The sequence below is a fragment of the Heterocephalus glaber genome, unplaced genomic scaffold, assembly GCF_053883595.1.
Source record: "Heterocephalus glaber isolate CG9 unplaced genomic scaffold, H.glaber_assembly_v1.0 deba00000470, whole genome shotgun sequence".
Classification (NCBI taxonomy): domain Eukaryota; kingdom Metazoa; phylum Chordata; class Mammalia; order Rodentia; family Bathyergidae; genus Heterocephalus; species Heterocephalus glaber.
The window spans coordinates 6575499-6626758 of NW_028258145.1; the positions used below are offsets into that span (position 1 = coordinate 6575499).

Below are 51260 nucleotides of genomic sequence, written 5' to 3' on the forward strand. Positions count from 1 at the left end.
GTTTCCAAAGAAGGCCACATTCAATGAGGCTGGGTGTGAGACTTCAACACACCTGTCTTGAGAGGACCCAGTTCAACTTTAGTTACTTAATGTCTGCAGCCTCAGTTTCCTTACTACCAAAATAGGGCTGTTAATGCACCCTTGAATTCCAGAGCATTGTTGGGGTGATTGAGTAAGCTAATACGTGAACTTCATGCTTGGAAGAGCTGTGTAACTAGAGCTGCTCATACCGAAGTTGGAGGAACATTGCCTGTGGGAGGCTCAGGTACTGGCCAGAGGTTTTGGAGATGGATTCAGGCCAGGGAACCTAGGCTGGAATGTGAATTTTCACATCCATGTTTTTGAAGAATTGTTGTAAACACAAATGCACACATGGGGAAGCCGATGGGTTCAGCTGTCCATGTTTAACATGGGTGAAATCCCACACTCCAGCTTCCTCACCTACCAATGGCCTGCTTGTCCTGGGGTAGCCTGAGCCACTTTTGACCCCACAGTCTGTGCACCCACAGATCTATAGGCAGAACAGAACACAGCCCTGCTAGACAGAGAGCTGGTGTTCTGCTGGGTTCCTCTGCTATTGGGCCCGAGATGGCCAAAGCCTGGGGCAGCTGGAGGGGGCCTGGCAGGCTCCTTCTGCCCTTCTGAGCCTGGAGGAGCCAGCCCAGGGGCCGGAAGCACCTGGAAATCTAAGATCTGAGGCTGGGCTGCCTCCTCTACCTGGCCAGGAGGTGGGGCTGCCTTGTGTGGTCCTCATGTGACTTTGGTCACTAGGACAGGGGCCAGTGAGAGTGTCCTGCCGTTGGCCTTCCTGATGGGGTGGGGGCTGGGCTGCTTTTGGAGGCATTAAGGTAGGGGCCATTGCATCCCCAGTCAAGCTGGCAAGGTAGGCACGAAGACATGATTCAGGTGAGAGACCACTCACTGCCTGTAATGGGCTGACATTTGTGTGACCCACTTCATGAGTTGAAATGCTAACCAGTGTGATGGTGGTAGGAGGAAAGGTCTAGAGAGGGGATTGGGTAAGGAGGGCAGGGCCATGGCAAAAGGGCAAGTGAATGGGATTAGTGCCCTATTAAAGGGACCCTATCCAATATTATAGGTAGAGAGTAAGAATAAGTTCTAGTGTTCTACTGCACTGTGGGGTCTACAGAGTTAACAATCATGCAGTGTTTGTCTCAAAATAGGAGAGAGGATTTTGAATACACTCATCATATGGAAATAATTAAAGTTTAATGTGATAGGTATGCAGATTACTCACATTTGATCATTGAACAATGCATACACGGGTCACAATTCCACTGTATCCTGTAAAAGTGTACAGCTATTACATGTCTGTCAAAACCAATAGGAATTGCTTTTGGGGACCTTGGAGAGCTCTCTGTCCCTCTTACTGCCATCTGAAGACACATCAAGAAGACAGCTGGCCACCTGTAACTGGCATGAGACCTCCCCAGAACCTGGCCGGGCTCTGGTTTTAGGCACCTTGCCTTCAGAACTGAGAAGTAAATTCCAGGTTCCTGCTTATAACCATAGTTCATTATATGCAGCCTGAACTGACCGAAACCCTGATCTGTTTGATTCTCAGTCCTTGCTTCTAGAGGCAGATTAACTGCGTTATGCAGAACATATGCATTTGTAAAAGCTTTTGAAAGACTGTTGAGCACGTTTCAGAGGTGGGTCCAGGCCAGCAGGGTGTTCTGAACAGAGGTGCCTGGAACAAACAGGATTAATGTCAGCATCACCACTTTACAGGCTGTGACTGTTGCCCTGAGTATGTGGATGTGCGCTTTATGCTCTTCATTTGTTTGCTTAGCAACCCTTTCTCATGTAGAAGGGATGGGAATAAACATTCCTTGCTCCTGTTCCATCAATGTCAGCAGGATTGGGGCCACAGCTCGCACTAGTTTGGTGTAGTCAGAGCACAGCTCAGAGACCCTGGTTGTCATGGTGCACACCCCAGGGTGAGAGCAGATCATGCCAGTCCCCCAGACCGAATCCTGCAAGGATCCACCTCCAGATGGCTCTGGTTTATGGTCCAGGGCAGAGGAGCTGCTCAATACACGTCTTGGGCTGTCACCAACATGGGTCACCATTTCTTCCACTGGAAGTTCATCCTGAGGGCCTAGATCAGTGTTCAGAGACAGAAGGCAGAAAGAAGAGAGAAGAGGACACTGAAGCAGGTCTCAGTCGTCGGCAAGCTTGGGACTGGGATCCCCTGGGTGCCCTGATGAGTGTCGAAGGATCACACCCACTGGGGCACAGCTTCATCCTCGGCCCGTGCTCGTCCAGTCTCAGGGGATTAACTGTCCCCGGTGAGTCAGCCCGGGGAGTTTCTCTCACACTCACTTGCCTGAGCAGAGACCCACACAATGCAGAAGGTGTGGGCTATGCTCCCTACCCAGAACCCTGGGCAGCTTTCCAAGCGCAACGGGCCCAGGCCCATCCTCCATGCTCTCCCGGTACACAGGTGACATGCAGCCAGGGCCTTGAGATGCTTCTGGTGAGGCCTGTGTGCAGCCAGGGCTGAGCACCAGTGGGTATTGCACCTCCAAACTCTGGACATCAGGTCACCTGGGTGCTTGCTCTGCACAGGGTGCCGGCCCCACCTGCATTTCTGCAGCCACAGCCTAGGTGGCGCCTGACCATCTGCATTTTTCAGAGCCAGGGCCCTGCCTCTGTTGCCTTAGTCCCCGACACCTGGGGGTTTTCTGCTTCCTGCCCCTACAGGCCTGGCTCTTCATTTTCTCTACTTAGGGCACCTGATTTTCTCTCTACATTGGCCTTTTAAATTTGGCACAGAGTCTCACTAGGTTGCTAAAGTTGCCCAGGATGGACTGAAACTTGAGATCTTCCAGTCTCAGCCTCTTAGAATTCTGGAATCACAAGCATGCTCCACCACACCTCACTTAAAGTCTCTCTCTTTAATACAACATTCAGTCTTCCCTATACTCACTTGTGATCTCTGGGCCATTCCTGACAGGTGTAGAAAAAGTCTCTCCCAGGCTGGGTTAAGATCCTGGCCACCACCTCCCTTTCCACTTGAGGTGTCTCTTTGTCACCGCCATGGGCTGGGGTGGCTGCACCAACATGCACTGTGGGCCAGTGCAATAGTTTTGGCAGTGTTGGGTGTAATGGCTTGCTGTGGTCACCACACTGAACCTCACTTCCAGTGGAAGCTGCAGTACCAGCCTGTGAGCAGGGACGTGGATCCCCCATGTGGCTTTGTTCCAGCTACCAATGCCTGCTGCACCCAGGGACTAAGCCTGCCCTGGGTGAGGAGTGGCACTGGTTGTCCTCAAGGCGAGACCCAAGTCAAGGCCCTGTTCGACAGAAGCCTGAGGACCTGGCTTCTATCCCATGGGCAAGAGTGAGCAAATCGGCAGGGAGTCACCTGTGCCAAATCCTCACCACGAGAACACTGATAACAAACAGAGCTGGAGATGGTGATGGAGTGGATCTTCTGTAGCTGTGCCTCCCAGCGTTATCCCAGAAGATCTGGCCTGAACACAGCTTTGCCAGGGCCACCGAAACCCACACAGAAAGTACTCCTGCAAAGACACCTGCCTGGTGGCCTCCTGTGGGATCTTTCATGGAGGCTGGTCTTTTATAGATCCCATAGCCAACGGTCACTGTGTCACAATAACTGACTCGACCCCCTCTGTCCTCCCTTACAAACTTCCTGAACACACACACTGTTTGCCTGCCTCCCGTGTCCCCATTGTGATGCCCGTTTCCGAATCAACTCATTCTCTCTGGGTTTGGTCTTCAGGTCTTGACAGGTGCAGCCAGCGTGGGGATGCTGAGTCCCATGAGTGGAAGGCGGATTTGGGGGACTGGACAGGAGGATGCATTGGGTCTTAGGTGCTGGATTGGGCCTGGGTACCATGGGGAGCAGCAGTGGACATTGAAACAGAACCAGGACCCTACCATCTGTGCTCTGGATCTGTAGAAGGGTGGGCAAGGGGACAGTGGACCATGACTGTGAGTGTCCCAGCCAGTGTCGCTGAAATTCTCAACTTGTCCCAGCATTTGTCTTGGAAACTCCAGATAGGAAGGAAAAAGGGAAAGACAAGACCAGAGCAAAAGCCCTTCTGGGATGAAGACTGGATTTTCTCTAATAGAGCAGCAAAATGAAGTCTCTCCTGTGGGTGGCAAAAGGTCTGTGCATACTCTGCTGCTGTTTTCCGAACAGCCTTAACCTTGGTTGGGAAAGGAATGGTGCTCTTCCAGTCCATGGTGACACACAGCATTGTTGTTTGTGTTGTTGTTGTTAGGAGATGAGATCTCACCTTCCAGTAGCTGGGACCACAGCTGTGTGTCGCCGGGCTCACCAGAGCCACTGTGGATACTTTTGGTGAGGATTCTATACACACGCAGCGAGGGCTGGGAGGAATCTCTGAACTTGTGGGAGGATGAGTAATGGAGTCCACAGCAGGCTATGTTGTGGACACCATGCTCCCTACTGTGGCCCAAGGGGCTCTGGAGAGGGGACTCCAGGATTCTGAGGTGGGAGAGGACCCGGGGTTATCTGGTGGAACCCAAGTCACTAGGGTCCCTTGGGAGGCGGCAGGGGGGGAAGTGATTCAGGTCATAGTCACAGCAGGAGGAAACTTCCAGAAGCAGGGAAAGGCCCAAGGGGCTACATGCCCCCAGAGCCTCGAGGAAGGGTTAGCATCACCCAGGGCTTGACATTATCCGCCGGAAACCCAGGTCAGCCTCTGCCTCCATGACAGGTGGGCACTGTATTTGTGGCCATTGGTTAGGGTTATCGGCTACAGCAGCAGGATTAAGACACGAAGTTTTCTTTCCTTTTATTTTGGCTTTTGAGACAGGGTCTGGCTATGTAGTTCAGGCTGGGCTTGAACTCACTATGTAGCCCAGGCTGGCCTTAAACTCATGACAATCTTCCAGCCTCAGCCTCTCAAGTACCTGGAGTACAGATATGCACCACCGTGCCTGGCTTAAGACATGGTTATTTCTGTTACTGCCCAGTTGATGAAGAATTCTCAGTTGTATGAGGTCTTACTGCTAAATTTATTCTAAAAGCTTGATGATCGTATATTCTTGCATCAAAATTATGGAACTCTGTTCTGATAAGAATGAGTGAATTTGTAAGGAAAATACGCCAGAGTATTGGGGGCTGCGGCTGTCCCTTAGGACAAAACCAGGACACAGTGGCCAAGGTGAGCTGAGCCTCCTCTCCACACTTCCTTCTTGCCTTCCTTGTGGTCCTTATTTCAAGGAAGGAAGAGGGCGGGGACTCAGGAGATGCTGCTGACCGTGAACCACCATGGACTGAGAGGCCTCCTGGGCTCTCAGAAATGAAGAATCATTGTTCTAATCCTTGCAGTAAACATCCTGGGTGGCTTCCACCTCAAACCTCAGAGGATTTCAAGATACGACAGAACATTCTGTGCCTGTCCACTTCCTGTAGCAGGGGAGAAGTTGAGCTGCTTGAGCTTTAGCGGCAGGGGGTGCAGGGCATGGAGAAGCAGCCTGGTCCCCTGGGCCCTGCATGTGGGGACGGGGGGTGTGTGGGGTGGGCTGGGGATTCACTCTCGACTTCAGTGTTTAAGTTCCTGAAAAGACAGAGACAGCCATCCTGGGACTCTGCCATTGAGTGTTTCCAGAGAAGAGTGGCTTTATGCAAATTCCTCTTTCCAGATCACAAGATCTCTACAGTCACTCTTGAATGGCATGGCTAGGGTGGATGGTGTGGAGTAGGCTCAGGCTGCCTGGGTCCTCGGTGACTTCAGAGCAGTTGGGTCCTCGGGAGCGATGTGCCTGTCTAGCCACAGAGTGGACCGAAGCTGTCTGTTGTCCGCATGGCCTTTGTTCTGAGACTAGGGTGCTTTTCAGGGAGACCTCCCTGGTGGGGTGAATTTGTAACCTTGAAACTTACTTGACTCCATCCAAAATCTATAGCTCACTCTTTAATCCTACCTGTCAGAATGATGGAACAAAAACATCCACCCTCAGCTGGTCCTTGGAAAAAGAATAAATGTGGATACAATGTAACTTTTATCCCTTACCCCACAGCTTCCAGAATACAGTACCCATCATGAACTTATGTACACCATGAAGCTGATATGGCCAGTTCACCTGTGACCTCCTCTAAATGTCTGGTCCCTAGTTGGCTCTTTTAACACTGGTGGATAGAGCCTTCCTTCCTTCCTTCCTTCCTTCCTTCCTTCCTTCCTTCCCTCTTTTCTTTTTTTTTGGAGGCAGAGTCCTACTCTGTAGTTCAGGCTGGCCTTCAGCTCAGGGTGATCCATCCCCCTGCCTCAGCCTCCAAGTGCTGAGATTACAGGCAAGAAGCACCATGCCCTGAAGATTGTCTTTAGTTTTGTATCTGACTCTAACATGTTTTCCTCAGATATTCTTTACTCCATCTGAGTTTTGACTTCTGAGTGTTACCTTCTGGACCCTAAAATGAGGGCAAGAGGGCTCATTTTGTTGGGGTGTAAGCTTTATAAGATTTCTCTAAAAAAGTTCCTGTCCCTGACTTTTGCTCACAGGAATATGAAGATTTGAACAATCCAGCAGTGTCATCAGGTTCAGAGCATGAATTTGAAGGAGAAGTCTGAGCAGTGTTCTTGTTTTCCACCCATAGCAGAAGGCATGCACAGGATCCCTTGTGACAGTCACCCCCAGGCAAGGGGATGCTGGTCACTCAGAGGGCTCAAGAGAGGGTGCTCTCTGCACCCTCTGCCACACGGGTTCCTGTTTACAGTGAGGAGCTGGGACTCGACTCTTTGCAGCCATGTTTGCATGGCCGGTGTGGACTGGAGCTGGGAGGCGGGGTGCTGAGGCTGGGCCGAAGTTGTGCACAGCACAGCTATGGGGACCTGGGTGGCCTTGAGCCAGCAACGATGTGGCAGTGGCTGAGAGAGTGGCTCTGGAAGCCCACAGAGGTGATGAGGGTGGGACAGAGGAGCAAGTAGCAGCACCTTTGCCCTGTGAGAGGGTTGAGGGTGACCAAAAAATATGGTGAATGTTAAATAAAAAAGCTTGTAAAGTACAAGACATATTGCCACTCATTTCCTCACAATCTTCCCCATCACTTTGGACACACTTGTCCCGTCCTTCTTGCCCCTTTATGAAGCAGTTCTGGAATTCCTCTTTCATGAGGGTCTTTACCAGGTGTGATAAAAAACATGCTGAATGCTGCTGCTGAGTGCCATCCAATCAATGGAAAGGCAGGCTTGTAAAAATATGACGGTGTGTCCTTACCCACCTTATTCACCGGATCTAGCACTGTGTGGCTTCTGGCTCTTCCCCAAAGTCAAAATAAGCATGAAAGGGAAATGTTTTGAATTGATTCAGGACATAGAGGCAGCCACAACAGTGCAACTGAAGACACTCAGGAAAGGGGGCTTCCAGAACTGTCTGAGAAGGTGGCAAGGATGGCAAGGATGGCAAGGTAAGTGCGTTCAAAGGAAGAGGGGGTGATTTGAGGGCAATTCATGGTGGTGTGGTGGATTAACTAATGGTCAACTTGGAACACCCAGCTGAACTGAATCAGTGTAGTCTGGGCGTGGAAGACCCATGTGAGGATTGTTGCCAATAGCCCTAAAAAGAGAACTGGAGAGAAAGATCCTGGGCTGTTAATTTTCTAGGAGAAGCATGCCGAGGCTGGTTTTCCTAATGCGAACTTGGCTGTTCTCCTGAGGAGGAGCTTGGAGCCTCCCTGACACTGGGAATGGCTGCTGTTCTCATCAAGGGAGCTCTGATCTTCACCATGAGCATCACTTCCTGGCTCCAGTGCAGATCCCTCAGCCTGGTGGCACAAATCCTTCATCCCACCAGTGTAGGTTTTCTGGCTTCCACCACTGGCCTCTAGGCCTTCCAAATGTAGATCCTCAATACGGACAGGCATGAGGCATTGCCTTGGGCTCTAGGCCTTTAGCTGGACTTGTGTGAGACACTGCTGGGATCCAGGCCCTATGCTGAATTCTTCAGATCTCTAGTGCTATGACCTATACAAGAACTATTTCAAGGCCACTCATTAGGAAAAAGATGTATTTCTTAATCAGTCTCCATCACAACAAAAACTTCACATCTGAAGAATGCACCTCATTTTAGTGGTTAATCTCTTGAATTCCTCTGCATTTGACTTTTTGGGTAAATATCGTAAAATAATCCTACAAATTACGTGTGCTGTATTAAATGTATTCCCTTGCCAAAACCCTGCCCACAACAGGTGGTGTATCTTTCACTGTAATAATTTTAAAAAGTTAGACACCCACTATATTTTTTATCCTCATACACACATGACTTATGCCAAACTTCTACTGTCAGAATCAAAACTACTCAGACTCCACAAAGTGGAAGAAAGAATTAGAAAAATCAATCCCTCCCATCACCTAACAATAAAAAATCATATAGACTGAAGAGACAACAGCACTTTCTTAACTTTCTCCCATCCCAGACGGCTGGCTCCATGGGAGTACAGTGGGGAGCAGGTGTCCCTCTGGCAGAAACCCTCTTTCTCTCTTCAGCAGGGCCGAGGCTGGGTTGTAAATCCAATTTGCTTTGGACCCTCCTCTGGCTGGAAGTACGCAAGTTTTAATGAGTTTCAGCGAGTCACAAAAAATAGGGAAACTTACGCAGTTTCCCTGGCCACTTCCCTATTGGTGCTTGGGTGCTCCCCCTCAAGGGGGAAAAGGTGTGTCCTCGCCAGCCCACAGGCACAGCGGGTGGCAACCTGGTGTGGAAATCCCAGCCTGAAGGAGGGTATAAATCCCTGCTCCACCGCAGGCGAAAGTCTGGCCTGGCAGCTGTCCCAGCAAGAAGGGATAAAGTACAAGAATGCTGAGCTCCAGGTAAGAGGTTAGGACAGAGGGAGAGAGGGAGAGGGAGGAAGAGAGGGAGAGAGAAAGGGAGAGAGAGAAACAGCAGGAGAAAGAGAGAGAGAGAAGAGAAGAGAGAAAGAAGGAAAGAGATGGAAAAAGGGAGGGGGGAGGAAGAGGAATAGAGGCAGTGAGAGACTTGGGAGAGATTTGCCCAACACCTCGATTTCCCCTGACCCCAGCTGCTTCTCTGGACGACCTTTTCATTCATGACCATTATCTGTGTCAAGGTGACCTTAAGCTCTGCTTGACCTCTCTGGGCCTCAGTTTCTCAGTTTCTCTGTCGAAGAGGGCCTGGGTCAGAGGGGTCCCAAGAGCCTTCTACAGGGACCCGGCCCAGGGAAGGTACAGGGGGCCTTGCACGTGATGCCTCCCCTGTCCCAGGAGGGTCTTTCTGGTGTGGACAGTCCCGTGGCATTCGTCTTGTGTGGGAGGTCCGAGTGGATGGATCAGGTCATACATGTGGCCTGCAGGCCAAGCGGCCTGGTTTCAAAGTCCAGCTGGGCCTCCTCTTGGCTGGGTTGTGCAATTCCCCCCTTGGTGCTACAGACCTCTGTGCTCTTCCTGTTTGGGGCCTCACTCCTGAATCACATTCCCTTTTGGGGGCGCAGCCTGTTCTTCCAGCTGCAGCTCCCTGGGATCTCTCTGCCCTGCCCCCACTCTGTCTCCTAACTTGCTGAGATCTTGGTCAAACACTTCATCTCTGTTTCCTCTTGGGTAAACTGAGGCAGTGGTATGCCCACCCTCCTGGACCCTCAGTGCTCTGATTGCCTGGAATAGCTGTGCCCATCCCTCCCTCAGCCCTGTCTCTGCTCCTCCAGGGGGGCCTCATCCCTCAACTCCCTTGGTTCTGGGAGACGGAAGGGCACCTGGGAAGCGTGCAGGAATTGTAAGGAGGGGCCCTGCACGTGCTGTCATTTGGCCCAAGGTCCCTTCCAGCTCTGCACCAGCCTCCCACAACCCCATGTGCAGCCAGTTCTAAAGCCCAACTGTGGACCCCAAGCAGGAACCTGGATACTCGGAGCCTCAGGGTCACAGCTGGCCTGGAGAGACCATGAGATGGAGGGAGACGAAGGTGCCCCTGACAGTGCTGTCCCCTGCACTCGGTGGGGACATCGCAAAGGTGCCTTTGCCAGTGATTTGTGACCTCAGCCTGTCCAGAACCAGCCCGAGTCCATCAGAACCCAGCCTGCACCCACATGGTTTCTGGGTGGCAGCTGTGGGTGGGCAGCTGACCTATCTGCATTTCTAATATGCCTGGGCCTCACTTTGAGAACCGCTTCCTTAGCAGACTGTCCTGGTGTAGCCACAAGCTTGCAGGGGTTATTTTGGGACCTCCGTGGGACTCATCAACATGAAGTTGATTCTTACTCCCTTGGCTGAGGTGGGCCTGAGAATCTGCATCTCTTGCTAGTGTGGTTCATGGCATGGGGCCAGGGACAACCTTCAGAGCAAGAAGGCTTTTGACCCAGGAAGAGTCCTCTCACTTGGGAACAAGAAAGAAGTTAATAGGCCTGCAATCTCAGCACTAAGGAGGCTGAGGCAGAAAGATTGCCATGAGTTCAAGGCCAGCCTGAACTACACAGTGAGTCTTAAAAACCAAACAAAACAAAAGAAAGGTTAATGCAAAGCTTTGGGTGGCTCTCATGTTTTCTGGAGCTGGTGTCCCTCATGTTGTGTTTAGTGTGTGCAGTAGGCAGAATTCCAGCATGACTCCTGCTGACTCACAGGTTGTAAAGTCCTAGCCCTTCTGGCAGCAGGGATTGCACGGCTGTGGTCTACACCGCCTTCTGCAGACAGGGTGGAGAAGTGGGTAGATACGGCACAGGACCCCAGCCAGTGGCCTTGATGCTGACAGAGAGGAAGAGTGCCGGGTGATCGCCTGAGCAGGGCTCCTCACACAGCATCCAGAGGTCATTGCCAAGGGCGCACAGCACGACTGCTCTTGGTCTCAAAGGCACAAACTTCCCTGTTGTGGGGAGAGTCACGGAAGCCAGGTGGTCTCTAGGCCCATGAGTGGCACCTGTGGACAGCCAGCAAGAACGTGGGCACCTCGGACCCCCAAACACTTCATCCACGAGAGCTTGGACCAGGACCCTGGGCACCAGAAGGAGCCTAGTGCACCTGCCACCCCGATTTCCATCCCAGGGACTCTTCACAGAGACACCGTCAAGGCCCAGCCCAGACGTATGGCCACAGCCAGCGGGCCAAGGTGCTGAGCGTGTGGTCCTCAGTTTCAGCCATGGAGAATGCACTCTTGTCCTAATTTTTCTTCTGGATCACCGTGGATACCCATCCACGTCACACCGTGGGGCTGACCTGGAGCAGCTTCAGCACTTACCACAGTCTCAGGGCTTTGCTTTTTCTTTGCTTCTCTTTTTGGTGTTTTTGGGATGGGGTCTTGCTATGTCACCCAAGTCAGCATTGAACTCACAGCAACTGTTCTGCCTCAGCCTCCTGAGTGCTGGTATTACAGGTGTGCCACTCCTGGCTAGTCCCCATGCTTTCCTTGGTCACTCTGTATTGTCATGCATCACCTGTGTCAGACTGTGATGGCCCCCCACAGCCACTCCAGGACTCAGGCCGCTCTCAAAACAGTACCTCAGAGGCAGTCTGCAGGGTCACATGGTGTGGACATGGGTGCAGATTGTTCTCTGGAGGAGAAGCAGCAGCAGGAAGGGAGCAGTGTCAGTCCCCAGTGGGTCAGGACACAGGGCCCAGCTGAACCGGGTCATCGATACACAGCATTTTCCATGGCCATGGCCCGGCAGGGCACGGGTGGGAGAGGGGGTAGCAGGCAGGGGGTAGTGGGCAGCTGGGTCTGGCACTTCCTGTCTTGTGCCAGGCCTGGCTTCCAGAGTGCAGGGAAGTGAAACTGTGGGCCCCAAAGGCGAAAAGGACCAGTGGGTGGTGGATGTGAGCATCCTCGCAGGAAGGATGGACATATGGATGCCCCTCCAGGTGTTCTCCGCAGGAGTCAGCTGTGGGCAGCTGGGAGCCAAGAGGAGACCGAGGGCTCCAGTGCCAGTGTGGGAAGTGACTTCTCCACATGCTGGTGCAGAGCCCAGGGTTTCCTGGGGGGGCTTCCTGGGTCTTTGGGAACCCCGGCAAATGTGGATGTCTCCAGGCCACAGGTGGGGCTTTCTAGTGGCAAAAGTTTTCCCACACGGGGTAGATAAGCATTCTTCATCTTCTTAGTACTTTTTTTCCCTTTGGTTGACTTCTGTCTTTCCTCATGGCTACTCCAGATGCAGGACTTTGGCAGCTGTTGCTGCTGCTGCTCTCAGGGATCCGGGGGACTGGCCAATCTTGTGGGTGTCAACAAGGCCTTCATCCTGGCAGCCTCACCTCTGCCCAGGCCTTAGTTTACCTCTTGCTGGTCACTGGATGCACAGGGGAAGGTGTGGACCTCTTCTCATTGAAGCAGAACTGAGAGTGGTAGAAAGGGACCCTGAGCAGCCCTGAACCAACACGCACCTCATTATCTCCATTCTCCCCAGTGCTCCATCGTGGTGAGGGCACCCAGCCTTCCCAAGAGCCCCAGAGTGGATGGGGTGCAGGTCTCTCTGCTGCCAGCTTTCCCGGCCTTTACCTCTGTCTCTGCGCTCAGGTGTCAAGCCCAGAGTAGGCATCAGAACTGTCTGCTGCTTGCTCTCGCAGCCGCCTGCTCTTCACCCCAGGCCCCAGAGGGTTTTTGCTTCTACTTCTCCTTCCTACCAACAAAGGATTTCTGCCACAACTTACCCACTTCCTTCCCCTCTTTGTGAAAAAAGCTTTGCTCTTTCCTGGGGCCATTGTGGCAGAATAATGCAGAATAGCAAAAAGGGAAAAATGCTGGAAGGTAGTGAAAATAGTGTCTTCAGAAAAAATGTGAGGTTTGATAAAAATATGACTTAAAATTAAAAAAAGTTTTATCACAATAAAAGATACATTACCATGAACTCCTCTCAGAATACTTCGCCTTGCTTCCAACATACCCATTCCATCTTTCTTGCCACTTTCTGTAGCAGTTCTGGAGTCCTCTTTTGTGAGTGTCTTTAGTTGCATAGTTGTGGCTGCCTCAGTGTCCTGAATCAATTCAAAACATTTACCTTTCATGGTCACTTTGACTTTGGAGAAGAGCCAGAAGTCACACAATGCCAGATCCAGTGGATAAAGTGGATGAGGACACAGTGTCATCTTTTAATTTGACAGAAATTGCCATAAACATTTTAAGTCAATTTAGGATATGAAGGCAGCCACATTATCACAACTGAAGACACTCATGAAAGAGGACTCTAGAACTGCTTCTGAAAATGACAAGAACCATGGGATGTGTTTGAAGCAAGGGGGAGGATTTTGAGAGGATCTAATGCCCATATGTCTTTTACTGATGTAAAATTTTAAACTTTTTAATTTAAACATTCACTATAGTTTTTGATCACACTTCGTATTATTCATTGCCCTGTCTGACAGGCAAAGGATTTCGAACAAATGTGAACCATTCTTTGTGATCAGGGCAAGCATCAGGGGCCTCACTGCCCTTTGCTGTGATATCCTGATGCTCTCGTGGGCACTGTGACATGAAGGAAACACTGGGTCAGCTCCCCTGTGCCCCATGTGGCTGAGCTCTTTGTCTTTTCATCTGTCTCCAGGGTCTTCCTGGCTCAACTATGACTGGGCAATCGGCTGCTGCCCTTTGCAGTGTGAGCTTCCTCCCCACTGCCCCTCTCTCTGTCTAATTTGCTGCCTTTAATCTGTTTTGGATTGAGCATCCTCTACACCTATTGCTACATGAAAAATTATGCTAAATTAGTGGCTACCATTTATTATAACCATTTTATTATAATCCATGTATGCTGTAGACCATGGATCCGAAGAGAGAGGGGTGATTCTTTGCCTAAGTTCCAGCAGTGGCTCTCACCAGGGAGCAGATCCCTCTCGGAGGCTAAGACGGCTTCAGTCATGCCGCTCTGCCTTCCGGAGCTCCAGGAAGGCAGCCGTAGCCCAGCCCCTGGCTCCCTGGCCTGGGGGTCTCAGCATAGCCCAACTGTTTCCACAGAGGCGGGTTTTCCACAGAGTGAGGTCCCTGGGAAGCTGGGTGGTAGCCCCATTTTTCTGACACAGTTTCAGGGTCTGGCCATGTTCCATGGGTGACATGCAGTGCCAGCCCACATTCCCGGGAGGTGAGCTGGAGTCCAGGTCCTGGTGGCAGCCTAAGACATCACTGAGGGCTGTGTGGGGCAGGAGATGTGGTTGTGGACATCTGTGGGAACCACAGTCTCCTGCTCTGGAAACCTAGCCCTGCTCAGACCTGCGGAGAGGACAGCCTAGACGTGAGTGTCACATGTGCACTGGGAGTGGGACACTGAGGGCTCTCTCTCTGCTATTCCAATCTTTCTGTTCTTGCTGCTACTGTCCCTGTTATATTTTCAGATGGGCAAGTTTTCCCAAGGACTAATTATTTGAATATTTGAGTTGTTTCCTACACTCAGGTCCTAAGAGACTGAAAGCAACATTTGGTTTAGAGTGTGCACCTGCTAGCAGTGTGTCCCCAGCCCCAGCACCTACAAGTGTCCTATCCTTAATCCAGGTCACCCAGTGGCACCTTTCAGAGCCCAGGGGATCTCCAGAGGCTGAACATGTGCTGCTCTGTGCTGGGGATGAGACTGTCAGCAGGCAAGTGGACTTGTTCAGCATTTGTCTGATTAAGCCCCTGACTTGATGCTTTAGGAATTGAAGCTGCACCCAGGACCCAGGCCTGAGTTGCAGTTCAGCCTGGTTTTGCACCCTGGGTTTTACACCTAGGAAAGAGCTCCCTCCAGCCTAACCTATGCATTTCAGAGATGAGGAAGGTATGGCCCAGATTGTGCAAGTGACTGGTTCCCCAAGATCGCATAGCTGTAAATGACAGAGTAAAGACAGGAGTTGGGTTCCAGTCTCCAGTCCCCAGAGATCCCAGTCTGCTTGAAGGGCTTGCATATGTGTGCATGCATCTCTGTGTTCTCATGACTGTGGGTTCCATGCTCAACATGCTTCTATCATTTGGACTTCTGCATTTGAACTTAGTGACTGGATTAGGCATTGTTGCACACATTTCTAGTATTGTGACTCCGCTCCATTACTGACTGAGGTATCAGTATGTTCCCAGGCTGTGGAAATGATCAGAATGTGTTAAATGCATGTATGATGCATCTGCCAAAGTGGATCCCATTATTTTATGGAGTGGACTCTGAACAGGAGAATACAGACAGCGGAGCCTAACTTTTCAGTTAGGTCTGCCTGCTGTGTGTCCCTGTCCAAGTCCTTTATGCACTGATTACCCAGTTCTGCTTCCATCAAATGCTGCCATAAGCTAGGAGTTGTCACTTGCGTCTCCTCTGCTAGCACTGAGCTGAGCTCTTTGCACACCATGCCATCCCATCCTGCAATGCCCACCGTATCCTGTCCATTTCTCCTTGAGGGCACTGAGCCTCACACAGGCAATGCCACTTGGCATGGCCACCTCACTGGAGGGAAACCAGGTTCCGACTGTGCCCTTCTGCATAGGCTCTAGATGCTCAGGAAGGTGCAGACAACCTGCTCCTAGTGGTGCAATCGGACCATGGGAGAAAGTTTAAGAGGAGGCAAATTTGGGCTCCAAATTGATGCAGAAGTTTCAGGTCGTGGGAACTCCCCAAGATGAAAGTGCCCCTCTGTAAGGGACAGGCATAGCCATCTCCAGGGTATGCTGGGCAGACTGGGTACTGGGCCACTGAACTGAATGTCTCTGGAGGCTTCCACACCCCTGTAGGCTTTGATGCTTCTACAAGACTCCTATTCATGCTCCACTTTATCCTCTCATAAGCTCTGTGGCCTTAGGCAAGTTACTCGATGTCTCTGAGTCTATTCCTACACCCCATGTTTTTAATGGGGATGAGTTGCTCTAGCAGATGCATATGTTTTATCCACAGGAATAAACCCATCTTCTGTACCATCTGGCTGGGAGAAGTTGAGCTGTGGCATTGTCCAGGGCCTCATGGGCAGTGTTCCCCATCCATCACTCTGGTGGTTGGTGGCCACTCTTCTGTGCTAGGTGTGATCTTGTGGGTGTCAGCCCAGGGCCAGCCAGAGGCAGGAGGAAAGGGATGGGAGCTTTGGTTGGTGGACCTGCCTGGGCTGCAGAGTGACCCAGGCTTCCTGAGGGTGGGAAGTATGAACAGAGGACTTGGGTGGGGATGCAGGAGCCAGGTTGGCTCACTGGGGTGGCTCTTCCTCTGCGGCTCTTGGGACTGAAGTTGGTGCAGTTCAGAGGGTATGACAGCGAGAGGGCACTTTTGGTGAGAAGAGATGTTTGTTGGCAGAAAGGAAAACATTTTGAAGCCCTCAGCTGGTGTCACATCTCAGCCTCTGCCTTTCTGGGAGGTGGCCCAGTGTGACTCACAGATTCCAGCTAGGAGGGATCTTCCAGGCCACGAACTTCCGTGTGCCATCCTGTGTCCCCTGTCCACTGTCATTCTTACTCGGCCACACAGCCCAGAATCAGCCCCACCAAGTCCCCTGAATTCTGGGGACAAAAGCCAGCCATGTCCTTGGTACAGAACAAGAATCATCTGCGGACAAGTCATCAGTGGTTCTGCTTTGAGCATCTGCATTTTCCAATAAAAGCAGTCACACACCTGGCCAGATATTTTTCTGTATCTAAACCTGGGAAATCTTTCTCTCCCTTGTGATTTTATAATTCTGTGATTTCTCATACTTAGCTTGAAAAGTGCTTTTAACATTGTTTTGATGTTTGCTAGAAAAGTCCCAAGATTAATTTTGATGTAAATATGTATTTTCCCATGGGTTTCTGATGGCTTTATATGATGTGCGGGAACCGTGTGTGGGTTTTCAGGAATCTGCTGTCTATGCTGGAAGTGACTAAGTGATGGGTAGAAGGCCTGATCACTGATGAGCCACATTCATATCCAACACCTGCTTCTGTTTTGTTCCCCAAATGACTGTCCTGCCTGGGTCAAAGCTGGTACAGAAGGTCAAAGCTTCTGGGGACAGGTGAGGCTAGTCATAAAGAGGAGCTTATTTCTTGGGTGAATTCAATTCTGATATATTCAAACATACTAGAGAACAAAATTTTTAATTCTTTAAATTGGTTGAAATTTCAGTTCTGGAGCTATCATTTAATGACTTGGTCTTAATGTCTGTTAAAAATTTTCCTAGATGAAATATCTAGGTGTGAAATTTGATGATTTCTACAATTTTCAGGTGTGTAGGCGACAGATGGTTACCTGGAGGTGGTGGGGGCATAACGAACAAATCAGGGTACCTAGCACATTAATCACTTGGTATATTTATTACTTATTTGAAGTGAAGCATTCAAGAACCTCTCTCCTAGTTATTTTGGAATATACAGTACATTATTGCTAATTATAGTCATCCTATTGTGCAATTCAAACATTCATGCCTATTTCTCTTTTCCACTTGTAACTTTGTTCCTGCTGATTGACCTTTTCCTATCTTTTCTGTCCCTTTCCTTCTCAGTCTCTGGTGGCCACTGTCCCATTCTATCATTCTAGGTGGTCAGCACATTTTAGAACCCATGTATAAGTGAGGTCATGTGGTATTTGTCTTTCTGAGTCTGGCTTATTTTGCTTATCATAATGTCTTCTGGTTCCATCCATCTTGTTGGAAATGATAGGGTTTCATCCTTTTTTTAATTGGCTGAACAGTATTCCATTGTGTATATATATCTTGCATATTCTTTATTCATCTATAATTAGATATTTTGGTTGATTCCAAATCTTGGCTAATGTGAATAATGGTGTAATAAACATGAGTGTGCATATATCTCTAGTGTACTGATTTCATTTCCTTTGGTTATTCATTCAGAAGTGGGGTTTTTTCTTTTTATTTATTGATTTATTTTTTGAGATAGGGTCTCACTATTGATTCAGGCTGGCCTTGAACTCTCTATAGAGGCCAGGCTGGCCTTGAACTCACAGCAATCCTCTTGCCTCAGCCTCCCAAGTGCTAGGATTACTCATCACTACACCCAGCCAAAAGTGGGATTTTTAAGTCTCTTTTTATGGATACATTCCAGGAACATTCTTTAGTTCCATTACATTTCATTGGCCAAAATTGTGTCACATGACCACTCCATGTTGCAAGGGAGGATAGGAACTGGTCTTTGTGTGGGTTGGCCATGTCCCAGAAGTTCTATTACTGAGGAAACTGGAAATATAGATGTTGGGAAAGGAAATCAGTAGCCTCTTCCATGGATACTGTATTTTTGAAGAGCAAGGACTTTGAATTAGAAGTTCTGGGTTTAAATGTCAATCTCGCTTTGTAGCCTGTGCTACTGCATTCCCCTGGATTGCTGTAGACCAGAGAGTTGGCATATATAGATTCTCTAAGTGGACATAAGGCCACCCCATGAACCTCATCCATCTCTTCTATGGATCATCTGTAAAACTGGCATGACATTGCCTCGTGGATATAAAATGAAGAAATAAATGTTTATATCTGCCACAGTAGTTCTTACTATCACAGCAGTTTCTTCTCTGGCATCTTTAACTTCATTTTCTTATTCAAATATGTAGTCTTGGTTAGACATGCTGCATTTACTGCCCACTTCTTTTATATCCTCACTAGAAGATTAGTGGATTTGTCTAGGGCTGCTTCAGGTGGGGACATGGACAGGAATGGGTGTCCAAAGTGGGCAAAGCCATTTCAGCTGATGTTGATGTGACTTTCAAGGCGGTGCTGGGGTGAAGTTGTGGGAAGTATTTGTTCTTCAGAAGCATGAGAAGGTGAGAGACAAGTACAAGCAGAAAATGCTCCAGGAGATAGCTCCAGGTAAAACACAGAGCTATGGGGAAAACCTTAGTTCCCGGCTCCTTGTTGCTAGAGGGAGGTGAGGTTGCAATTCTGAGTCTGCAGACACTGATGGGTCACTCCTGATGAATGAGGGTTTCTACAGTGACTTCAGTGACAGGTATGCCCTGGACCATGATGAGCCCTCTGGGTTTACTTCAAGTCATTCATAGGTAATTGGGGGAAGGGTGGTGCTTCCGGTTTTGCTTTTTTTCCAGATTCACATACTCTTCCTACATCTCCAGTGAACTTTCAGTCACAATGTTCCCTGGTGCTTTCTGGACTGAGTACTGTGTAGGCTGTGAGGGCTGTGACAAGGGCAGGTGTGGGAGCTGGCACCAGGGTGCCTACTTCTTCCCCCTTCCTGGCATAACCATCTTCCCCACCCCACCAATGGCAGGGTTGACCCTGGGACTTGCTGAGGCCCATGGACTGTGGGCCGACAAGCAAGAGAGCTGGCCCCGAGCCAGGCCTTTTAGAACTTTGCCCACAGGATCTGTGTTTTTGCCATTCCATGAGAAGATCCTCTTCTGGGATGCTGATAGTCCAGGGAGCGTGGGAGACTTGTGGTGGTGCAGACTTGGTTTCCCACAGTGACTTGGATCCAAGTCCAGCCTGGCCTGGTCTGGGTTCACCAACCTCCATCTCACCATGAACTCCTGAGTGAGAGTGCATGCTCACTGCTTTATGCCGTCCGTCCAGGGATGATTTGGGAGGCTGTGTTATTGTGACCGTTGGCAGCTGATGTGACCCACAGCTGTAACACAGTGTGATGTGGGCCACAGGGACACACAGAGGGCATCTGAGGAGCCACTCTTGGGGGATGGAAGCTTTGGGAACCTGGGGATGACAATGACTCCTTTGGACATCTTGTTGCTTTTTCCCCTGGAATGGTTTAGACCAGACAGTTAGATTGCAGAATCTCCACAGGACTGTAAGTAAAATAAGAGTTAATCCAGTGGTCTCTCTGAACTGTGGGGGATTGGCTCAAGGATCTCTAGGGCACCGAAGTCTGAAGGTGCTCCAGTGCCTCATGTATCATAGTGGGGTCTTCATTTCTAACCTGCGCTCATTCTCCTGTGTACTTTAAGTCATCTCTGGTTCACTCCTCATACCTGCTGTAATGGTAATGCTAGGTTAATGGTTCTGAGACTGTCTGGTTTAGGGAATCATGATATGGAAAGAGGTCTGTACATTTTCTGCAGGGATGCTGAGACAGAATCACCACAGAGGCCTGATCTCTCAACCATGTTTTCCATGTATAATGAGAAACCCCTTTGATTCCATCTGCTTCCTCCAAAACTGAAAAAGTGACTCTGGTAGCCCCTGCATGTGGATGTGTAGGTCTGGACCCAGACTTCCCGAGTGGCCCCTGACTCCAACCAGTGTCTTGCTGACAGTCCTGTCCCCTTCCCCGGGGTCCTGTACCTCCTCAGCAGCAGGCTGTGTCTTCAGAGAAAGCCTTTTTTTGGATGGAATTTAGAAAAAGCAAAGCTATCTGGACAGAGATTCCATTCACACAGCTTTCAAGCAACAGATTTCCAAAGGGCCGTGTCAGTGGCCTGTATTCTGGCTGCACATCACAGTCACCTTGGGGAACATAAAGCATCCTAATTTGAGACTCTCCCTCTATGCTTTATTGGCCTGTGCATTGGTGGCTTTTGAGAGCTTCCAGGGGATTCTGATGTATGACAGGGCTGAGAACCCCCGGGGCCCAAATGGGAGCTTCCTAAGACCACCCTAAGTGAAGGAGAACCTGGTGTTCAGTTGTTCCCAACTCAGCTTGGGGTGTGCAGGTACATTTCTGAATGTCAAATTCCGATTAGTCTTTGAAATCGCACAAGGCCAAAGTGGCAATCACCACTGCAAACTGTTTTCACGGGCGTCCTTAGTGCCATCTTAGGGCAGCAGGGTGGGCTGGGCTTCTAAAAGCAAAAACATATCACATGAAGTACTGTGATAATTAGCCAAAGTAAGATTTGATGAATGGGCTGTATTTGCTTGGAGTTTTTCCATCCTGGGTTTTGCTTTCTGAGACATTTCTTCCTCTCTGTCCCTCAGACCATGTACCTCACCAATCCCATCTTCAGTGAGTTTAAGGTTGGGAAAAAAGCCAACACCCCACCCTGCTCAAGGGGATCTGCTCCCATCACAGGAAATGCCAAAGAGAGATGGAGGAATCATCAGGAAACATGTCCTCCTTTCAGTTATAGACATAGTCCAAAGTAGTGAAAGGTGGGTAGCTTCTCAGAGTGCAGATTCAGGGATGAGTTCTCTCAGCTTGAATTTTTTGTTTGTTTGTTTGGTTTTGGTTTTTGAGACAAGATCTTGCTTTGTAGTTCAGGCTGGCCCTCAACTCACTATGTAGCCCAGGTGGAGATCCTCCTGCCTCAGCCTCCCAAGCACTGGGATCACAGGCGTACACTACCATGCACGGCTCTCAGTGTGATTTTCATCTTGACCTGGAGAGATGTTATTGTAGCACTCCTGCTGGAAAGACACACATTCTTGGGAAGGCAGCTGAGGTAGCTGATGGATTAGCAGCCAACACCCTGGGACATGACATTCGGTGAGGATGTGGGACCCCGAGAACTCCACCTACAGGACACGAATGGGAGGAGATCTTATAACCTGTACTTCTGAAGCAATGAAGAGATACTTAGTCAAACCTGTTAATTATGATAATGTTAAGGAGGTAAACTAAAAAAATGAAATCCTAAAGAAAATGAAATCCTTCAGTGTTCTTTAAAAAAATAATTATTAATTTTATTTATTTTTTACTTTTTTATTAGTATATGTGTGTAGTAATAATGTTTACCTCCCTTGTGGGGAGTTGGTACATGAATGTAGACATCTCCATTCCTTTTTCATCCTCTTTCCCTCCCCTCCCTCAGCCCATCTCTTTCTCCTCTTCTCTTTTTGGATGCCTGTTTGTGGTACATGATGTGTACATTCCTTGTGTGGTGTCCGCACCCTACATAACACACTTTATATCCTTTTTTCCTTCCCTTTTCTTCCCTCACCCCTCCTTCCATAGCTTGGTCCCTTTCCCTTTGAGAAAGATCTATCTTCCTGTTTCCTATCTATCTTTTATTTTGCTCTTTCTTTACACTTTGGATTTCTTATAGAATAGAAACCATGTGATATTTAAGCTTGTGCGCAGTGTTCTTAAACTGCTTTTCCAAGGCCTTCAGAAAATATACCAATGCTGGCCTAGAATCTGGAAGGAAGGCTCTTAATGGCAGTAGGTTTTATGCCACAGTCTGTCCTAGATGGACAAACCAAGTCACAAAAGCTGAGGCAGGAAGAACCCCAGTTCCTGCTGTCCACCTTTGTGGAGGAGGCCTTCAGGGTCTTCAACAACACAGATCAGAAGAGGAGGCCAAGAAGGACTGGAGATTGGAGGAAAAGATGCAGGTCTTGCTGCCCCAATTCTGCTTCACCTCAGGGTAACCCACAGGCCCTGTAGATCTGCTGCCAGCTTCCAATGGGAGCTGTGAGGCTGGGTGGAAGCCAGTGTGCAGGGACTGCCCCAACCTTCTGAAGAGAGTTGAGTGGGGAGCACCCACTTCAAGCCCAGGTCTGAGTTTGGTTCTCCAAAGGGGAAATCGGCTCCTGGACTGAAGAGGATCTTGGCTCCTTCAGGCTCCACCCTGCCAAGGAAACATCATTGTTCTACCTGGGGCCTCGGGGGACCCTTGACACAGCAGGCAGGAAAACAGAATTGGACATCAGAGTTACCTACTCTGTCTTGAGTTCAGTTCTCTTGGCCTCTTGCCATGTCAACTGCGCGGAGACTTGAGGGTAGAGATAGGCGGGCTAAGATGAGAAGTGTTAACTTTTCTTCTCGGCTGTGAGGCTTCTTATACATCCAGTGGGTGCCTCTGTTTCTCTAAAGAGAGAACAGGTACAGGTTTCCATGGAGCCAGAGCAAGGGATTCACCTTGCCATGACTGTCCTGATTTTAAACTCCAACATATTCTTGATGTCCACTAAAACATGGCTCAAGCCTGGCATTGATTTCTAAAGATTTCTTGGGCATGGACTCATTAGATCTGCTGGGTCTCCTGTCCAGAAGAGAAACCTAATGGGATGCATGACCAGGTCCGGGGAGCCCAGTAGTCACCTAAGAGATGCCTTCCCCTGCATAGCTTGTATTCTTTCAGGGCTGTGATCCTGGCTCCAGGAAGCTCCTGTCATAGGGATTTGGTGACAGCTTCCAGCTTTTTGGCAATATCTTGGCTAAGGAACCCAAAGATGTCCATGATGCTAAGAAATAGGACTCTGTTACAATCTGTTACGGACTCACTGATTGTCAGGACTGCTTATCAAGATTTGGAGGATGACCCTGTGTGGCCCTGCCATACTAACAACTGGTATGCAGCCTGTCCAGGTTCTCCTGTCAGGAGTGTGACAGCTGGTGAGATTTCTGCGCCTTTGTCAGCAGGAAGCAGCTACAGACTTTGCCTTTCCCTGGCTATGATTAAGGAGAATAAACATCTCTAAAGGGCTCAGTGAGACAAAAATAAGAAAGGCCCCATTTCCCAACTGTGTTTTTCATCTATTACAAGAAGTAGGTGGGGTTTTTTTTTTTTGTTTTTTTTTCTTTTTCGTACCTCAGTAGGTGGGTCTTTTGAAAGCAGGCAAAAAGACTTTCCTGTAGCCTCTGCTTTTGTGGTGGAGACAGTGAGCACCTTAGGTGAGAAAACCTTTTCCCCTGCATTCCTGGAGTGCCAGACCAGGAATTCCATTCCACACACAGACTTCCTTATCCAGAAGGAAGTGCTTGCCTCTCTGTGACTTCTGTCTCCAATTGAGAGGAGGAACTCAAGGCAGAGCAGGCACAGGAGCTTACTATGAGTCCGGACCCCCCATTCAGGGCAAACAGGTAATATCATGACCTTGGCTGATGGGGAAGAATGCGATTTAGTCTTCTGAGTGTTTTCCGTCCATGGTTGGTTGAATCTGCAGATGTGGAACCATCACCTGTAGAAGGCCAACAGCTCTCAGAAAAGCTCTCTGACCAGTGCCTGCTAGTGATGTACTCTCTTGTCTGTTTATTCATCGAACAAGAGTTGGGGGTAAAACTGAATACAGTGAAGCAGGCTCTTCGTGTGTGTTTAATGATCATGAAAACTGTGGAGATAACAGAGCCAGAGGGGAGCTGTGGAGTATTGGGATGGAAAGGTGCAGTTCTCCCTGGAGAGGCAAGGAAGAAAGCTGTGTGGAGCCCAGACCCAGAGCAGGAGAGGCTGTGAGCTGTGTCCTCAGCCAGAGGACTGGGGATATTGAGGCACAGTGCTGGAGAGACAGGGACTTAGGATATGAAGCCTCCATTCCCAGTGGCCTGTGTGTGTCCAGGGCTTTGACATTAGGCATTCTCAGCAAACAGAGATAGAGAGGAGCAGCTACAAAAGTTTTGAGTTTTCTTTTCTTGTTAGTGCCTATTAATTTACAAAATATTGGGTTTCAGTGTGTGAAAATGTATTTTGATTACCTGCTACCGTCTCTCCTACCTCTTCCCATCCTTTTCTTCCATTCCTCTTGTCTAGTAATAGTCTCCCTTCTGCTTTTGTAGCATTGTTTTAAGATTCTGCCTATCAGGGAGAATATGCAATGCTTGTCTTTCTGAGTCTGGCTTATTTTGCTCAACATGGTGATCTCCAGTTCCGTCCATTTTCCTGCAAATGACAAAATTTCATTCTATTTTACAGCTGAATAACACTGCCTTGTGTATTTATGCACCACATTTTCTTTGCCTACTCATGTGTCGATGAGCACGGAGGCTGGTTCCTAGGTGAGCCGTGCTGCAGTAAACATTGGCATGCAGGTGTCCCTATTCAGATGCTGACCAAGTCCTTAGCAGATGTGCCAAGGAGTAGGGCAGCTGCACCAAAGGGTGGCTCCATTCTTAGCTTTCTTCAGGACTCTCCATATGATTGCCACAGAGCTGTACTAACTCACATCCCTCCAGCAGCACAGCAGGGTTCCCCACATCCTGGGCAACATTTACTGTTCTGTGCATTCTTATCATAGCTTTTCTGACTGGGGTGAGATGGAATCTCAGTGTAGTTTGAATTTGCCTTTCCCTGTTGGCTAAAGATGTTGAAAAGTTTTTCATATCCTTATTGGCTGCTTGTAATACTTCTCTTTGAAGTGTCTGTTCAATTCATTGGCCCATTGTTGATTGGGCTACTTGATTTTTTGGTGTTCAGTTTTTTGAGTCCTTCATACACTCTAGATATTAGTCCTCTATTAGAAGGGCCACTGGCAAGGATTTTCTCCTATTCTGTAGGGTGCCTCTTCACTCTGTTAGTTGTTTCTGTTGTTATGCAGAAACTTTTTAACCCAATGTAGTTGTGTTTGTGGATTCTTGCTATTATTTCTTGTGCTACTGGAATCCTATTCAGGACTGTGATTTCCCCTGTGTTTTCTGCTGGCAGCATTGGAGTTTTAAGTCTTATTCCTAGGTCTTTGATCCATTTTGAACCTTTAAAAAATTTTTTTTTTGTACAGGGTGAGCGATAGGGATCTAGTTCCAGTCTTCTCCATATGGATATCTGGTTTTTCCAGCACCACTTGTTAAAGGGGGTCTCTTTTCTCTGGCATATATTTTTGGCTTCTCTGTCCAGAACCAGATGCCTGTAGTTGAATGGGTTTGTTTCTGTGTCTTCTATTCTGTTCCACTGGTCCATGTGTCTATTTTTGTGCAGTAGATGCAATTGGTACCAGGGATTGAACTCAGGACCTTGCACTTGTGAGGCAGGTGCGGTGCCACTAAGCTAAATCTCTGGCCCTCTGTACATGCTATTTTTATCAGTATGACTTTGTAGGATAATTTAAAACCAGGTATTGTGATGCCTCCAGCCTTACTCTTTTGGCATAGGGTTTCTTTGGCTAGCCTGGGTCTTTTTTGTGTCCATATGAATTCTAGGATTGTTTTTTCTAGTTTTGTGAAGAATGTCATTGGAACGATGAGGATTCCATTGAATCTGTAGGTCACTTTGGTAATATGATCATTTTAACAATATTAATTCTGCCAGTCCATGAGCATAGGAGGTCTTTTTATCTTTCATTGTCTTCTTTACTTTTTTCAATGTTTTGTAATTTTCATTGTAGAGGACTTTCACTTTGGTTAGGTTGATTCCTAAGTATTTTATTTTTGGTTCTACAGCTATTGTGAATAGAACTGTTTTCCTGCTTTCTTTCTCAGCTAGTTCATTATTGGTGTATAGAAAAGATATTGATTTTATGATGCTGATTTAATATCGTGCTACTTTGCTGAATTTGTTTGCTCTACAAGTCTCTTGGTGCAGCCTTTAGGGTCTTCTAATATGGATCATTCCATCTGCAAATGAGGATAATTTGACTTCTTCCTTTCTCTCTCTCTCTCTCCTTCCTTCCTTCCTTCCTTCCATCCTTCCTTCCTTCCTTCTTTTAGCATCTCACTATGTAGTTCAGACTGGCCTTGAACTGACTATGTAGTCTAGGCTAGTTTTGAACTCTCAGTGATCCTCCTGCCTCAGCCTCCCAAGTGCTGGTACTACAGGCATGCACCACCATGCCTGGCTATCCCTTTTATTTCTTTCTCTTGCTTAATTTTCTAGTTAAAATTCCAGGTGCCTTACCGAATAGAGGAAATGCTTTCAGTTTTTCCCCACTGAGAAGGATTTTGGCTGTGGGTTTTTTGTTTATGGCTTTTACTCTATTGAGGTGTGATCCTTCAGTACCCAGTTTTTTCAGGACTTTGATTATGAAAGGATGTTGAATTTTGTTGAAGACTTTTTCTGCATCATTTGAGATGCTTCTGTGATTTTTATCCTTGTTTCTGTTCATGTGGTGAATTATATTTATTGATCAGTGTATATTAAACTATCCTTGTATCCCTACAAGGAAATCAACTTGATCATTGTGAATGATCTTTTTAATATGTTGTTGATTCGGTCTGTGAGCATTTTATTAAGGATTTTTTGTATCAGTGTTCACCAAGGATATTGGTGTATAGTTTTCTTTTTATGTTGTGCCCTTGTCTGGTTAGGGTGATGTTGGTCTCATAGAATGATTTTAGAAGTATTCCTTACCTTTCTATTTCATGGAATAGTTTGAAGAACACCAGCATTAGTTTTCTTTAAAGGTCTGGTAAAATTTGGCAATGAACCTGTTTAGTCCTGGGATTTTCTTTGTTATGAGACTTTTTATTACTGCTTCAATCCTATTGCTTGTTATTATTCTGTTAAGTTTTGTTTTTAATGTCCACTTGGTTCAATTTTGGTAAGTCATACATATCCAGAAATTTATGTTTCTTTTAGATTCTCCAATTTATCAAAATATAGGTTTTTAAAATAGTACCTAATGAATCTCTGGATTTCAGTAGTATCTGTTGTAACAACCCCCCTTTCATCCCTAACCATAGTGGTTTGGGATCATCTCTTTCTTTCGATTAATTTGGCTAAAGGTTTATCAATCTTGTTTATCCTTTCAAAGAACCATCTATTTCATTGATCTTGTGTATTGTTCTTCTAGTCTCTATTTCATTAAGTTCAGTGATCTTTATTATATCTTTCCTGTTATTAGGCTTGGTTTTGGTTTATTCTATTTTTCTAAGGCCTAGAAATGCATCATTAGGTTATTTATTTGGGATCTCTCCAAGTTTTGGGTGTAGAAACTAAAAGCTATACACTTCTCTCTTAGAACTGCCATTGCTTTGTCCCAGAGATTCTGGTATGTTGGGTTTCCAATTTCATCTGATTCTACAAACTTTAAAATTTCTTCCTGATTTATTCAGTGACCCACTGATCTTTCAAAATTGAGTTGTTTTGCCAGGGATTTAGCTCAGTGGTTCTGCTGCCTGCCTCACAAGTGCAAGTTCGATCCCTGGTACCAAAAAAAAAAAATTGAGTTGTTTTATCTCTATGTGTTTGTATAGATTCTGTAGTTTCCTTGTTGACTTCTAGTGTCATAACATTATGATCTAATAAGATACAAAAAATTATTTCAATTTCTTGTATTTGTTAAGACTTGCTCTATGACCTAAATGTGATCTATACCCTTTAGTTGAATGCAGTATTCTGGAGAAATCTGTTAATTCCATTTGATCTATGATGTGATTTAACTATGTTGTTTCTTTATTGATTTGTTTTTTGGATGACCTATCTACTGGTGAGAGCACTTATGTGTCCCTTTATTTCCAATAATGCTTGTTTTATGAAACTGGATACAGTGATGCTTAGTGTGTATACATTTACAACAGTTACATTTACTTGGTGTATTGTTCCCTTTATCAATATTCAGTGGAACTGTCTCTTCTGACTAATTTTGTCTTGAAGTCTGCTCTGTTGGATATGAGTGTAGCTACTTCTGCTTGCTTTTGGGCTCCATTTGTGTGGCATATTGTTTTCCCTCTTTTCACTTTCAGTCTCTGTGTGTCTTTGCTCCTGAGGTATATTTTTTGGCAAGCATCAAATAGTTGGGTCTTAATTTTAATCCAATCTTTCACTATGCATGTATGTATGTATGTGTGTATGTATGTATGTATATATGTATGTATTGAGACAGGGTCTTGTTATATAGTTCAGGCTGGCCTTGAACTTATGGTGATTCTCCTGCATCAGCCTCTTGAGTGCTGGAATTATGTGCCACCATGCCTGACTCAGTTTGTCTTTTAACTGGAGAATTAAAACCATTTATAATCAAAGTTATAGAATGTTTTGTGCTAATTCCTACCCTTTTGTTGTTTTTCTAATATATTATTCTTTCCAAATTCTCAATAGCTTATCTATGCTTTCTCTTAAATTTTTTGGATTCCTTTCTGTATTGGTTGCAATGCTAGCCTCTTGGTCATGGATTTGTGTAGTTTATGGTCATCTTGGAAAAATGTGCTTTGCATTTCCAAGAGTTTTCTTTGATTCTCTTTGTTGACTTGCTTCTTTATATCCTTAATTATCTTCCTTAATTCTTTCAGGTGTCTATTTGGATCTTCTTTGAAGTCATTAATCATTTAAAAAATCAGTCTTGAATTCTTTGGCATTTTATCCACTTCAATAATTTTGCCTTCAGTTACTCATGAGCTGAGGACCTTTGGAAGAGTCATGTTGCCTTATTTTTCTATAATTCTTGTGTTTTTTGTATTGAGATTTGTGTATGTGTTGAGATATATCTCTTCCACTTTTATGTGAAAGTCTTCTTAGACACAAGCATTCTTTGAGGACTGGGTCCCCAACACTGCTCAGAGAAGAGAAAACAAACCACAAGAACAGTGATAATACGAAAACAGGCACTGACATACAGTAAAAGCCAATGAAAAGGTATAACTACACCACTATTAACAATAGAAAAGAAATCATCATTACTAATACAGAGTAAATTAGAAGGCTAAAAAGTAGTAAATTTTGTGGGCGAGGTGGCACATCTCTGTAATCCCAGCACCCTGTCTCACAATTTAAAAAAATAGTAAAGTTTAAAGGTAATAATGAAAGGGGATGGAGAATGGAAAAATACAAAAAGTAGTAAAATTCGAAGAAAGAAAACAAGATGGAGGAGAGAAAAGTGAGATAAAAATGCAATTAAAGAATAAAAATATAGGTAAAGTTAGATTAAACTAACAGGAAAACAATGGCAAAGAAAAGGAAAAGAAAGAGAAGAAAAAAGGAGAAAACAAACATGAGAAAAAGAACCCCCCCCCCCATCAAACAAACAGAAAGCAAAACAAGCCCTCCAATTTCCCCCACACAGAGGGAGAGGGGTGGGGGGTAAAGGAAGCCTAGTGTTGGGATCCACCAGCACCTGCAATGTTGGGGTCGTAGGTATGGGGGGGCGCAGTGAGTCACCACTGAGCCTGTTTGCTCCCACACCCACATGGTGGCTGCTGTGTGTACGTTGAGTCCTGGCCCAGCTTTCCCACTGGGCAGGGTCAGCTGAGGGTGCTTTCTGCCTGGGGTTGCTTCAGAGACTTCTGGTGTTCATGTCCTTCTGTGAGCACTCCCGTCCTCAATAGTGCTGTGGCCTGGGGTTCTTGTGGTGCCCCGCTTGCTCCAGATCCTCTATGTCTGTACCCCAGGCAGGTGGCGAATGTTCCAGCATGTTGGCAGGCAGGGAAAGCCAAGGCCCACTGAGTCCTGTGCTGGAAGGATACAGTGAGGGAAACCTCACAATCTGCCCCAGCACTTTTAGAACTAGCATCTTCAGAAGACCACACAGAGAGGGCCTGGCTTCTCACCACAGGGGTGTCCTGCCCACTGCTGTGCCCTTCCCAGCCCGAGCTCCCTGCTGCTTAACCTTCTTGGGTCTGTGACCAGCATCCACCTCCTGTGATGTTTGTGTGTGGCTGTCTCCCACATGCAGTCACTGTGGCAGAGGGGCCCAGAGGCCCTGAGCTGCTGAGCTCTGTCTCCTCCTCCAGGATGTGGCCAGCAGGACATTAGATTTCTACTGCCTGTGTGCCTTGGAAGTTGTCGGGAGCAGTGTATGACGGAAGTGTGCTTGGTCTGTGACTTCTGATTCCCAGAGTGGCTCAGTCTCAAACAAGAAGCCCTTTCTCAGAGGGACACCTGGTTCACCTCTCTGATATATGGTGGGCACCTTAGTGGATTTCTCCTCCAAAGCAAGGCTGCTGTGCAGGAGCAGTCACTTTCAGAGTCAAAGCCCACACTGGATTTGCTCCTGTTGTTTATCCCCAGCTTGGAGGAGGGGTCCCCTCCCCGGCAGACCCAGGGCTGCCATTCTTGACTACTTCCTTCTTTGCTCTAAGTTGTCTTCTGTTTCTCCATGAGTTTTAGGTTTCCTGTCAGCTTTATCTCTATCCCTGGGGCTCTTCTCTTTCTCCTTGTGGAGTAGCTATTTATCCCTTATCAGAGGCCCCTGTGGTGGGTTCAAATCTCCTGCTCAGTGCTGTGACACGAGGTTAAAAGAAAAACTCAAAGACAGAATTAGAGAAGTGGGGAGCCAGAATGACCAGTGCTTGTGCAAACAAGGCTGAACAAGCAAAGGTCTGAACACCCAGAGCTGTTGATATTCATTGGTGACATCATAGTTAGATTGAGGTAAAGAGGCTATATGGAGGGGCTAGTGGAGTTGCTATGGATAGCTGCTGATGTAGACAAGGCTTATAAAGGAAGAGACAAAGCATTCTTGAATTATGAACAGAACAGAGAAAATATAGGTTGTGGTTAATAATTAATCTTGTCTTTTTGTGTATAGAAGGTTTCAACTCTGGGAATGGAATTTGGGTGTGAGTCACTCTGACCTTGGCCCGTAGGCTTTGACTAGACTCATTTCTATGAACAACCAATTGCTGGGTTAACTCTTTACAGCCTGCACTGCTTACAGCCTGCTTTGGGCATAATCAGTGGTCAGTCCCCCACAATCCCAGGTGTCTTGATGCCAGGTTCCAGAGAAACTGTGACCTGCTGCTTGCTTTGTTAAGTCCTTCTTGAGTTTTCTTATTTATTTAAAAAATATTTTTATTAGTACGTGTTTGCAGTACACTTCCTGTGTGGAGTTGGTGCATGTACAGGACGCATCTTAATTCCTTTCATCTCTCTTCCCCTCACCTCTTGATCCCCTTCCTATTTGAGAAAGATCCATCTCCCTACTTCCTATCATCTATCTTTTATTTTGCTCTCTATTTATGCTTTGGGTGTCTCACATAAGAGAAACCATGTGATATTTAAGCTGTGTGCCTGATTTATTTCACTCAGCATTATGATCTCAAGGTGCATCTGTTTTCTTACAAATGACTCAACTCTATCCTTCTTTATGGCATAGTAGTACTCCATGCAGTGTAAATACCACATCTTCTTTATCCAGTCATCTGTTGATGGATATATAGGCTCCTTCCAAGATTTAGCTATTGTGAGTTATGCTGCTATAAATATGAGTGTGCATGGATCGCTGTAATATGATGTCTTTAACTCTGTCAGGAAGAATTTAGAAGGAGAATAGCTGGGTCAAGTGGAATTTCTAGTTTTATTTTTTTATTTAAAAAAGTACAAGGAAAAAGTGCTCCCATTATCAGGTGAAGCTTCACGTGCCTGACATTGGCACTGGCGTCAAGGGTTTCTTCCTGTGGGGCTTCACAGCTCCTGATGAGCTCTGTCCCCTCCTCCAGGATGCAGCCTGCTGGACATTGGATCTCGACTTCTTATTTCCCCCGGAAGCTGCTTGGAGCAATATTCATCCTGTACACGCTGATAATGGGTGTTTCTGCCTTCACCACTCCGTCCAAGGAGCACACAGGTAAGAAACAAAGGATGGGCCTGCAGCTTCTTTGGGGAAAACACTTACCTAGGGAGGCTTCCTTATCAAGAACGAGGCACAGATACTCATGCCTTTGACAGTGGCAGATGCTGGTCCTCACCCACCTTTGCTGTATTCTGGGTGTGGGATGCAAGGAGCAAACCAAACACATGGTGAATTTGCCCTTCACAAAGGGAACCTTGGAGCTTAAACACACAATCTGTCAGAACTAAGTTTTTCTGTCCAAATTCAGCAGGGATCTACTTTTAAGGTCAATAAGTTAAAAAAAATGGCCTAACTTTTAAATCACTTCTTTTTGGTTACCTATGAAGCTACATGAACCCTTTGGACAGAGTGTAAATTGGAATTGACTGTCACCCTGAATTTGTCATTTGGGAATTTTGCACTCATAGTAACAGCGGGTACTTGAACTGCTGATAGCAGAACTCATGATAATAACAGGACAGCAAGGGTCCAGCGGGAGGGACTCAGGTCTTCCAGGTGTAGGTCACAGTATGGGACACTGGCATCTTCCTCCATTGCTCCACATCTCTCTTCCAGAACCAGGCACTGGCTGAGGTCCAGGGAGGTCTTGGGGATCTGGGTAGGTTGGGGACCTAAAGCCTGACTGTCCTCTCTCTGTCTTGCAGTGACCGCAGGCAACTGCTCGTTTCGTGGTAAGCATTACAAAGTGGAGCTCAGGGTGGCCAGTGAGCCTGTGGTTCTGAGGTGCCCCCTGGTGTGGCCTCAGTTGGGGGCCGCTGCCAGTCCCCAGGACCTTGTGACCTGGCGAAGAAACGGCTCTGCTCAGAGGCTCCCAGGGGCAGAGCTGAGGATGCAGGCCAAAGAGAGTGCCCTCTGGATCCTACCAGCTGTGCAGGGGGACGCAGGCACCTACGTCTGCACTGTCAGGTGGGTCCCTCGGGATGGGGGGCACCGGGGCTCTGGCAGAATGGACGCTTGTGATGCTTTTCGGCAGTAGTTAGGATTTCAGAATCCACTGAGCAGGTGTGAATCCCCATGAGGGCCCTGGCTTCCCTGGAACACCTCTTGCCCAGAGGGTCTCTTAACTCTTTCCTCCTTCCCTTTGTTTAGTCCTTGCTCAGTGTCACCTTTGTGGCAAGCAGGTCCCCACTGTCCTCTCCTTCCCCAGCTGTTACTTTCTAATAGTGTTTTCCCCGAGGGACATGTCTGTGTGTATTCTTGTGTCCAAATTCTGTCTACACTCAGGACAGGGTTCTAGTCTCCTTTCTTCACTGATGAACGCGCATAATAAGGACACAAAAAATAGATGTAGAATCCCGAGCAGAATTTTAGAGCTGGGTGGGATCTTAGGAATAAATTAAGCCAGCTGCTCATTGTACAAGCTAGGGAACCAGACTTGCTTAGAAAGTCCCCTGGGGGTGGGTGGAGGGGCTGACACTGAATTCCTTCCTTTTGTTCTGTGGCTTTAAAAAAGATTGTAGTAAAACTCACACACATCATAAAATTCATCAATTTAACCATTTCCAAGTTCAGGGACACTGAGTTCGTTCACACTGCTGCATGGCCATCCCACCCTGCACCTCTCCAGAGCTTTTCCATCTTCCCAGCCTGAGACTCTGTCCCTATCAAACCACAGCCCTGTCGCCTGCCCATCCCCAGCCCTGGAAGACACCACTCTGCTTCCCGTCTCCATGAATTCCACTTGGGTTTCCAACCTCAAGTTGACCTCTTAGTGGCCACACAGATTTGGGAAATTATTTAAATTTGCATCTGAGTTTCTTCACCTGAAAATGATACAAAAATAATTCCTACCACATAGGGCTGAAGAGTGAATGAAATAATGTATGTGAAGCCCCCAGACCAGTCTCTGGCAGGGCCCAAACATACCGTACATTTCCGCCTCAAGGACTGTCTTTTAAGTTTGCCCTGTCTTTAATAAAATGTGTCCTACTTTCATTTCTTCAGCTTATGGTGAGATTATGCACTTTTTAGGTGAGAGTTAACTTTCTGCATTTCTTTGTACATAAAATATTTGCTCATCAATTTTTCTTTTTTTGAGATTAGGTATGAAATATAATACAGATATTGGCCTTCCATATTTGAATTAATTCTTTTTTCTTTCAGGTAGTAACCTTTGATCACATCTCTTTCACATATATTTTTCACATTTGGTCACTTCTTTGGATGCATATTGTTATATATTTTGCTGTGCAAGTAATTGTTATCCCATGAAAAAACTCATCCTCTGTATTTCTTCCTGTGTTTTGGCCACAGCCAAGATAGTTATATTGTTATATTTTTCTACATTATTTTGCTTTAGCTTTTGGGTGGGGGCCATTGAACCTAGGGCTTTGTGCATGCTAAGTGTGCACTCTGTCACTGAGCTATATCCCAGCCCCTTGTTCCTCTACTTTAAAAATTAGTTTTAAGTCTGCCTTCCATCCTTCTGCCCATTTCTGTCATGTTTTCAGCAAGGTCATGCCTCTGAAGTTCCCCCATCTCTGGAGTCTTATTTTTGGTACTAGGGATTGAACTCAGAAGCCCGTGCTTGCAAGGCAGGTGGTGGAACCACTGAGCTAAATTCCTGGTCCATCTCTGGGGTCTTTAGAGAATTGTGGTACCAAGATGAGGAGCAGGCCAACAACGAAAATTGAAAACCAAACAAACTTATCAAGTTACTTTCCCCACACAGTCTTGCAGAAACCTTTTCGATGCCATTTGCTCAGTTCCTGGCAGTTCTGGATGCTAAATGATTCCCAAGGGAAGCAAAGGGAATTTTCCTTTTATGGAAGCAATCTCTCCATTTGGATGCGGCTCCTGGGACCATGAAGTGGGAGTGTGTTGGGGCTGGGATCGAGGAGGGAAGACTCTGGAAGGTTTAAGTCCTTTGGAAGAGGATGCAGGGGTTTCTTTGTGACCCTTGCTACCCTGGGTGTGGGCCCATGAAGGGGCTTTAGTGAAAAGCTTAGGACACATCCTTGCTTCTAAATAACACTTATGATGTGATGGTCTAGTATCCCAAGGGTTTAAGAGGGAAAGGAACACAATACTAACCAAAGAAACACAGACACTGTACTTATAAGGGAGTAGGAAAATTATTCTTAACTTTATTTAGTTTTGCTTCTGTTTTGCCTTGCCATTTCTTATTGTCTTTTTTCCTTTTAAATCAGAGATGCTTCTCACTGTGAAGAAATGTCCATTGAGCTCAAGATTTTTGATGATGTGGAAACTTCCCTGCCGTTCATCTCTTATCCACAAATCCTAACCTTGGGAACCAACAGCATGTTAATGTGCCCAGACACACTGGATTTTGCCAGAGACAAAGCTGACAGGAGCATTCGGTGGTACAAGGTGCATCTTCTAAAAATTCCATTTCATTCAAATGGGTTCTGCCACCCACAAAAAAGATGTAGAATACCCATTTCTGAAGACAATGCATTTGTTTTTATTTCTATAATACATACTCTTATATGTAAAACAAATTTAAAAGGGCATAATTAATACTTTCTATTTGTCCATAGTGGTTTGGGTAAGGTTCCTCAAAACAGTGTTTTGTGAAGACAGAGTATAAAGTAAATCCAGAGTAAATTACAGCTGAAGAAAATAGCTTTTTACTCTGTAATTTGTTTATAAAAATTTAGAATAAATTGTTAGTTTATATAATGAATTTATACACATATTAAAGAGATTTTTTATAAAAGCACATCACAAGCACATGACTCCTTGTGTTAAAGGAGTAAATATAAACACAATTTCCCCTTGAGCTGCTTGAACAAATATTGAGTTAAGAGTCATTTTAATGGCTCGTAGTCACTATCATCAGATTAGTGCCCAAGCTAAGGATGGTTGTTACTTTAAAAAATTCTTCTTTTAATTTTTTTCATATATTTCATGACATCTGACCATTATCTAACACCCAAATTTCAGTGTTGATAATGTTTTCCTGGGACTCAGCCACTTGCATCTGTTTATATATCGTCTGTGACTGCTTTCACACCGCGTAGACATCTGGACACAGAGACATCTAGACTCTGAGTGAAGTCCCTGAGATATTTCCTATCTGGCTCTTGCTTGAAAATGTTTGCCAACCACTGATGTCAATTGACCACAGATTGATACTGAAAAGTGTGATTATTTGTGTAATCATTGACAGGAATTAACCCTTAATGGGCTATTCAGTTCGTATGGATATCAATATTTATTGATTTATTTGAAACAGGGTCCACTATGTAGTTCAGGCTGACCTTGAACTCACTATGTAGCCCAGGCTGGCCTTGAACTCATGGAAATTCTCCTGCCTCAGCCTCCCAAGTGCTGGGATTACAGGCATGCGCCACCACACCCAGCAAGGATATTAATTTGATGTTGGAACTTTGAAGTGATTTTCTGAAGGTGGAGGAAGGTAGCCAGCTCCCATGATGAGCTGGGAAAGCAGTAGAGGTCCTTTTCTTGGGACTTAGCAGAGCCCACAGAGAACCTGTGAAAGATTTTATGGGACAGGAAAGAGCACAGATCTGAGTCAGGGACCTGGGCTTAGAACCTTGTTCCTTCATTTAGCCAGAGCTGAGTTACTTCTCCTGAATCTGTTTCTGCTATAAAAAGGCAACTAGGAACCCCCACTGCCTGGAGCTGTTTTGAAGGTTAAATGGAGAGATGTGTACAAAGCAGCTGGCACAGGGCACGGCATACACATGGTGCATAATACGCAGGGGTGGAGAAGATCACGATGGGGCTTAGCATTACTGGTTCTCTCTGTAACAGCTAAGCTCTATAGAACAGGAGCTGAGGACAAACCTGTTCTAACCTCCCCAACAAGCAGCTCACTGTCCCTGTCCCCACTTTATAGATGGCAGGAAACATAAGGAGCCTACCCAGCGCAACACAGCTGGTAGGCAGCAAAGTCAGAACCCTGGCCCAGGCCTCACACCCATGCCAGCACTGTGGCACTGGGCCCTGTGTCGATGAGTGACAATTCCTGCAGTGAACAATGTCATCTCCTCTTCTAATTCAGTATACTGTGTCACAGTACTCTATGAGCCCTGTGCTGGCCATTTGGGTTTTTTCTGTGTGAGATTCTGAAATGACTCAGGGTTATATTTGACTGTTGTAAGCTTTTGATCATCATGGTTTTAGAAGATATTCCTTAGGGTCTTTTCTCTCCCATTCCATGTCTTCTATCTTCCTGGGGCCCTTGCTTTTTAGGGTTCTGTTCCTTAGAGGACCCACAGAACTTTGTGTCTATGTGAAGGATGTGGACTCACCTCTCCCATTCAGATTGTTTCTTACATATTTTTCTCTATTATAACTCCTAAAATTGAAATGATCCTAAAGTAATTACTGAAGCACCATCTCTTCTGAATACTGGTGTCCATGTCATGATGACTCTTTTTTTTTTTTGGTACTGGGGATTGAACTCAGGACCTTGTACTTATGAGGCAGACGACAGAACCACTGAGCTAAATCCCCAGCCCCCATCATGATGACTCTTTAATAGTGATCTTGAACATTTCCCAAGACCAGCGGAAGCAGTTAGCCAATAAGTATATCTGTATTTTAAATAGCCTATTTTGTCAAAGAACAGCTATTTTTTTCATATTGGTACTTAAGCAAATTTCCTTTAAGTATTATGGCTAAACAAATCTGGACATCTTATTGGTTTTATATGTTAACAGGTTCTTTTTCCTGAAATTCAGTTAAAAGTGTGCTCAAAATACAAAATTGGCAAAGGAAACACCAGGGCAATTGTTGGATTGCAAATTCAACATTGGTTGATAATGACGAAGCGATTCATGGCTTCGAGATATATGTTAGTAATAATATAACTTGAGAATATGTTTCTCTTCAGGGTTCTGTCCTCCTGGGTGGAGACGGTGGGAGGTTTCACACTGTGGAGGAGAAAAGGCGCTTGCTCATAGTCAATGTGTCCATGGAGGATGAGGGCTACTACAGATGTGTGCTGACTTTCGCCCATGAGGGCAGGGAATACAACGTCACCAGGAACGTCAGGCTCAGAGTCCACAGTGAGTACCTGCCACTGAGACACCCACCCTTGTTTCAATAAAGAACCTTCTAAGAGCATGTTAGGTTCACAGAGGATTCCTTGAATGGATTTGGTGTGAAGGACAAGGGCAAACAGATAATCAACGCTCCTGATCTGATGAGACCTGGGGCTGGCACTTTGAAAGGTATAAATCAGGATATGGTTGGGGGAAAGTTGAATGAGTCCTTGGGCAAGCGATAGGTTCTGAGGTGGATGCTAAAACTCACCACTAGAGGGAGCCAAACAGTGGCTTTCTTGGAAGGTCCCAGAGGGGGTGGATCAGACCACAGCAGCCATAACTCGTGAGTAATTCTAGGGTGCTAGGACCTGATTAAAGATTTCCACTGGGAGAATTTTCAGTGGAAATTGCCCTGATTTTTGTTTTCTCTGATCTGTGTCCAGTTGTCCTCGACATAGGTTGAATGTCCCTTATCTGAAAGGCCTGGGACCAGAAGCATTTTGGAATTTGGATTTTATTTCAGATTTTAGAATGCTTGGATTTACATAATCATATATCTCGAGGATTAGATACAAGTCTAAACATGAAATTAACTGATGTTTCATACACATCTTATGTACATAGTCTGGAGGTAATTTTATACAACATTTTAAATCTGCATGTGGCACAGTTCCATGATGTGAGATTTTCCACTTGTGGTATTATGTCAGCATTCAAAAAGTTGAGCATTTTGGAGTAATTCAGATTTCAAAATTTTGAATTAGGGATGCTCAACTTGTACCAGGATTGATTATACTTAAAAATACTGTGTGAAGAAGGGTTGCTGGTATTTAGCATTTGTTCCCAATTTACTCTCTACTCTGGAGTGCCGGCCCCGGGGCTCAGTGCATGGAAGAGGATGCGTGTGAGCTCGGCACTCTGCATATTCCTTACACACCGAAAGCTAACACAATTGGAGTCTTCTAAGGGGGCTTCAGAGAGATTTGTAAACCTAGTAAGATTAGATAATTGGTCTATGAGAGGAAAGATCTCTTACAGAGAACCCAGAGAGTCAGTGTAAGGAACTTCACACCTTCCATTTGTGGAAGTCACTAGATTTCACTTTTTACTTTTCCTATGAGAATTTATTCCTATTAACTCTTGTTGATGGCAAGGCAGATCTTCGAGGCTTCTGGTCCTTGAAGTTCCCTTCTTACCCTGTCTTGCAATATCACGCAGGAACGCTAGAGGGCGACCGACCTGCATATTACACAATGACCCTGCAGTTCAGAGGTTCTAAAAGGGGGTTCCTGGAAGCAGAGTTGTGGCACCACTAGACATGCAGCATCTCAGGTCCGCTGCAGTCCTGCTGCACTGGATACTGGGCCTCGGGGGCTGCCGTTCGTGTTTGACAGGCCCTCACCTAGCTGGTGTGCTGCACCCCAAGTGTGAGATCCACTGAGGCGTCCAGTCCTGAAGGCCTGCTGCTCTCCCTGGTCACCCCAGCCCCCATACGGCAGCTACGTGCCTTTAAGGGGGAGGAAAAGCCTTAGGGTACAGTTGAGGGTACCCTGGCTCCTCAGGGTGGGTGTCATGGTGCAGAATGCTTGTCCACGTGAGGACCTCAAAATGCTCCTCAGGGCCCATGAGGCCAGCTGTGGGACAGCACCATGCCAGCTGTTCTTTAGGCTCCATTTCCAGTACGCAGTTCACTTGGGCTGGCTCTAATCCCCAGAGCTCCACCTCTGGACCAGTTTATCTCCTCAATGCCCACCACATTCTCAGTCCTACTGGGTCCTTTGCTCGTCGCCCAGCGTGGGATCCACCTCACACGCAGTGACCCTTCAGTTTTGGTGGTGGCATTTTGGAGGGGTGGCAGAGGCCTCTGGGTAGAACCTACCCCATGAATCCCTGGGAGGGGAATGGTTCATTGTTTATCACATGGCCTGGACGAGGAGGCCCAGGCAGAGGAAAGTGCAGTGTGGCCTCTGCCAGGAACCTCTCTGCTGGGAAAAGAACTGGCTGCAGTCTGTTTTGTGGAGAGCCAGTTTCCTTTGCCAAACAAAGGCAGGGCAAAGGACAACTTAGTTAATTAGCCAAACAATGGACCCTGAATCTCAGTTTGAAATGAAGGTGAGTTCCCTAATGGAATCTCTTTCCTTACCTCTTTCTCAGAAAGAACCAACACCGTTCCTGTGGTTATTTCTCCCCTGGACACCATATCTGCATCTCTGGGTGAGGACTGCGAGACTGCAACCCATGACCCCCGATGCTGCCCCCCCAGGCCTGGCCTGGGGGCCCGCGTGTCTGTTGAGCACACAGTCTGCCCCCTTTGGGGTGCAGTGTGCCTGGGTAGAGGCCTGAGAACCCCAGCATGTGGGGCTGAGATGACAAATATGAAGCAATGTCCTTCGCAAATTTGTTAGAAACAGCATTATTTGGAAGCAAGGACACTTTGCTTCACGCAGACCCTACCTACAAAAGTCTAGGTGTAACCCGCGGGACATTTGGCAGAGTTACTAACTGTAGGACAGGATTAGCAGCATGGGTCCAGTCGTAGCCAGCACCTTTAGTACATTTGAAATAATTCATGTTACCAAATGTTGTTTAATGCTCATCGTCTCCTAAAATTCCATTTGTAAAGCACAGCCAGCAGTGACAAGATAGTTTGTTGCTACCAAAACTGTTGGCCAGCTGGCTAGACAGCAAAATGACCAGCCATCTGCCGCCTGCCTCACAAGCACAAGGACCTGAGTTTGATCCCCAGTACCAAAAAAAAAAAATTACCAGCCAGTTTCCTACTTGTTTTTCTTTTGAGACAGTCCAGTCTGGCTTCCAGCTGGCAATGATCCTCCTGGCTCGGCCTCCTGAGGGCTGGGGCTACAGGCATGTGCCACCACGCCCAGCTCCATTTTAAATGTTATTTGGAGGCCGGGGGGAGGAAGCTTCTCTCCACTTTAACTATGGGAGCAACATTTGGAACCAGAGCAATGAAGATGCTGGTTGGTGCCTGCCACACCCCAGCGCCCTGCTCCTCGGAGCTCCCCAGTGGAGGGGTCCAGTCCCCACCAGTTGCTTTGAACACAGACTGTATGTGGTGTTGTCACATGATGGGATCTATTGGCCACTGTAGCCGAGGGAGGTGCACAAGGTCACTGTGGTGCCAGAGAGTGGAGGAGAGATGGCATTTGAAGCTTGAAGCAGAGAGGTGCATCCAAAGGCAGAAGAGTTATTCCCAGGAGGAAGAAATGGTTGGGCAAGATTTGCTCTTCTTTCCTCTCTCCTCTGCCTTGATGGGTCAGAGAGCAAAATGGCGCATGCCTGTAATACCAGCTCCTTGGGAGGCTGAGGCAGGAGGATCATCATGAATATGAAGCCAGCCTGGGCTACATACTGGGTCCTTGTCTCAAAAAAAGTACAATAATAAACAGAATGGCTAAACTTAAATGAGAGACACCTTGGAATGAGACTTTCCAGGGGAATTAATGTTAGGATTGAGACCAGCAAAGGGAACAAAGAATTGCACATTGATCTGGATCATTCAAGGTAGCTGAAATCAGTGTGGAAGACAGCAGCCCTTGAATTCAGGATGCCTGAGGGGTGGAGTGGCCTTTGTGGATCCACTGGATCTCATGTACTTCCAGGTGTCACTTGCTCTGAAGAGCCATTGGAGGAATGGGTGTCACTTGGTAAATAGTAAAGCTCTGCATGAACAGAATGGTTTGGGTACAGGAAGTTTCCTTCTAAGAGAAGAACTGGGCAGCAAGGGGTGCTTGAGGGGTGGATTGGCCCCTCTTCTGGTGCTGGGGTCTGCTGGCTGATGCCTATGTCTTGCTCTGCACAGGCTCGAGACTGACAATCCCATGTAAGGTATCTCTGGGAGCTGGCACGCCCTTGACCACCTCGCTGTGGTGGATGGCGAACATCACCCAAGTAGAGAGTGCCTACTCCAGGGGACGTGTGACCGAGGGGCCGCGCCGGTGAGTGGCTGAGGGTCTTCAGCTGTCAGGCCTCTTGAGGCGGGGGGGGGGACTGTTCCTTCTGGAGATGGTGTCATGCCACTTCCTCAGTGTGACATCCATACGACAGTGAAAGGAAGTCTTTCTTAGATTCCAGACTGTTGGATTTTCAGAATTTAAAAAAATTGAATTGTGTTAAAAAATTAGTTTGATTGTCAAACTTCCTCTAGACCTATGAGATATGATAAAAACTGTGCTGTGTGCACTTATCCCATTGTTCTTGCTACTTTCTGCAGCAGCTCTGGAGTCTTCTTTTGTGAATGTCTTTAGTTGTGCTGTCATGGCTGCCTTAATGTCCTGAATCAATTCAAAAGGTTTCCCTTTCATGGTCATTCTGATTTTGGGGAAGAGCCAGAAGTCACATGGTGTCAGATCAGGTGAATGAGGTGGATAAGGACACACCACAGTGTTTTTATGAGCCTGCTTTTCCACTGGATGGCACTGGGCAGCATTATTTACCATATTTTTGATCACATCTCATAAAAACATGAAAAACTTCTAGAATTGCTTTGGAAAGTGGCAAGAATGATGGGATTACTGTGTTTCAAAACAAGAAGGATCAAGCAAGAATTCTGAGTGAGATTAATAGCAATGTATTTTTTACAGTAATACATTTAAAAAATTTAAACATTCACCATGTATTTTGATCACTCCTTGTACATGAGTTACGTTGCAATGGACTAGTTGGTATGGATATTGCATTTTGTAGATGTTTAAGCATTTACTTCCTGATTTTTGCAATTTTAAAAAATATTCTGGAGATGGTACATTTCCATTCCACACTCTACCCTCAAACATGTTCAGAAACCCTTATGAGAATTCTGCGATCTGGCCCCTGAGTCTGTACAGTGCCTCTCCTGCTTGCCTTTGCTGGGGAACCAGGGCCTTCCAGGGTGTCTAAGAAATATTAATAATTAAAGAAAGAAAGAATTTAGTTCTCATGAGCACTCATCTCTGGAAACTATTTTCTCAGTCTGAAACTAGAGCAATCAGATGTTGTACATGGGGGCCGTTGTGTCTGAGGAAGGGAGACCATTCAGTGTTCCAAATCAGAAAACATTTTTAAAATAATAGTTTTCATACTTTGAATGAGTCTGAACTTTTGCTGGTCTGTTTTGAAAGACATCAAAAATGTTCTTTCTGGACGCAATGCAGTGGATGGAAGTGATCCGTGGTCAGCACAATCCTTCCCGTGCAAGTCCTTGTTGTGAAAGACTTGGCCTCAGCCAGGGCCCCTGCCTTGGCTGACTCAACTGTTCATTTGCTAAAGGAACATGCTTCATCCCCTCCAGACAGAGCAGCGCTAGTCCTAGTGGATCCACTCCATGATGTTTTTGCTCATATGCGTATACAGCAGCCAGGGCCCTTGAGCTCTGCAAACATTGCCAATGGCAGCCCTTCCCCTGGCCTCTGGGCTCTCCGTTTCTGGAGTGAGAGTGAGCAGCAGAGATCAGGAGGAGATGATGTTGAGGGCTGGAGTCCTGGAAACTCCCCACTCTTCAATCTGTGAATAATCTACTGATGAGAGAGTCAAGTTTCCCCACACTAGATGTTTCTGTTCCCACGGCTGGATCTTTGCTCATCAAAGGCCTTAAAATATGAAAATTTCCATTATCTAAACCAAATGAATATGCTAGTTCTTGCTGTAATACGAGGCCTATTGCAGTGACCTGCATCTTCAGTGACACTGTGACTTGAGGGCAGGCTTGGAAATTCTCCCAAATAAGTAACAAATGGGAAGGCCCTTTCTTCCGATTTTAGGAAACTTGAAGTTAATGTAAGCATCAGGGCTTCATCTCACTGGAGGCTGCTGTTACTGGCAACCTTGCATTTGGTACATCATGGTTAAGTGAATGTTTTCTCACCCAGGGAATATTCAGAAAATGGTGAGAACTTCATTGAAGTGCCATTGAATTTTGATCCAGTCATAAGAGAGGATTTGAACACGGATTTTAAATGCATTGTCTCTAGTACGGTGGGTTTGCAGACGCTGCGTACCACAGTCAAAGAAGGTACGTGTCTGGGAGGTGCTCAGGGGGAAATGACTGGAAGGTTCTGTGATGTGAGACGAAGCTCTGGGGTCTGCAAGCAATTCTTAGGTGGTCTTCTTGCACTTCTGTTAGTGGACCACTGGAAGCAAACCTCCTGGCTGTCCAGGTTTTTAAATTTTTTTCTGGTAAGGTAGAGATTGCGCATTGGGAAATTAGACTCAAATAAAAAAGTTGCAAGCTGGTTTTTGGAAGCACATAAAATGGGTCTGCAATGACCTTTTAAATAGCCTCTGTCCTTTCATGGAACTGGCTTGGATCATGATGATCAGCTGTCCCTGTGTGGCCTCTAGAAGAGGGTGGATTGTTCTTTAGCTTGAAGTTGAAATACTCCATCCTGCAAGAGTCAGGGACTGGGAGATAGCAGGGTTCAGGGCAGCTTGAAGTTCAAGAGCATTAGACAGCAGGAAATGAGTGCAATGATGTACTCAGTCAAGCCAGTGTCCATTAAGGACACTTAAAGAAGAAAAACAAAACTGCTTGGACCAAATTGATTGCTTCTCTGTGCTCAAGTTTGGAGCAGGAAAGGGAGGTGCAGGTGATTCAGCCTGTGCTGACTGCCTGAAAGGGTCCCTGGGGTTTGCTAGGGAGGCAGCTGCTGCTGCACTTTAGCCAGAAGCCGATGCTTTGGCCAGGCCTCTGGACAGGAAACCACACGTGGAACCACTTTTCTCCCACTGTGCTCTGTGCACTACAAGAATCCCACTGACCCGAGCCAGCCTTGCTCAGGTCGCTGCACTCAGTTCTCCCTGCTCCCGGCCCCCTTCACACTCAAGTGCGAGGACCCGGGCCTGCTTCCCATCCAATCTGCGATGCGCAGGCTAGCACAGATGGTAATGGGGGTCTGATCAGGGAGCCAGAGGAACTGGTGCTCCATCTGGTCGTGATGCTAGAAATGTCTAATGTTTTCCACTGCCCGAGCCCCGGCTCTGCTTGTCCTTTGTGGGTGGCTGTGGCTGATCCCCCTAGGCACTGCTAAATTTTCGTTGGGGTTGAGAGGCATATTTAGCTTGTGGCTCAGAAAACTGCAGCCCCCTTTATTTCTGATCCCTGTGGAATTGTAAATTGTAAGGATCCCCTGGGGAAATGTGTTGAGATTCTGGACAGACAGTGGCAAATCATGGTTGAAAATGTGGGATTCTGGTCTCATCAACAATATATCTAATAACACTCTGTTCTCTTATTTGCTTTTATTTACTTATTTATCGTTTGGTTTTTCTGAGACAGGGTCTCACATGGTTCAGGCTGGCCTTGAACTTGCAGCAATCCTCCTGCCTCAGGCTCCCGAGTGCTGGGATTATAGGCATGTGCCCCCATGCCAGGCTGCTTTTTACTTTTTATTCAAAGTCTCTTTATTCTATAACAGAGAGATGCCTAGGAATAGAATACACATTAACTGGACCCAGGCAATCGTCATCGACTGTTGATTGCAAGTTTGTTTTCTATTCCTTGGTTTCTTTATTTAACCCTCATTTAACCATGCTCATTGGAAAAGGCTTGTTCCCAGGCCATGTCACAGATGTGCCGCTGCTGGAAAAATGACGCCTTGAGAGCATGCTTTGCCCACAGCGAGTCCCTGGGCACCTGCCCCCACTTTGTCACATCCTTGCTGACAGATGGTGTCCTACCTCCCCTGTTCTCTAATGCCACAGACGTCATTCTCAAACACCTTGCTGTAAGGCACATATGGTCTGGAAGTCAATGCACACTTACTCGGAAGGACCAAATTGGTTCCTTTCTTCTCTGTGAGCCTGTGCTGCCCAGTCCTGTTTGCAGTGTGCCGTGTTCACACTGATGTGCCTCTGTTCTCCCCACAGCCCCCTCCACATTCTCCTGGGAAATTGCCCTGGCGCCCCTGTCGCTGGTCCTCTTGGTTTTGGGGGGCATCTGCATGCACCAGCTGTGTAAACGAAGATCTGGAAAAGCATACGGTCTGACCACGCTCAGGACTGGCTTCCAAGACTTCCATCCTATCCCAGAAAAATAAAGGAGTTAAAATGATACAAACTCGATCCCTGTCCTTTCTTATGGAAGTGGCTGTGTCTTTCCCACAGAACTCTGACATTTCTCCTTAACAAAGCCCCTCTGTTTGCAGTGAAGGACTGCAGTCTTATCTTTAATTTTGTTTTTTTCCTGAAAATCAATGACAGAAGTGAATGTACACAGTGAGTATGAGCAGCTCTCTGTACCTGTGACCTATTTAAAAGAACGAACGAGGTGCCCTTTGACGTGAGTAAGACTGGAAACCACTAAGTGGGTTTTGAAACTCATCCATTCATTCAACAGAAATGCACCGAAAGTCGATTTGGTCAGGCTCTGTGGGAGATATGAGAGATACAGAGATGGTTAAGGCATAGTTTGCCTTTCAGGAAGGAGGAAGTCCATTTTTATTCTGGAAAAGGTGAGTTAGAAATGCAAAAACAGAAGAATCAGCAAGAATTGGTGAATTCTATGGGAAAGGTGGTACAAAAAAATAGCAATTGAAGTACAGTTAGGATGCTGGATGCAACTTCATAACAACACTTCTGAAAATAAAAAGAAAAATGGGCATTGAGATAACTGTACACACTGGAAAAATATAATCAGACCCTTTATTATATACCAAAAACAATTCCAGAGGGATTAATTAAAACAAAATGGAATGGAAGAAAACTTCACATGGTTCATATTCTATCTAGTTAGCCCTGTGTCCAAATCCAACCTTCTCAGAGGCCACTTCTCAGAGGCATAGTGCCCTTCTGTCCCTCTCTATCCCTGCCCCTTGCTTGGTGCCATCACAGCTTTTGACACCAGCCCCTGCACCACATGTTGGCTGGTTTGTTTTCTGCACTCATCACCTAGAAGAGGACCCAGCGGGGCAGAGATGCATCCCCCATTGGGGAAGCAGGTGTGTGATGAGAATCTGTAGAGGAGATGGAAATAGCACCAGCTGTCCACGTTCCCCACCAATAAAAGACCTGCAACAGTAAAAACTGATGGGCTTCGCCATAAATAAAATGTGAAGGAAATTAGGTCACAAGGTATTAACTCTAACATATGGAGTTATTTCAAGTTTTAAGAAGGGCATCTCTCTGTCTGTTTGAGCTGCTATGTCAAACAGCACACACCAGGTGGCTGATAAAGAACATCAGTTTATTTCACACAGCTGAGAGTCCAAGACCAAGGTACGAGCAGGTTCTGTCTCTGCTGAGGCCTGCTGCCCGGTCTGTAGCTGGCTGTCCATAGGGACCCACCTCAAAGAGCATCCCACTGTGGGAGAAGGTTTCAGGAAAGGGTGAAGTGTTCCATTGAGGGTGAAGGACATGGAAGAATAATAGCTTCAGTAATAATCTGATACAGTTAGAACAGTTTAGAACTATGGAGCTTAACTGTGCAAAGGGTGACCAAGGCTGATAGGAAGTAGTAACTCATGCCCTACAATTCCACTTATAATTTGGTAACGGGAGGGAAAAAGGAAACATGGATCAGACCAGTCCAGTGGGACCCGGGCCAACTTGCGCCTCCTTGCAGGTGCCAAGAATGTGCGTGTCTTTCATCTCTGTCCAGGGATGCCACGTTGATAACTTAGATGTCAGCCACCATGGGAGCATCTCACAGAGATGGTGGCCAGTGCCAGGATTGGCATTCTCCCCAGACAAGGGTTAAAGAGAAGCCAGTAAGGCTACTCCTAGGACTTGTCTTAGGAAAAATCTAGTAAAAGAAAATGAATAGATAATATGAAATAATTTAGTAAAACTTACTCTCCTACAGCAATTATCAATTATAATCATCGGGGTTGTAAGGCAAATATTTATAATGGTAAGAGGATATTGTTTTGTATAATATGATAGCTACAACAATACTCAACATTGCATAAGACAAGCAGGGAAGTTAGAAAAAAAGGACTTTGAAGATGGATTTCTTGGGTTCATTTTTTTTTTTTTTTTTTTTTGGTACCGGGGATTGAACTCAGGTCCTTGCACTTGTGCAGCAGGCGACGAAACCACTGAGCTAAATCCCCGGCCCTCTTGGGTTCACTTTTAAGCTCTGTCATGTGGTTCTAGACAAGTCCTTTAATCTCACAGCACATCAGTATTCTCATCCGGAATATGGGGGTGATAGCAGAAACTACTTTTACTATTTAGCTATAGTTTGTATTTTTATATTATATATTTTGATCTTTTAATTTTAACTAAGCTATTTAATAATCAAGACATAGGAGGAATAGATATGAGTGAAAATTGTTCAGACCGAGTGTGGATGGACCCCAGATGTGGTCCAAATCCAGTTTGTCCTCTTTCTGTAAATTTCTTGTAAGTAGAACCTGGCCACATCTGCTTATTTATGCATTGTCTTTGGCTTCTCTTGCTCTCTGAAGAAAGAGTGGCTGAGATAGCAAAACCCAAAATATTTACTACCTGCCTCTTTACAGAGAAAGATCTCCAATCCCCTGGTTTAACCCAAGAGAGCTGGTGGCAGTTTCTGAACCTCACTTCTACATTTCCCCACTATGGTTTCCTCTTTCCTTTCCCTCCCATTTTGTAAGTGCTTGATGGTGAAGAATTAGGAAGAGGAGGCTGAGGCTTCAGGGCACCTGGCCATGATTCTGCCCATAAAAAGAGGGAGAATGGGCTGGAGATGGAAGGGCTAGATGAGCACATCGAAGAGCGACTGCGCTGCCTGTGCCTCTGCATCTGTGGTGAGCTGTGTGCCTTCCTGAGGAGGAGCCCCCTTCCCCGAGCAGGCCCCCCAGGACTTCCCGACTGCATCTCCACTGCAGGGGGAACGCATTTCTTCCCATCCTCTGGTCCAGAGGTGTGGGCCACACCATTGGAAAACTTCATGACATCTGGGGAATTTTAGGTGGTAGATTTAGGGTCATATTAAGGAATAAGTATGATATTGGGATGGTTATATTTAAAAACAAAAGAGTTATTATATTCCTAAGAGGCATAATGAACTATTTAAGGGATGACATCAGAGATTTGCTTGGAAATTATCCAGTGCTGTTGGGTGGAGAAGCGATGGAATAAGATTGGCCATGTGTTCATAATTGTTGACCCTGAGGATGGCTACAGCAGGCTTCCTCTACCATTCCCTCTACTTCTGTCTAGGTCTGGAAATGTCCAAAGTGAAGAGTAAAATGCAGAGTAGGAACACCCCAAATAACCTGAGGCAAGAGGGTGGGTCTAAACAGCAGTGAAAGAACACAGTAGAATTTTTGCAGTGGTAAAATAAGTAAACTACTATAATAAATAAACTTCATTCAGTAATACAGATGAATCTTAGAAAAATATTATTAAGTAAATAAGTTCCAGAAATGCTGGTTAGAAAAATACTATTAAATAAATAAGTTCTAGGTTTATCTTATTTATAAATGACCAGTGAAGAATACGTGTCTAGAATGAAGGATTATGATTAACATAATTCTGTGCACTTGAGTCCAAATTGAACTTATAAAGAACAAACAAAACTGCCTGGTTTCTTATTTTAACATGAGTGATCTCTTGTATTTTATGTTGATTTCATTGTTTCAGCTTTTGGAAGGATGGGTTTTTTCATAGCACCTCTACAAAACAGTGAGAGAGTATTGGTAGATAATGCTTGAAATCTCACCCTTCCATGAACCACTTACAAGAAAAAAGCACAACACAAGCTAAGTAATAGATGTATTAAGATGCCATCTCCTGAAGAATGGAAGGCGACCATGGATATTGGCAACAAGGCAGCAAAGGCGATGTTTGCATTAAAATGTGAATCTGATATCTGGCATCTCAGATGCCATGGGAATGCACAGGGACCCTGTAAAGTGCAGGAAGGCTGTGTTTCTACCCTCTCACTCCATGGCTGGGCATCTTCGCTCCCAGCCCCTGGCATGGCTTTGTGCATTTGCACAATGTCTGCTAATGGACAAACTTTTTTTCTGGAGTTTCCTGTCAGCGTGCACTGCCGGGATCCCAGTAACATGGCTCTGCCAGGCTTCCCTCCCACTGCTCTCAAACTCCTGCTGATTTCCACCATGACCTCCTGCCAACAGCTGCCTTGGGCACACAGATGTCCTTGTGTTTCTGTGGTTGTTTTCCTGCTCTGTGGACCCCACCCCTGGATATTTGCTCTCCAGGGCTGCTCCTTACTGTTACCAAGCTCCGAGAAACCATGGTCATCTCACAGAGGGCACTGTACTGTGTGCTGGGGACAAGCTGACCTGCTGCCACTTGGGCTGCAGTTTCTGCCCCCTGTGGTGCCACTGCTCCCTGTGCACTCACAGAAGCTCCCTTCCAAATGCACGTGGTCACCAGCCTCCAAAGCAGGGGTGCTGGACCCTGACCTCCCCCAGGGCTCCGCTCCCAGGGCCTGCCACCTCCCTTGCCTACCTGCAAAACTCACTTTCTCTGTGTCTTCAGACAAACCAGAGCCAAACCAAGCCTCCTGCAAAGAACCTCCTGGTGCTATTGGTTCCCCAAATCCCTGGCTCTGCTTCCCAGGCATCCAGGAGAGGGGCTGAAGCAAAGTGGGGGGTGGGGGGAGAAAGCTTCAGATCAAATAAAGGAGGAGGGAGAAAGAAGCAAAAATGAAAAGAAATGCAACTTGAAAGTGTCTACAGTGTGTGAGATTTCACACATTTTGCCCAATTTAATTCTCAGAAGCATTCTACCAGATATGTATTATAACCCACCAGTTAGAGGACAGGAACCTGAGCTTGGGTTTACTGTCACAGAATACAGAGTGGCCTAGAGGGGCACCAGCTTCCTAACACTAAATTCCGGGATGGGAGCACAGCTGGAGAACAACTGGTGTGGGCTGAGGTCACAGCAGGAAGGAGCAGAATAAGTATTGGCTTTGTTGGAGGCTGCTTGGCTACCAAGAGGAGGGGAGAGGAGCTGAGCAGTACCACTCCCTCTCTCTGCCAAACTCACTGGAAGTGACGCCAACAAGGAGCCTGCCCCAGGGAAGCAGCAGGAATGCTAACCGAAGGCCCTTCTCCTCTCCAGTATTTTGCTCTTAGCCTATGGGACCGCTGGCCAGCCCATGGTCAAGGGGTGTGTTGCCTCTCTCCATCCAAACAGTCTGTGTGACTGTGACCTTGGGGAGTTTGCTTTCCTGGGTGTGCTTTTCTCCATCTTTCCAAGCCTGCTGGGACAAAATGCGGATTTAGCCCTAGAAGGCTCAGAAATGCTTAAGAACAGGATGTGAGTTAATAGGTTTAAAACCATGTTGTCAACAGAGGAGGTGAGCCATTCCCAGCACCCAGGAGGAGCCTTCTGGCCTGCTGTACCATCGCCCCTAGCACAAAGGAGCAGAGCCACCCCCAGCACCGAGGAGGTGAGGAGGTGA

The 51260-nt window shown here is 46.5% G+C and overlaps 1 protein-coding gene across 1 annotated transcript; it reads left to right on the forward strand.

The window, feature by feature from the left end:
* The first annotated feature begins 8669 nt into the window (after nucleotides 1–8669).
* Il1r2 (interleukin 1 receptor type 2) lies at nucleotides 8670–45953 on the forward strand. The gene is given in 10 exon segments (XM_004844462.3): nucleotides 8670–8825; nucleotides 31789–31916; nucleotides 32567–32828; nucleotides 35072–35252; nucleotides 37747–37921; nucleotides 40055–40114; nucleotides 41724–41859; nucleotides 43768–43910; nucleotides 45764–45910; nucleotides 45913–45953. Coding segments are annotated over 10 exon segments (1281 nt in total). The 5' UTR covers nucleotides 8670–8811; the 3' UTR covers nucleotides 45948–45953.
* Nucleotides 45954–51260: the final 5307 nt, after the last annotated feature.